Source organism: Cheilinus undulatus, linkage group 6 (genome assembly GCF_018320785.1).
Source record: "Cheilinus undulatus linkage group 6, ASM1832078v1, whole genome shotgun sequence".
Taxonomy (NCBI): domain Eukaryota; kingdom Metazoa; phylum Chordata; class Actinopteri; order Labriformes; family Labridae; genus Cheilinus; species Cheilinus undulatus.
Genome location: NC_054870.1, coordinates 3,766,962 through 3,827,909, shown reverse-complemented (window position 1 = coordinate 3,827,909; position 60,948 = coordinate 3,766,962). Strand labels below are relative to the sequence as shown.

Here is a 60,948-nt window from a genome sequence, read left to right as displayed (position 1 = left end):
TATAGTGTATGTAAACTTCTGGTTTCAACTGTAATTCCTCTCAGGATTCTTCCAGTAGTTTTATCATTGCATTTCCTATCCCCTATTGGTGTTTGGTCAGCTTTTAAAGCTGGTAAGATCAACTGTACCTCAGCTCTACATATTCTGTTGTATTCTCTTTATGAACATTGAAGCTTGTATTTCTCCTTGAATGTGTTGAACTCTAGGAATTGACCGTTTTCGTCCATTAGATCAGCAACAAAAACAATGTCTTTTTCATACCAGTTTTTTCTAAATAGTTTTCTTGTTAATTGTAATTGTTCTGTTGTTCCACAAGGTGGAGCAGTGGGGAATAAAGTTATGGGAAAATATCATTTTCATGTAGTACTATAGTACTTGTCTGAGGAAAGGACGTCTCATGGACTGTAAAACATCAGTTTTTGGTCTTCAGACCTCCGCTTCGATTCCCCCCAGTCTCTCCGTGAGTGGAAGGGACTAAGACTCAAGCCATAAAATAGAGGAAGTGTGGAGAATGCCCAGAACTTTAGGCCTTCTGATTCTTTTATATGAATGCTTTGATAATCTTCTGATCTCCTTTTGTCATGGTGCTACATCGTTAACACTAACATCAGTGGAGGTAGAAACCTAAGCCTGCCTGTTTTCCATATAATTCGTTCTGATAGTTTGCTTGTGTCTAGAGACAATTTCATTTAAAGGAAAAAAATGCCTGACAACATGTTGGGATTAAAAAATTTACTTATTTATGTAGGAAAACATAGAACAGAATAAATCTTCATTCATAAGACTTACAGAGAAACTTATGACATGGTGTTCAATTATAGAGCATCTTCACATACTGTTTGTAAGTGTTGCAAAAGTTGAAACTCAGTGTGAAAAAATGGCAAAATAAATAAAAGCCGTAACTAACAGCTGGAACATAAACTACATACAACGTGGAATGAATCAGCTAAACCTCAGAGCTTATAATGATGGTTTAAGCAGGTAAAATATTTTACTTGGTCTTAAATAAGATTTGTTTCAAAGACTCCTCTTCACCCGATAGAAAGAGAACTTAGAATAAATATTTTTAGAATGAAGTTCCATCTGATGCCATCTTAAGTTTTCTTTTTCCTTTAAGAAGCTCGTATTCCTACGGCACATGAACCCTGCAGTAACAAGCAACAGTGAAGTAATCGCAAACCCAACATGAAGAGATAACCTGTGTAAAACCTTGTAACCGTGTAAACCGTGTAACTTAACAGAGCAGCTATATTAAAGATAAAGAGGTTAATAAACCTATTACATGTATGCGTGTGTCAGAGGTAGCCAGCAGCTAGTATTTTGTCCCGGTTTTCTTCGTACTGGTGAAGCATCTTTTTGAGGTCGTGGTCCGCTGGAATAACCTGCAGAGACGCCAAACAAACAGACAAGATCATTTCCCTTTAATTAAAACAAAAACTTCAACAAAGAATCAAAAGCCATCAGTTTCTGTAGGAAACAAACAGACTTCACGGATCAAATGCAGACATTCAGTGGAGAAATGAAATATTCAGGCTGTTGGGAGAATCTGCAAGTGCATCTCACAGATATTCAGATCATGTTTTCTCTGCAATCTTACTCTAAAGGACTAAATTAATTAGACATGGAGTGAAATATTTACAGTCTTTACTGTTTGAATCTCCATGATCACTGCTGTAAAAAGTAAAAAATCCAGGTGTGACGTGTCATAAAGCTTGGGAGGAGGAAGCTAATTTGAGATGAGGATTTTTACTGCAATGAAGACTTGTCAGGTGATTCTTCCTTTCCCTGGTGTTTGTTTTTCTTTGTGATGTCTGATTAGTTTGCACTCTGCATGGTCAGGTGACCTCCTGCAGCCAGGTAGACACAGGTGTGCAGTGGGGGAGGGGCTTTTATAGGTCGTTTCCACCAAGCGGTCTGGCTCAGTTCGGTTTGGAACGGCAAGCATTTTTTTGCGTCTCCATATAGCAGAAGTTGGAAAGGTCCCAAAAAACAAACCTGTACCGTCCCACTTTTCAGCACCCTTCCGTAGGTGTACCAATCTTACCTATACATCCCAAAAGGGTGGAGCTACACAAACAACAACAGGGGGTTGCACTGATGTCACGTCAGTGTGCGACACAGCTGCTCGGCTCGGGGCTGCAAAACACAGAAGTCTGCTCTATGAGGAGTGGTGAAAACGGGAGAAAACCCGAGTAATGTCTGCATTAATCTGGGATACTTAGACTCGACAGAGATCCAAACTGTTTCCTGGTCTGTGTATATTGAAATCTGGCCACAAATCAAGTGTCCTGATGTTTATCTGGACCTGATTTTAAGAACACAAAGCAGAGCCTGAAGGCTCACATCAGCCTGGTTTATCCGCAACGGATGTGAAACTTACTTGATACTTAAGTTTTGTGAATACGAAGCCTTAGGTCAGTTGATTCTATGTACTGTAACTACTTATTCATCTACTTCAGGTGACTTCTGAAAACATCGCTCTGTGATTGTTGGACATGTTTGTAAAACTTCGGCCTGCAGCCTATTTTAAAACGAGATCAAGTGCACCCAGGATTTCTGACTTAATCTAGTTTGATTTTAACACCAGCTGAACTTTTACTTTATTTTCAATCTGGCGAATTCTCACAGTACAGCTCTAAACTTTTATATTTCATTGTATAAACTGTTCTAGACTAGATATATTCACATATTAACATACAGTTATGACTCCAAATGTCTCTGTACACATATTCCATCAGCTGAAGAGCTGTACTGACAGCAGTTAACATGATTAAGATGTAGTTAATTTTTAAAAAAGCACTTTCAGCTGAAATAAAGCTGTTTAGTGCTTATTCCCTACTGATTTCTGTCACTCATCCTTTCTATAACTCTATGGCTCGACCAGCAGACTCACGCTGACTGCGACTTCACAGTCAGCCTTTACAGCCCGCCCAGTGAGGGCCCGTGTGTCTGTGGAAACGCAAACTGTTTTAGGGTTTAGCGTTCCAAACCATACCAACCGAACTGAATCAAACCGGACCCCCTGATGGAAACATGACTATAGAGAACAAGGGGAGAGAGTGAGGTGTTTGGGGGAATTTTGCTGGAGAAAAGTAGCAGAAATCTGCAGGTAAACTGTTTTCTAAAGAGAGTGGAAACAGAACATTTCTCTTTTTGTTCTGGTTTTACCTCTGAAACCAGTGAGAACTAGAGCCGTAGGAGAACTTTTAGGGCTAGACTCAGAAAGATTCCCAGGGCCGGGGAGTCGGATTCCATTGGACTTGGATTTTTACAATGCATTGCTTTTTTTGTGTGTGTGTGTGTGTGTGTGTAGTGGATTATTCAATTTTTAGGGACTTCTCAGGTTATATTAAGATGAGTTTTTCTTGATTGATTTCTGGTGATTAAATTGGAGTTAAAGGTCACATTTTATGCAAAATGAACTTTTTCAGGCTTTTCTAGCAAAAAATATGTGCCCCTGGTCTGTCTACAATTGCCCCAAGAATCAGAAAAATCCATTCTCTCCCTCCTCTTTCTCCACCTTTCAGAAAATGTGTGCTGAAACAAGCCATTCTCAGATTTCCCCTCATGATGTCATGCGGGGAGTTAGCCCCGCCTTTTTATTCCCACTTGGATTAAAAAGTTCCACCCTCCTCTCCTGATCCTCTTCTCAGGCAATCAACATCTCAATAACGCCTGTCTGCAGATAGAAGCATGGAGTGGTCTACAGTCTCCTGGTAGGCTGCTGACAGTGTTGACTCTGGACTTGATAAAGACCAGTGGACCAACAGCAGCAGATCACATGACACTCCAAACCATCACAAAAACAACCTTAGACCACTGACGGTCTGCTGCTGAGTGATCACATCATTAAGATTAAAACAAGTTTTACTTTTTGAAAAGAATAACAGAAAAATTAACTTCTTTAGATCTTCTTATTGTTTGAGATGCACCTGAGCATGACCTGAAGCAGCTACTCACCAAAACAGGAGCAGGCAGAGGGGAGGAGGTGCGATTGATGAGCCAGTCCTCATACAGCTGGTGGATGGACTCCAGATACTCCTGATGGATGTGAGAACATAAACAGATCCATTCAGGCCCCTTTGAGCTGATAGTTTGATCTGTGTGGTGTGTTTGAGTTTGCACCCTCACCATTGGAATGACTTTCTCCTCCTCTCTGCATCTCTGCTTTAACCTCTCATGGCAGGTCTGAGGAGACGTCTGCAGGTAAACTAGATCCACAGGAAAAGTCAGTACAGAAACGAGCAGTTAGAGCCTCAAACACCAAATTCATTCAAGACAGGGGGACTTAATCATGGCCCTGTGCCTGAATAAAATAGATGGACTTCAGGTACTGCTGAGGGACAGATTAATGACACTGGCATTGGCTTACAGAGTGGAATTTACTCAGGAATCCTACTCTTTCTGGAGATCACTTTCCAGATCTTTCCCAGGACATTTTCAGTGATGATAAGAATCGTGCATACACCAATATGCCCCATTCTGTCAAAGTCTGATTTAAGATGGCTAAATGCTTATAGAAGATGACCAAAGCATAATTTAAATATATGTGCAGATAAAGCCTTTAGTTTTATTGAGATATACACATTCCAATGAGAGTTTTGGCATGTATGATATAGTGTTTTCTCAATTTCTCAAAAAATAAAAACAAGGCTATGAGCCAGTCTTGCACCAGCCTCACTCACAATAATAACAATAATAATAGTAATAGTAAAAATTCCAACAAACAAATGTTTTCGTAAGTCATCTCAAGCATCAGCGCTAGATTTTTAAAATTTTAATTTTGAAGGTGCAAAATCTGCTGCAAGTGCAAAGCTTGATAAAGACTGCTACTTAAACCATCAAACTACAGTCACTGTTTAAAAGCAACCTTTAACATGATAATGTCCTCTGTTTTGGAGGCCTCCAATATAAACATTAAGAGAATATGAAGTTGAGATTTTCAGGATAGCACAAGATTTTCTAGGATACTTTGCTTTTTCTTTCATTTTCCTACTGTCAAAATATTGTTTTTAAAAGGCAAATATATATGACAGAAAGCTGAAATTGTGAGTTTTAAAGGTCAAAATATGAAATAAAATTTAAAATTGTGAGTTAAAAAAGTCAAAATATGAGTTTAGATATTAAATTGTGATTCTTAAACGTCAAAATATGAGATACAATTCAAAATTATTTATTTAAATGGTCAAAGAATAAGTTTAAATCTTAAATTGTGAATTTAAAAGGTAAAAATATGGGATTGAGAGTCAAAGTTGGGAGTTGAAATGATCAAAAATGAGAAATTCAAAATCACCACTTTTTAAGGTCAAATTAGAATATGAGATAAAAAGGTAAAAAAAAAAGATTTAGATTTTAAATTGTGAGTTTTAAAAGTCAAAATATGGGATTTAAAGTAAAAAGTTAGGAGTTGAAATGATCAAAACGTGAGATAACCTTTAAAATTATGAAATTAAAAGGCAAATATATTAAAAGTCAAAATCATAAGTTTAAGTCATAACTGGGAGATTCAAAATCGAAAATATGAAATGAAACACAAATTAATTTATTTTCTCACAATACTGACTTTTTATCCAACTACTTTTACTTATCAGTTTTGTACGACTTCAGGCTATTTTTAATCATTAAGGTTAAATTCACACTTTTCACCTGGAGGAAATCGGCAGACCTAATACCTGTGGGCCAGTTCTAATAAAAATCTGATATGATCATGTGGGCCAGGTTTAACTGTACCACCAGGCAGATTTGGCCTCGAGTTTGACATCTCTGCTTGAACGATCTGTCACCATTCAACATCTTGTGATTGTTTGTTTTAATGTTTTTTTTCAATGTTTCTCTGGTTGTATGTCAGACATAACCATTCTTTTATCATTGCTTTAACCTTCCTCACGCACATATGAGGACATTACATTCTGGCTTTCCTACAATGCAGTAATAATTTCAACTATTATAATATTTGAAATAATTGTCTGGAATTTCCATTAAAGTTTAAGTAATGTACGTAAAATACTGGATGAATTTGCAATTAAAATTTTCAGGAATTTCCGTGGATATTTTGGGGAATATATGTTGGAAATTTTCAAGTATTTTCATGCAAATTTGGGGAAATATTTGTGTCCCTTAGCTGTGGATTTTTTTTTACTTTCATGGGAATTTTTCCAATATTTTGGTGATTTTTGGACATTTTTTAGGCATTTTCATTCAAATTTGGGAAATGTATTTGCAATTTTTGATAATTTTATCGAAGTTTTTTGGGAGGAATTTGCTTTGAGATTTTTAGGGATTTTCAAGGAAGTATATTTGTTGATTTGGGGAATTTGACTGCAGTTGGGAGACGAGGATGTCTTTTGAAATGTCTTGATTTTGGGGGAAATTCATGGGAATTTGTTTGGAGATTTGGAGAAATTTTCCATCATTTTAATAGCACGATTTGGGAATGTGGTTTTGGTTTGCTTTGAGATTTTGGGGATCTTTTTTTTTATTTTAAGAATTTAAATGGATTTTATACATGCATTTAAATTGTGGGTATTTGAATGTTTAAACTTAATGACAAAGTTTCACTGAAACATTTGGGAAATATTTGAATTTTGGACTTTTGAATTTGTGTTGCTAAATTGCTAAAATTAATTTATGTTCGAAGACAAGGCTGAGCTTTTAAACCTATCAGGCCCTACTCGTCCCAAATAAGTGGGAGAAACTAGAAATGCATCCCAAAGGGCTCAAGTCTCAGGAGGTTAATCTTAACTGAATGAGTTTCTTATTTATCTTCTCACCTATTAGATCAACAGGGAGGGAAATGTTGGTCGATATCCAATCAAACCACTCGCTGAGGACTGCATAGTCCACCTCTGGCATTTTCCCACTGATCAAAAAAGAAAACAATTATGTCAGTGCACTGTCATGGTAAACAAATCCATCATTACTATGAGAGGTGAGGTATTTGCACACTGAGTTTGTGTGATTCTGGTGGGGTTTCCAGTGGTAAAAATCTAAAAAAAGAGAACACTGCCAAAATAAAAAAAAAGAAATGACAGATGAAAGTTCTGGCGTCAGTGTGCAAATATGTTTAGCACAACATAAGATCTGATTTCCCGTTCAACATTTTAACTCAGACTCAGTGTGCAAAGAGCTTTAGGCTCAGGCAGGAATCTACAGCCATTAATACCTTCTGAAGAGATTCTCCACAAAGATGTATTTGGCACTGAAAATGGACCTCTCTATCATTCTGACAGGAGCAGACTGGAACACACAGGAAACTTTAGGTTTATACTGCATGTTAATTTCTGACATATTTCACCAACACCATTCCACAGCCTCCAGCATGTTTAACAGAACTCCAGGTAGACTTAGTCTTTATGATTTTGCATCAACTCAAAGTGATGATTTAAGCCAGCAGTGTACTTACTATCATTGACAGATGTCTATCCAGCATGGTGAGTTGGACATAGGTCTGCAGTGTGATGCCCCAGCGCTCTGGATCCTGGTACATCAGTGCCTGCAGGGACAGGAATAATAATGGCAGACCTTCAGTCCAAATTCATCGTAAAATTTGTTCCATTTATCCAGAGTGTGATTGTGTCTGCACGTTAGATCCTGAGGAGTCTGCACGATGCATGACAGCCTCCGCTGTGAGTGAATAACTCTGTATGGACAGAGTGCAGAACACTGGGATTTTCAAGGTAAAAAGGCCAGTGGGGCACCGTCTAAAGCCACATTCACACTGCAGTTAAAAGTCACTCAGATCTGATTTTTGCTCATATCTAACTTTTTTTTCTGACAGTGTAAACAGCACAAGTAAATTGAATCTTTCATATGTGGGAGTAAATCAGATTCATATCTGATCTTTTGGAATTCAACTGGGTCTGAAGGACCAGATCACACTGAACGTGATTTTGTTGTCATTCTATGGAGACACAATTCTGCACCAGCGGGCAACAGAATCAACAGAAGCTTGAGGAGTTGTATTGTGACCGAGCTTTATTCAAAAATAATAAGAAATACAGTCACGGACAAAGGAAAAGCCAAAATTGACATAATTTTACACAAAACTCAAAAAATCACACCTGAAGCCAGTTAGAATGTCTAAAAGTTGACACAACCTTTGTGTTGTGCGCCTGTGTGTGTGTCACACCAAGCATGGAGAAGAGAAAGAAGAGCCCAGAATTGTCTGAGGAGTTAAGAAGCAAAATTGTGGAAAAATATGAACAATCTCAAGGTTACAATACTTTTTTTACAATACCAATACTTCTGTCCATGACTGTAGCAGAACGTATATGGATTATGAGCTGGACCATATTTTGTTGGATGAACCCGGCTGTCAGTTCAGTTCAGCTGTTCAGGACTGTGACCTTTTCACACACAAGTCTGCAAACAGGACCTATTCAAAATGTAATAAAAAAACCCATTTGATCTGAGCAAAAACATCTGATTTAAGCATTAAGGCCTGCAGTGTGAACACAGACTAATGCCCTATTCACACAGGACCAGGATTACCTTGAGACCTCTGGTAATTTGGAATATGTCCAGACCATATGTCAGCAGACACAGAGGTTCACAGGTAATTCTAATCCTGTGTGAATAGGCATCTCTGTAATTTAGGGTAGTGATGTATTTTCTATGATCCGTGCAGCTTTTTATGTTCCTTGACAATACAACACAATACAATAACTTTATTTTTACTTTTATTACTAGCGCTACTGCTACTAGTTCTACAACTACTTTTATTTTTACTTTTTCTGATTAAAAAAAATTATAAAGGCTTTGTGGGACATTTTTAGCAAGGTTTTTACACTTAAAGGTTATAAATAGTGCTTCTCTTTCGGTTAATTTCAGCATTTGTGTAAAAATAGCTTAATTTTACACTAGTGTCCAAATGTGCATGCACCGCTGCTCTCTTCATACGCACAGCTTTTCTGCTCTTCCTCTTTGCAAGTGCCTTATCTTATATCAGTATTATTTAACCGTACATGTCATGCATAACACAAGATTTGAAATGTGTCACTCAATATACAGAGGTTAGGCTGCAACAGCTGATCTGAAAGGAGGGTTGTTGTGGATGCATAACGACCCAAAATGAACATAATATTCACAGTATCATTTGCACAAAAACTGTTAGAAATAGCAGAACTTCAGCTTTTAATGTGAGGTTAACAGGACTCACTAAGAAAACGTCACCTGCAGAAGATGAAATCGCATTTTTTGTATGAATTTTAGAAATAAAAACTAATTGTGCATTTTCACTGCTGCAGCCATGCACCCTTCTGTTTTCCTTCAGCAATGTGTGTAAATTTGAAAACATTACAGACTACACTTAACCCGTGCAAATACACTAAACACTCATGTCAGGGGGGTAATTTCATAGACTGTAACAAGAAGTGGACAAAGCCTGTGTGACGTCAGCTGTCTGATTACAACAGGTGGACTCAAATGCCTTTTGAAGCCAATTTGTGGCATCTCCATACTAAAATCATTGTCTAAACTGAACTGAGACTGACTTCCTGTCAGCTAAGCTCGCACTAAAGCTAGCCTTCTGGAGGTAGCTTCTGCCTGTCGAGCTATCAATCAAATGAGATGCTCCAATTGGTGCGCAGTGAGGTTTTTCCTAAATATAATCTAAACAACTGTGGCACAAAAAAATGCATCCCCCGTTCAGTGAGAGCACATGAAGACATTAGCTAATTAGACACTTTTTTTTTTAAACCAGGCTGTAAACCAGTTTATTTCTAGATAAAAAACAGCTGTTTAACAGGCATTGTGTACGTGACTTCTGATGTTCCTGCAGCCAGCCGCAAGTGGATTAGGTAGTTCACAAATTATCAGAGGCCCACAGATAATACTAGGAATAGGGTTTAAGCGTGGTCAGCTCCCTGAATTCAGCAAATGCTTTGGTGCTGATGAGATGTGTGATTTATTTAAGATCAGTAACAACACTGACAGGTACAATACCAGAGGGTTGTGTCCACGGACATTCCTCCATTTAGAGACCGGTTCTGTTAGGACCTGGAGCAAACAAGAAACGGTAGGAGAGTTTAACATCACTGTAAAGCGTGGATGTTTTAGGCTGACAGATTATGAAATGCTACCGCTGAGACACTGAATTTTAGTGTCGACTTTTCAAACATGTTTAGCTTTTTCTGAACTTCCTGAATTCAAAGGAGAGAATGTGATATAAAAGTATACAAGCATAGCACACAAGGTATGAAACACTTAAACAGTTTATTACTTTATCAAGAAACGTCATAGCCACAGAGCTCGATTTTCAGGTTAAATGAATGTGGTATGTCTTTGTAAACATGCAAACTTTGGGGGACTATAATTTTCATGTACCTCTATATTGCTAGTTTCGCTGAAGTACTTCAGACATGTAGTCTTCCCACTGGCAATGTTCCCTTCAATACAGATCTGAAAAAGTGATAAAGGGTCACATTCAACAGTCTCATCCACAGAAATCTTTTCAGAATGGTGCATTGCTTAGTCATTATGAAAAACTACAGCAAGCACCAGGAGTGCAGATCTTCCTGCATTCAGAATAGGAGGAAAAACTATACGGTAAAAAAGACATCTCAGAAACATAGAAGACTCACCACTGGTTTCTTAGCCTCTCCATTTCGCTCCAGCTTCCCTTGGAAGGAAGACAACATAGTGAGAAATGACTTCACCTCCCACAATTCCCAGAGCTGGCCTCTCTCAGGTCAGTGGGCTAAGGTAACACCAGAAGAACAAGAATATGTTAAAGACGGTGATAACTTTTTTTACCAGCATGGATGAAAGGAAAAGCTCAAACTAAAGCTGATAATCTAAGGCCACAGTCTCAGTTATGATCCAGCATCACATAAGGTGAAGAACTGAACAAAACAATGGCAAGATTTAATTATTACTATTAATATTTAGATCTCCAATGTCTTAAATATCACTTTGTGCTTGAATTTCCAGGTCAGACTCCTGATAATGAAACTGGCTCCATATGACTAAGGTAAGTGCTGTGGCTCCCTCTGCTCCTCACTTAAAATAAAGTAAGAGCTGTTTTGGTGAGAGAGGCAGGGCACGTGCTAAAAGAGGGAAGGATGCTGTAACACAGTGTTACTCAACGCCCAGCTCTTAAGCCACATGTGGCTCTTTAATGTCTTTATTTGAAATGTTCCCCCCAGAAAACCTTAAAAAAGTGAAACTTTGACCTCAGAAATTATCTGTTGTAAGACACACATCAGTTAATTTCCCACACTTCTACAGTAGGCTTTAATCGTCTAACTTGTCAATCTCTATTTTTTGTCTATATGTTTCCATTGCCTTTATTTGCATTTTTTGCCCCTTCCTTCCCTTTTATTGCCACTTTTCACCCATTTGGCCACTTTTATGCCATTTCCGCTGCTTTTTGCCCACCTTTGTGATATTTGCAAGTTATACCCTTTTTGCCATTTTTCAGCTATTTAAGCTACCTTTGGCCAATAAATGCCATTTTTTTGTTGCTTTCTGCCCATTTCAGCCACTTTTCACTCATTCTTTTAAATGACTTTGCTGCTTTTTGCCATTTTAGTCACTTTTCATTAATTTTTTGGAACAATTTTGCTGCTTTTTGCCTATTTTAGTCACTTTTCACTAATTTATTGCAAAGATTTTGTTGCATTTTGACCATTTTTGCCACCTGTTACTTTTACCCCCCGTACTTTTTGTCACTTTTGTCACTAGTGCTGGGCAATTAATTGCAAATTAGATAAAATCACAAATGGCCTGCTGCCATTTTCAAATTGCAGTTTGTGCAATTTTTCCTTAACCTGAAACATGTCAAAATACCAGTTTGAGACTTTTTTTTTTTTTTTCAGATTTTATGCTCTGCAGATTATACAAACACTTCAATGTCTTTTTATAGAATAGTTTACAAAATCCTACTTTTCCTGTTCAGGCATAGGATTTTCTTGATTAAAACAAGAATAACATAACAGAAATAATCATTCCTGTCAGTAAAGCAATTGATATCAAATTTGCTAAATGGCCAAAATTTCAAAAAAACATTTTTTCATATCTCTTCACCCCTATTTCAATGTATCTACTATTGTGCTGGTTAAAATATAGAATGATTTATTTCTTGTATTTGTTGAAGAATTGCATAATATAAGAAACCTAAAAATTATCACATATTAAATCGCATTGCAATATTGGGGGAAAAAATTGCAATTAGGTTATTTTTGCAAATTGTTCAGTCCTACCTCTCAACCATTTTTGCCACTTTTCTCCCCATTTTGCCACTCTTCACCCAGTTTTAGCCATTTCATACCTATTTTGCCCCCTTTAACCCTTTTTTGTAGCTTTTTGGCCATTTTTTGCTGCCTTGAACTTATTTTTATTGCCACTTTAACCCTTTTTTGACACTTTTCACCACTTAGATAGTAGCTCTTGGAAGGGTTATTTACAAAAATTTGGCTCTTTAATTGAGCAGAGTTGAATAACACCGCTTTAGCACAAAACTAAACCTATGGGCAAAATGAGCACAGCACTGTAACCATCTGACCTCAGGTATCCTGTTTAAAGATTGTGGCAAGTAGCCCTGCAACAATTATTTAATCTTGTTGTATTGTTGGAAGGAGGGAATGTCCACAACATCCAAAAAGTTCCAGAGCTGATACTGAAGTTTCATGGAGAGGGGAACCCCTGATAATCAGCTTTCATGGATTCCTTCATGTCTGCTGCAGCTTACTCCGATCTCCTTAACCTGACACAGCCTAAGCTCGCCATCTACTGGACCTGAGAGGTAATAGCATCTAACATGCACTAATCAGAGAGTAACTTAGGAAGCATTAATTAACTACATTTGTTTAGCTGGGATACCACAAATCTTAATCATGATTTTGGCCTCCCCATGATCAGAGAAACGTGATTAATTTGTAACCTTTCAAATGGATGCTTTACATCGGTGGAAAACTCAGTGTTTTCATCTATAGAAAATATTTTAAAATTACATTACAACATTAAAATCAGGTTTGGTTCAGATCACGTTTTACATATTTCTCTTAAATCACTGTTTGTTTATAAATAAATTCAATCTTCTTAGACTCAAACGCACTCTGCCTTCAGCTGGGCATGTCCCGGCATATCTTCCACAGTCTGAGCTCCTGACACAGCAGCGTCTCCATCTTTGATTCTTCCTGATCTACGGTGTCAACATTCATCAGAGATTTATTCATTTAAGATTTAAGACATTTAAGACGCCAACAAGTCAGCAGCTCATCCACGTGACGCCAAACATTTCGATGTGTTTCATTTCTTTTCTTCTAGTTGGATTACTGTTTACAGCAGTAACCGGATGTTCAGCTCTCTTTCAAAATAAAAGTGTCTTAAAACAATCACGGAGAGAGCGGCCCAAGCATAAGATAGTATAAAAGACAACATTAGTACAGCAAACACATTTATGAAATTAATCTAGTAATTTAAGAAACTACATCTAAAAAGCTGAAATATTCGGCTCAATGGGAAGTAAACAGCCTCACTGGAACTGTAAGCATCTTCAGAGGCTGCTGTTGTGATGTGTTTGATTTTATTTGTTTTTTACAAAAAGCAACAAATGTTCTTAAAATTCCAAATTCAACTTGATTAACAATGGTGATCCCATCACTGATCATATCCCCCAGCCTTTGTGGCATGTCAAAATCATGGGGGAAAGTGAAACTACCAGAGGCTTTCTTTAGTGAATATTAATCAATGTTCAGGTAACGGGATCAACACACAAACACATTTTCGGGTTATGTCATATTAAATATTATGTATATAAGCATGTTGGCAGTATATAGTTTTGATATAAAAGGAAAGCCGTTATCTGAAGACAGTAATACTGCGCAAACTACAGTCGATAAAGGATATGCCTCTACCAGCCATCATCCCTGACCACATAATCCACCTGTAAACTCACCATGAATCTCGTTATAAAGAAGACTGAGAAACACTGTCAGCCAATGTAAATAAGCGTCAATACAAACAGTTTTACAGATAAATGTTATCTATTACCTAGAGCTCTGTTCATCCTCAGAAAATCCAACATTACTGACCTGTAACGTTTCTAGCGTGCTGTGTGACGCTGCATGCTCTCGTCAGCATAACGTTGACGCGCCCGGCAGGTAACTTCTTACTTCGGCTACACCTGACAACACGGAAAGAAGACGAAATGACGGCAGCCTTTAACAGAAAGGCCACACGACCACCAACTGTCCACATTTCTCAGGAGAAGGGGCCGGAATCTATCTGTTATTACATGAAGCACGAAAGCGTGTGACCTCTTCTTCTACTGTAATAAAGTTACAGGATAGGCGCATACTGCCTCCTAGTGTTCATGGATAGGAACGGTTCTGGATTATTGAGCAGTTGGCACCATGGCTGAGCTGTAGCCTGCCTCTTCTGTCATCTTTCACCGTTACTTTAAATAAAGATTTTATATTCCGTATCATTTTATAGATTTTATGGAAACTCGTGATCTTTTTAATCTTGTTTTGATTGTGTATTTTGTTGTCTTCTATGCAAACTGGTCCTGAGTAACACAGTGGAAATGTTACATGGTTATGGATGGAGTGATAACCAAATGAACTTCTCTTTGGCTGTCAGTTTGATTACTGCCACTCTAAATAAATGTCAGCTGACATTAATGTTTATCCCAAATAAAATATAGACAGGAAATACACAGAAATCCCACTGGCATTTAATGTCCAAAATCCATTATATCTTATTTCTTTCTTATTCCTCGTAGGCAAACCCTTTGCTGTCTTTCTTCTTCACCCATCTTCTTCCACACACACAACAGATGATAATGAAGACGTTGGAACTTTGGTAAACAGACGCTGGTCTCATTTAAAACTTGAGCATCTGTTTCTTTTTCTCTTCTCTTTGTTTATCTGTGCACCTGTAGCTACATATTTGTGCTAAACAAATAATCAGTAGCATCTGAGTGGCTGTTTGTTTTAGCACTTTAAGTGAAGGCTGGACTCAGTCAGTTAGCACCTCAGGGAAGACTATTTTTTGGTATTTGGTAAGTCAAACTCCAGGTGTCTGCTGCATGCATTCTGTCATAATGAAGTGAGAAAGTCTGACCCTGATAATCAATCCTGATATCCAGGTAAAGGTAGGGCCTCAACAAACAATAGCAACTTCATTTAGTTACAAAAACACACTTGATAGAAAATTTTCCATGAAGAATAAACCTTCAAAAATACTGCTTATCTCTGACTTGATATTTGTATTTGGTTTTCTGATTGTCATGTCTGACAGGGGCGGTGTAATTATAAAATTTACCCTGTCTGTGTCTCAGAGACTCTAAGGAACAAAACAAGCGCACCCACATGATCCTGTGGCCTGCTTTAGATGATTCATGTTGGCCACTTGTTGGGAGGTTAAAGTTGGTAAAACACGACCAAAAAGGGAAAATAATGTTTTTTTTCTTTGGGTAAATTGTCATTTTTTCTTAAATAAAAATGCAACCTCAGTATTTATATAGCTCCAATGCCACCTGGTGACCAGACGTCCATTTAGAGTCTCCAAATACATTTTGAAAACCACATAGGTTTTTTTTTTGTGTACAAAAACAATAATTAACTGTCATTTTTGGTTCATGTTGCATCAAACTTTAACGTGAAAAAGATCAGACTGTGGCAGCAGCTCCAGTCTAAAATATTACAGCCATAACTAAATAACAATTAACAGAATTCAAAACAAAATACTGAAAGCATTAGAAGACTGCAAAAGAAATTAAAATAAAATACATTAGACTGTAAGCTCAAAAGAAATAAAGAAAACACCATTTTATAGTTTCTATATAGTTTCTTATATGTTTTTATTGTGTTTTATTAATACAGTCACTGAAATCTTTACATCATTACAGTGTGAACATTAATGGAGGAATTTACAAGTAGCTCTTCCTTTCTTAAAGGGGACATATTTTACCCCTTTAAGACAAGTCTATTTTAGTCTCAGAGGTCCCCAGAATATGTCTGTGAAGTTTGCTGCAGAAAGAACACTGCAGGACTGGATTTTGTGATGTCTAAAAACCCCTCTGTTTCAGCCCTGCTCAGAATGAGCTGTTTCTGTGTCTGTGGCTTTAAATGTGACTGATCTGTCTGACTCCGCCCCTGGCCACGCCCCTCTCAGGAAACGGATGTAGCTTAATGGATGTGGCTCCTCTGCTCCTCCTCTCAGTGATCAGGAGAGGAGGGCAGAACTTTCTTCCAAGCGGGGAGGGCCAACTGAACCTGGGGGCGGGGCTGACTCCCCACATGACATCATGAGGGGGAAATCTGAGAAACGCCTTGTCTCAGCACACATTTTCTGAAAGGTAAAGAAAGAGAGGGAGGGAATGGATTTCTTTGGTATTTGAGGGGATTGTGGACAGGCCAGGGGAACATTTTTCTGTTAGAAAAGCCTGAAAAAGTTATTTTTGCATAATATGTCCCCTTTAAGTAAGAATTCAAAAGTGGGAAAACGGTGGAAATGGAGGCCTCCATGCCTGTGTTCGCCTGTTTCCATCTTTTTAGCCCATGAACAGTAGATTTGTTTAAAAGTAGACTTCATCGTCTTGCTCTCTTTTCAAAACACTTTTGTTTTACTTTTCAGTATTCAAGAGGCTGATGGACATTTATGAAAATACAACTCTCTTAGTGTGTTCTTGTTTTAGCCAACTTCACCTTAAAACCTCCCTGTGACAGCATGTAGACCCCAGCCCAGTGGGAGGCGGTAATGAGTAATAATGCTGTTTGCTCTCTCTCTCATGAAGAAGGAGTAAGTGGAGGAAAAATGAGAGGGAGCAGTCAGAAGAGAGCATTCCGGTGATACAGTTAGTACAGTTAGGAAGAATGGAGTCCAGACTAGAGCTGGTCCGATCCCACATTCGGGCTTTTCCGGACTTTCCAAAGAAAGGAATCATGTTCAGGTAAGAATGAAACCCTGATCCGTTCTAGCGGTTTCCTGCAGGCATTCTTCACGTTGTGTCATGACATGTCAGGTCCGTCAGCACTGCAGTCAGAGGGGAACACATGGAGCAATGCTTCTTACACCAGCGGGGTCAAACCTCACTTCCCTCTGAATGCGTCGGTCAGACCAGAGCCCTCGTTGCTGCAGACAGGGTGTTTGAGGCTCACACAGCTGACTGGACTGAAGGACCTGGACCTGCGCTGAGACTGCGCATGAGCTGATTTCAAGAGTTCTGCAAGGGCTTGTGTAAAATAAGTCAAACGGAAGAAATCGTCTTTAAAATAAATGAGCACAGTGTAGATTTTTTATAACTGTGAAAACACAAATCCCCAAGATAACACGTATATTAAGACTTTAAGACTGAAGGAACAATCTTCCAAATGTGAAAGTTAGCAGAATTCTTGGATTATAGATTTTGTTGTCGCTCCCCTTGTTCACCCTTCACCTATTTGTTCTTGGCAAATAATTAGAAATGTTTGTACCTGTTATGTTTGCTTACTAACTGTAAGTCAGGGGTGGTTGCAGTCAGTTATAACCTAAGGTGAGAGAAACTAGTGACCAGAGGGCTTCATTTATTACACTCATGAATATGGTTCCAAAGTTCAGGTAGAAGTAGTGTGGCCCCTGTGAGCGAAATAAACTTAACACAGAATATAGGATTAAAAATGTATGAATATAAGACCTGTTGGTCAGTGTTTTTCTGACCCTTTTTTTCAAGATTAGATTTAGGGGGTTTTACCGTTTTTTTTTCTTTTAGATCTTTAGGTCAGAGTAAGAAAGGGAATGAGTGAAAAATGACATGCAGAAAAGGGGTTCTAGGCTGGATTTGAATCTGGAGCACCTTCTTGGAGGACTATAGCCTCAGTATATGGGACATGACCCTACAGCAAGGCTATCATACACTATATTGCCAAAAGTATTGGCTCACCTGCCTTGACTATATGAACTTTAGTGACATCCCATTCTTAATCCATAGGGTTTAGTATGAGGTCGGTCCACCCTTTGCAGCTATAACAGCTTGAACTTTTCTGGGAAGGCTTTCCACAAGGTTTAGAAGTGTGTTTATGGGAATTTTTGACCATTCTTCCAGAAGCGCATTTGTGAGGTCACACAATGATGTTGGACAAGAAGGCCTGGCTCTCAGTCTCCGCTCTAATTCATCCCAAAGGTGTGCTATGGGGTTGAGGTCAGGACTCTGTGCAGGCCAGTCAAGTTCATCTTCTCCAAACTCTCATCCATGTCTTTGTGGACCTTGTTTTGTGCACTGGTGCACAGTCATGTTGGAACAGGAAGGGGCCATCCCCAAACTGTTCCCACAAAGTTGGGAGCATGGAATTGTCCAAAATGTCTTGGTATGCTGAAGCATTCAGAGTTCCTTTGACTGGAACTAAGGGGCCAAGCCCAGCTCCTGAAAAACAAGCCCACACCATAATCCCCCCTTCACCAAACTTTACACTTGGCACAATGCAGTCAGACAAGTACTGTTCTCCTGGTAACCACCAAACCCAGACTCGTCCATCGAATTGCCAGATGGAGAAGCGCGATTTATCATTCCAGAGAACGTGTCTCCACTGCTCTAGAGTCCAGTGGTGGCGTGCTTTACACCACTGCATCCGATGGTTTGCATTCCACTTGGTGATGTATGGCTTGGATGCAGCTGCTTGGCCATGGAAACCCATTCCTTGAAGCTCTCTACGCACTGTTCTTGAGCTAATCTGAAGGCCACATATAGTTTGGAGGTCTGTAGCCATTGAATCTGCAGAAAGTTGGTGACCTCTGCGCACTATGCGCCTCAGCATCCGCTGACCCTACTCCATCATTTTACGTGGCCGACCACTTTGTGGCGGAGTTGCTGTTGTTCCAAATCGCTTCCACTGTTATAATACCACTGACAGTTGACTGTGGAATATTTAGGAGCGAGGAAATTTCACCACTGGACTTGTTGCACAGGTAGCATCCTATCACAGTACCACGCTGGAATTCACTGAGCTCCTGAGAGCGAGCCATTCTTTCGCAAATGTTTGTAGAAACAGTCTGCATGCCTAGGTGTTGATTTTATACACCTGTGGCCATGGAAGTGATTGGAACACCTGATTTCAATTATTTGGATGGGTGAGTGAATACTTTTGGCAATATAGTGTATGTTCAGAATACAGATGTCTTTTCCATTCTGGCCTCAGTGAAGTATAATGTGAGAAAACTCCAAGGTATTAATTGTAGATTGTTGACATATATCCAAAGAAAATGCTGATCAAGTAAGTATGAAGACAGTATATTCTTAAGTCATGTTTCTGTGTGTCCTGCAGAGATATCTGTCCCATCCTGAAGGATCCAGCCGCTCTGACAGCAGTCATTGATCTGTTTGAAGAGCAGGTGAGGCGGAATTACCAGAATGTTGATCTGATCGTAGGTAAGAAAACCAAAGGAAAGAACTTAAAATGTAAAACCACAGACCTTTCATTCATGAGCCTTTAGGTAGCAGTCTTAAGAGAGTGCTAAAAGTGTCTTTTATAGGCTTGTTGTTACATATGATGCATTTTAAGATAAAGAATAAAACCATGATGCAGCTGTTAGTACTTCATGCTTTTTGGTATCAGATCACATTAGCAGGCTGACATTTTGCATGAAATATCATCAATCTGTTAGTTTCTCCTTAAGTTTTTATTTCTTTAGTTGTAATATCTCAGTAGCAGTCATCTCATCATACAAAGGGCAGTTGTGTACTGTACATTTTATAATATTATTTTTGGAGAGCAGACTTAATGCCACATTGGACAAGCACTCTCTTTGTTAGGAAATCAACTGGACCTCAGTTTGGTGTCCTGGTTGATGACGATGCCCAAGAAGTGAAAGGAGTCTGCAGTAAAAACTGACACAGAATGATACGAGGGCTTAATACCACAGAGCTTGGCACAACTGCTGTATGCAGCACTTTTGTGGCTGTTTGTGGCTCATTTTTTAGTCGTAGTCTTACATGTTTTGAATAAGTTATCTGCCCCTGGCCTGTCCACAATCCCCTCAAGTACCAGCACCCCTCCCCTTCACCACCTTTCAGAAAATGTGTGCTAAAACAAGCCGTTCTCAGATTTTCCCCTCATGATGTCATGTGGGGAGTTAGTCCCTCCCCCAGGTTCACTTGGCCCTATCTGCTTGTAAGAAAGTTCCACACTCTTCTCCTGATCCTCCTAGCTCGCAGCTGAGAGGAGGATCAGGAGAGCCACATCCATTTCCTGAGAGGGGCGTGGCCAGGGGCGGAGTCAGACAGATCAGTCACATTTAAAGCCACAGACACAGTAACAGCTCATTCTGAGCAGGGCTGAAACAGAGGGTGTTTTAGACATGTAAAAATCTAATACTGGAGTGGTTTTTCAGAAATAAATTTCACAGGCATGTTTTATGGACCTCTGAGACCAATATAAACATGTCTTCAAAGTGTAAAATATGTCCCCTTTCATTGTAAGTCACATCAGTCTATCACAATCTATGGAGCTTTCATACCTGATCAATCACAAAAAAGTTCTCTTTGCTTTTCTGCAACAAAACTTGAACATCTGGCTCACAAACAAGCATCGGTTCCTGCAGACTGGAACATAACCTTCAAGCACTCGGCATTGTGAATCAAATTAAACAAAAGCGGTACCTTTCAGCCATCTTTTGGTATAAAATCAGCTAACTCTAACTCTCCCGTCTTCTTACGAGTTGCAGTCTTGATTACCCATGAGTGAAGGAAGCTGAATTGAAACTTAAGAAGTGGGTATAAAGTTTACTCCAGCAGAAAGTCATCAGTGTTTCTTACTTCAACTCTGGTGGTAATAAATACACTCAAAATAGTACATTTTACTGTTTTTGAGGAAAATATTTGTAACTCTGGAAAAACTACTCCCCAGATTTTCCTGTACATGGGCTCTTTCTTTTGGTCAGAGAACCTCAGACTCTTCATTACAGAACCAAACACAGTTGCCTCCTGTATCATCTCAGATGCAGCCATCCAAATGGAAAGGGTCTAGTGTCTATTTTGTCAGTAACACTTTTTTTGTGGCTTTTTATGTGCAGGTTTAGATGCTCGGGGTTTTCTGTTTGGGCCCTTGCTTGCTCAGCGGCTTGGTGTTGGCTTTGTCTTAGTCAGAAAGAAAGGGAAACTCCCTGGAGCCACTGTGTCTGTGGCATATGATCTGGAGTATGGGAAGGTAAGAGTATAAAATTCACATTACAGGTTGACTGTGTCTCATTGAGTTGGTCATCTCATGGTCCAAAGATAACCAAAAGGTTGTGGGTTTGATCCCGGCTCCTTCAGCCACATGTCGATACGCCCTTGTGCAAGACATTTAACTCTTAACATAGAGTGCAGTGGAGAATGAGTACCACTCTGAGCACTCAGCCCCCTCCCCACACCTTCTTGTCCTCAAAACCAGGACATGAAAGTTCTTGTTGTTTAAAATCCATCTACTATTGTTGCTTGTTTCTGGGGATCTGTGTTCTGTGCATGCCCTTGCCAGGTGCTGCGTTGAAAATTATTTTTCTTTGCGTATTGTTCACTCTGCCTTGAGCATTTCCAGGGATCCATTATTAAAGCTCTACTATTCCTCTCTTCATCATAGTTTTCTAACGAGCATCATAATCAGGGTAACTTTTGTTTGTGCAGGCCGAGGCTGAGATCCAGGAGGATGCAGTAGCTCCAGGACAGAAGGTCCTGCTCATTGATGACCTCCTGGCCACTGGAGGTGAGAAGTCCTCTGGCTGTGTCGTCTTTTTAAAAATGTCAATTCTATTACAACCCTGCCTTATAAAAGGCAAATAAAATAGAATGCAATAATTTACAAATCTCATAAGCCCAAATATTATTTGCAGAAGAGGATAAATAACATATCAGATGTTGAAACTGAGACTCTTTTCCATTTCATGAAAAATATGTAGCTCATTTGGACTTTGATGGCAGCAACACATCTCAAAAGAGTAGGTACAGTGCAGCTAAAGACCATAGAAGTGCTGCTAATAGAAGCAGCCAGAGGAGCATTTTGCAACTAATTGGGTTAACTGGCAATATCACTGTCTGTCAACACTGTTCACCCTTGCTATCCACAACTACAAGTTAAAGCTGGATCATGCAGAGAAGAAGCCATATGTGAACACAATCCAGAAATGCAGTCATCTTTTCTTGGTCTAAGCTAATTTAAAATGGACTGAGGCAAAATGGAAAACTGTTCTATGGTCAGATGAATCATAATTTGAAATTCTTTTTGGAGATGCTGTGTCAACACTAATGAGGAGATGGACCATCCAGCTTGTTATCCTGGCTTAGTTCTAAAGCCTGCATCTCTGATGGTATGGGGTTGCATTAGTGCAACTTATATCTGGAAAGGCACTATCAATGCTGAGAAGTAGATAGATTATGTGTGCTCCCATCCAGACACTGTTTGTAAGTTTTTGTTGACAAAATCTTGTGCCATGCAACACTATATGATGGAGCCTTTTATTATTGAACTTTATCACTGCAGCTCCTCCATGTCTAACAAAACAGGTTGCACATTTAAAAACATTTTTCTCATTGGAGCGGCGCAGGGGTTAGCGCTGTTGCCTCACAGCAAGAAGGTCGCAAGTTTGCTTCCCGGTCAGGGCCTTTCTGTGCAGAGTTTGCATGTTCTCCTGTGTATGCGTGGGTTCTCTCCGGGTACTCCGGCTTCCTCCTACCACCAAAAACATGCTCATTAGGTTAATTGGTGACTCTAAATTGGCCGTAGGTGTGAATGTGAGCATGCCTGGTTGTCTGTCTCTATATGTCAGCCCTGTGATTGACTGGCGACCAGTCCAGGGTATACCCCGCCTCTCGCCCGATGACAACTGGGAGAGGCTTAAGCACCCTCGCGACCCGGAACGGAATAAGCGATATAGAAATGGATGGATTTTTCTCATTGAGTCGGCATTAAAACAGTTCAGGTTTTGACTGGTAAATTATTGCATGTGTTGGGAGTCATCTTGTGTTTTTCAGAGACATTCAAACATGTTTTTCTGTTGCAGGGACTTTGTTTGCTGCATGTGAGCTGATGAGGAAGCAGCAAGCGGAGGTTTTGGGCTGCTTGGTGGTCATTGAGCTCAAAGAGCTGAATGGTGCAGAAAAACTGAAACCAAACAGCATTTTCTCCCTGGTACAGTACTGAGGACCACCACAGCTGCCTTTTCACTCAGGTGTTTTCCATCGCCTCACCATTATCTTTTAACTCATGTAACATTTAATGTTGTGCAATTTGTACATGTTTTTGTCTCAAAATATCAGTCTGGTAATGCTTTTATTTTAAAGGGGAAACTCTGTTGTTTGATGAAACCCTCATTCTGAACTTGCAGGGTACAAAATTCAGCAGCAAGCTTCAGGATTAACCTCCTTCAACCCTTTTCATATCCATGATTTCGGCTCATGGCACAAATTACCATAAAAGGCTGCACAAGTATGAGTGTTGAGCTTATTTGACTCACACACAGTAGCTTCAGTTCCTCTGTTGAAAAGCATTCTTCAGTAGAGGCATAAAACGGTTTTGTCTGCAATTATGATTCTGAATGAGGCTTGCTGTTGGAAATGTTTTAAAATATGCTTCCTGCTGATTTTGAAGTCACCTAGTTAGGCGACTCCACCACAAGAGGGCACAAGAGGATTGGAGGTCCTGAGAGGAGCCGGCAGGGGGTTCAAGTGAGGCAAAGAAACATTATTACTGCCACATTATCGCCACACAAATTCACCTTATTGGATAGATATTTGTACCTGTCATATGTATATTGAAGAAAAAACTCACTAGGTATCGGCATTTGAGTAAATTTGAGCTTATAAAGCAGATATCATAAACTTAATTTGTGCAAGGGCCAGATTTTGTCTTGACAGAGGCTGTGTGGGCCGGACTTTCAAATAAATTTAACAGAAATACATAATTTGGGTGTGAATCACAAAGTATATGTATTTATTTAAAAATGTACTTAATCTTAAGCACTGACAGTGAGGTCAGTCCCAACAACAGCCAGCCAAAGGGGGATGATCCAGATAATTTGCCTACATATGTCTGGGGCTCTATGCTGATATGGTGGCTTTGATTGCTAATAAACACATGCATTGATTCTCAAGCACTGGAAATAGCTTTCTCCAAGAGTCTGGAGTTAAATGTCAACACAGAAAACTGCAGATTTAACTAGACAAAAATGCCTTTTCTAATGGAATAATAATGGAATAGAATAGTAGAAAACATTGCTGAAAATAGCTGTAATAGTATAAATAATACCCAAAAATGGCATGAAAATTTGTTAATCTTTAATAGCTCCATAATATTTATAATGTGATTCTTAAGTTTTATCCACATTTTAAAGCAAGAATGAAATATGTCTGTATGTGGATGTAAGCTAAAGTTATAAGCTTTACAAGATAGAGAATTGGAAAAGTTTTCCCATTTGAAATAATGTAAATATTTTTGAGAAAAGGCTGAATAGTTGGAAAAATATAAATAGCAAAACCTGACAAGTTTAATGGTGAAATAGTTAAAATAACATAAGAATAGCCAAAGTTATAATCAGTTGAAGAAAGTGCATTTTGTGGAATTTTCCCATCTGTTTAACATTGTTTAAATAAAGTTAAAAAAAAAACAATAAGTATAAAAGTTAGAAATGTGAAAAATCAAAGCTATCAACCCTTTAAGAAGCCTAAATTAATAAAGTTTGAATGGTCTTAATACAATAAAGTGTAAAGGCATAGATAGCCCACACAGACAAATAAAAATGGCCGACACAAAGAGCAACAGTGTGGATGCTGACTCAGCATCCCCACTGATCAGGACTGGACTGATAAGAGTGTGTTTATCATGCTCTATAGTTAGCTATTGAAGCTGACAGGTGGATTTCTGGGGAAAAAAAATCCATCAACCATCGAGCCATTCCTGATAAAACTGTTGCAACTTGATTGTTTTGGGATTGATTTGATAGCTGTATGGACTTAAGAACAAAAGATACTCTTAAAAACCACATCATCATCTTTTCCTGCTAACATTTTCTGAATGTTATCATTTCTGGGGGTCCTGACATGGCCCTGGGGCCACCAGCTGATGATCGCTGTATAAACTCAACAGAAGGGCCGCCATGTTTTGGTCTGCACTGGTAGTGTGACGTCACGTGGCCGGGGCACTCCTCAGCTCACTATGCCTAAACCTGATAAATAATAATATTTAAATTTAAAACTTTAAAACTTAACTTTTCTGACTGAACGCCTCAGTGAGGGTTGCAGCTCACGCTGATGTGAGAGTCAGTCCTCGGTCAAAATAGGCAGGAAAATAATAAAAAGGGAGCCATATTTACTTTGTTGTACATCCACATTGGTAGAAAAGGTTTGAAATCTGTTCCCATTAAACCTGATAAAGGCCATGAGCTAAAGTCTGTTTAATAAAGTTCTTCAAAATTATTTTTCGTGAAACTTTCTGCACAGATAAAGATGAACACAATACAATAGCACTTCTGGTTTGTGCTTTTCAAAGTAAAAGCCCACTTGAGCATTTTTTTTGTAGAAACTCCCTTCGGTTGTACAAAATACTTTTGTTTTGAAAAGCTCCTAGGAAGGTTCCATTATACACTAGATGAAGTCACTTGTATGGAGGTTTATTGAGGTAAAACTTGGCAGGGATGGTGAACACATGTAGCAGCAGCAAGCAGCCTGTCATGTCAAATTTAGTCAAAATGTAGATATCCTGAGTTTTTGATTCAATATACATAATAGAAATATAAATATCTATTCATTGAATTTGTCTGATCATGTTGGGATCCTTTGAAGGAGTTTTTATTCATCTCAACTTTTATAGTCTTACATCTAATACTGGGATCTATTTTTGCATTTATTGCCAAAGCATGGTAAGCAGGTATGAGGAATGGAAGTATGGGTTAAATGAAGCATTTTGTTTGCTGCAGACTCAGAGACCAAATGTTTTCTTACTGCTACATTTTATTTCATTACATCATCAAAATTAAGTTTTTGCTTTAAAAGTGTCTGAACATTTCTCTGGGACTTGAGGTTTAGCAGTGGTGTTACTTATGTGATCATTAGAATTATCCTGTTATGCTGGCTGAACCACAAAATATAAATCACGTTCTGAATAAACTCAAGTTATCTTCACTGCCACTGGCTTGCTGTGTTCAGGTTCTTCATGTTTTTCTAAACTGCCACTCTGTAAAGTGCCTTTGATGCAATGGTAGCCATGGATGTGCTCATGTAGAATGACAGAGAATGTCTCACAATTAAACCAGAACAGTGAACGGATATATTTGTGAACGACATAGCATATAGGTAACATTTTTTTGATGTCCCTTCATTTAAAGAGAGGTGATTGAGAATAAAAGGTCATAATTACATTTCAAGCACAAGAATTAAATTCTGTTCATCTTTATAAATTGTAAAGGTAGAAATTCTGGGAAAACCAACCAAAAGAACCAAACAGAACATCACAAGTGGTATATTTTAACATTTCTTTCCTGCCTACTCCTTTACCAAAGATGACGACTGAAAAAATACCCTGGCTGTGTTACTGTGATAAATAGTTCAATCACTCCTTCTTTTTTAAAGATTGCTGGTTTTAATAAAATTGTTGCCGTTGACAAAAAAAAAGCAGCAGGTTGCCACAAATACTTGTTTTTCTTGAACATTCTCAAATGGAGACCTTTAAAATGTAAACCTTCATCATCAGCTGTTCTCCACTGGAAAATGACTTTTAAAAGACTAGTGTCAAACCTGTACACAACTACACTGTAAAAAAAAACACATCCCTATGACAGAAGTCTGGCTAATGCAACCTTCTTGGCCCACAGGAGGACGGCACTTCTGCCAAGCAAAGGTGGGGTCCATGTAGCCCCTGGATTTAACAAAATGGGGGTCCTCGGACTGGGGCCGGATCTGAAATATTTAAACCATCAGGGTTCAGTCTGTTGAAAGTCTGTGCAGCTAAAGCTTAGATCCGTGTGACGCTGCCTCCACATCACTTAGGCGTGATTCCATTACTCTGTCCGTTACAGTCTCTCTTCTTCTCTGAGTCTGTCGCTCAGTTTGTCCACGACAATGTTCAACTCCATGGTCTTGTTCAACTTCAGGTAAAAGTCCTTCCTGATTGGATGAATCGTCAGCCAATCAGCTGCCACTTCTGCCAGCAGTCGGATATGTTTCTCCATTTCACCTGTTTGAAAAGACATGTAGGTTTCCCATCAGATAAGAGTTACAAAATATTCATCAGTGCTTCAGAATAACTGCTGGGTGCTTTTAATTCCTGCCTAACAAGGATTAACAAGGATAGAAGGTAAAAATAACAAGGTTTAAAATAAATCAAATTAAATTCATGCCTGTGTTATTGGGCTGTTGCCAGGTCAACAGAAAGGTCTGCATACCCAAAACAGCCAAAGTTGCTTTTGATTTCCATATCAGAGAGGGTCACTGAACACTTACCAGTACCTGGACAAGTCTTAATAGTAATCAAATGCAGGCAAAATAAGAGTTTCCTGGAAAAAACATCCCCCCAATTTTTTTTTTTTTTTTTTTTTGCTCAGTTTGTTTTCTTATTTAGAGCATTATCGTTTGTATAGTTTTGGGACACTGGGTCAAAAGTTTTCAGGTCTGGGACAGGGATATAGGAGCATAAGCAGGGCTTCTCAGCTGGCTTCGTCTCAGGACCCTTCACCACATGTTTGAGAAAGTGTGACCTAAATTCTCAAAATAATTTTGTTAGTTTCAAAAAAATTATGAACAGTTTGTTTCAAAAATGGAACAAAAAGTAAAAAAAAATAAAAAAAATCATAAAAAATGTCGTAAAATCGTAATGGAAGCCCCATAACTTTCTGTACATTTTGGCTGATTTCTAGAGCTATGGGCACAATATCACATTTACATGGGAAATCCAGTGTTTTCATGTTTTTCATTTCCAAAAGAGCCTAATTTTACAGAGCTGTGGAAAGATTTTTTCCTCCATCCTGATCTTTTTGCAAATTTGTCACACGTAATTGTTTAAAATCAAATCATAGATAACCAGAGGAGATAAAAATATGTTTTTTAAATGATTGATAAATTAATCCAAACATTACCGGCCCTATGTGAAAATGTCCTTCCCCCCGAACCTAGTAACTGATCATTCCAACCTTGGTGGCAACAGCTGCAAGCATATGTTTTCGATATCTAGCAATGGGTTTTTCACATCACTGGGGAGGAATTTTGTCCTGCTTTCCAGTAGAATTGTTTTAATTCAGCCACATAGAAGAGTTTCCAGCATGAACGGCCTGTTTAAGATCATGCCACAGCATCTCAATTGGATTTAAGTCAAGACTTTGACTAGGCCACTCCAAAACCTCCACCGTGGACTTGTTGGTGTGTTTGGGATCCATGTCCCATCATGAACTGAAGGCCTCCTTCAGGATTTTCTGGTAGACAGCAGGATTCATGGTTTCATCAATCACAGCAAGTGGTCCAGGTCCTGAAGCAGCCCCAGACCATCACACTGCCACCACCATGTCTGACTGTTGGCATGATGTTCTTTTTATCAAATGCTGTGTTATTTTTACTCCAGATGTAACGGGCCGCACACCTTCCAGAAAGTTCAACTTCTGTCTCGTCAGTCCACAGAGTATTTTCCCTAAAGTCTTTGGGATCATCAGAATGTTTCTAGTCAAATGTGAGACGAGCCTTTGTGTTCTTTTAGGTCAGCAGTGGTTTGGCTCTTCCTACTGTCTTTCCTACTGTTGAGTCATGAACTCTGACCTTAACTGAGGCCAGTGAGGTCTGCAGTTCTTTAGATGCTGTTCTGGGTTCTCTTGGGACCTCCTGGATGAGTCATCCATGCGCTCTTGGGAGTTATTTTGCCAGGCCTGCCACTCCTGGGAAGGTTCACCGCTATCCAAATTTTCTCCGTTTGTAGATAATGGCTCACACTGCGGTTTGCAACACTTTCACGACTGATGTCAATTACTTTGTTTCTTATGTTCTCTTGGATTTCTTTAGATGGCACCGTGATGTGTTGCTTTTTGAGATTTGTAGTTCACTTCACTTTGTCAAACAGCTTTTATTTAAGGGATTTGCTTGGCTAGTGAAATTGAGTTTCAAAAAAATGTGGTGAATATCAGTAAATTGATGACTTCACGAGCAGGGGTGGTTACTTTTTGACACAGGACCAGGTAAGTTTTGATGGCTTAGGTTATCTTTATCTAGAAATAAAATTTGTTTGATGATCTGAAACATTCAGATGTTACATTATGCAAAAAAAAAATCAGGAAGTGGCAAACACTTTCACAGCACTGTACTTGTTTCACTGCAGTTTAGAGGCTCTTGAAGAATAAAAGCAGAAAACTCAATACATAAAACGGATGTCAAAATTGCCGTAAACTGGTGTAACCTGAATAAACTAACCTGTGCTGAGAGCAGATCTGTAGCTGGCCACCATCCTGTTACAGGCTACTTCCATAATTAGGGCTGGCTTCTTTTCTGACACAAAAACATTTCGAAGGATCCTGGCCAGCTCAGGGAGCCTGGACATCATCAGCAGGCGCTCCTCTTGGACAGAGTTTCGTGTCATGGCAGCCTGAAGCTTCTGGGCCTCCTTTGCTCTGATCTAAAACACGAGTCACCAAAAAAAAAAAAAAAAAAAACCCTAATCAAACAATGGTCTTCACACATACAAAATCCAACACCTCTTTTACCAGCTACTGGTGTGCCTACCCTTTCCAGCAGGGACTGGGAAACCCCTTTCAGGGCTGTTGGAAGCTGAGCGGAAGGGGCAGCTGTTGGGTTCTGTGGAGATGTTGGTTCTTTACTCTCTGGAGCTTTATCTGGTGTTTTCAGAGCCAGTGAAACCAGAGCCTTCTCCATCTGACAAGAGAGAAAAGACAGGAAGTCACTCACTGCAGACAACTCTTTTTTTTTTTTTTTTATTCCTGATATCCTCCTCATGGATATTTGCTGTGACTTTTGAGATGATTCCAGCACGTCATGGATGCAGGGTTAGTACCTTTGGTGTAATCAGAGAGCGGGCCTTGTCAAGCACCTCCTGAGCTGTGGCCAGCTTCTCCGTGTGAGGCGGCTGAGGCAGCGAGCTGCTTTGGACCGCTGGCACCGTGTCCACATTAAAGCGAGGATGCCAGCGAGTGAGTTTGTCTTCTGGAACAGACACGGGGGGGACCAAAGAAGACAGGAAGACCTGCAGACAGAGAAACCGTTAAGGAAACTAGAATCTCTCCATCAGACACTGACAGCATAATACAAAGCAAATCTGGAACAGCTGCTAACCTTATGATGCTGTTTAACAATGGAGACCAGGTTCTGGTGGAAGATGTGCCGTCTGTTGAGGAGGTTAGAGGCTGACAGGATAGGGCGAGCTTCATTGTTGTCTGTACAGAACACACATGGATGGAAAAATATTTTAAAGATTGAAGGCTGCATACATTAGACCCCAGCTTGCATAAAACCAAATGAGCCTTTGCTGGCTCTCTGATTGGTTGATTTTGTGACTTCAGTACAGCTAAAGGTTGTGCATGGGATGTCTGCAAGAGCAATCTAAGACTGGAGACTTAACAGTCGCAGTAACAAAGGAAGGTGGGGCTTAACAATGGGTCAATTGGGAGAACATTTTATTGATCAGAAGTGGAAAGTGCACATATGTGTAATGGATATCAAACACACCAAATATTAAAACCAAAGAATGAATGTCTTCTGACCTGAAGGAAGGACTGGCTCCACAGTGAGCTGGTAACTGCCCTTCTTTACGCTGTTGTTGAAGTTTGGGATGTTCTTCTCCTGTCTTAACGTGTACGCCTCAGGAAACACCGTCTTTATCTGACCCACGTGGCTCTCCTCAAACCGCCTGCAAAGTTAAAGAAAGCAGCACACATCAGCTCCTGCAGCCAGAGAGAAATGATGGCCAAGAGGAATTTATAACAACTAAACAAGAGATTTTTTGGGGAGCCTTTTGTCCCCATTAGATAAGGACAGGATACTGGATAGCACTGGAAGCTGAAGAGAGGGGGACAACATGTTAAAGGATCCACAGGTGAAATCAGAACCCACCCTGAAGACCAATAAGCACAACAGAAGCCATTAATGCTCATTGGTAAAAGAATGTTCTGATACAGGGTGTTAAGCCTGGCTAACACTGTGTGATTTCAATCTGACCATCTACAACAAGCCATCATTGCACACAACTGATGCGCTCACACTGTACAGTTCAAAGGTCATGTGTAACCTTAGTGCCCAAACGCACAAGTGAAGTCTGGACAGACTTTAACAAATGTCAGTGGAGTTTGGAGTGGTTGAAGTCATATCTATTGTTTGTGACATTATTGCTGTTGACTAGGCCTGGGTGAGACTTCCTAAATATCAGTGTTTTCCTTGCCTTTGACGATTATAGAATTAAAAGAGGTGAGGCTTTTAAATCCAAATTCAGGTGTCATACCTCCATTCTTCCCTTAAAACAAGCCTTTGATGGCAAACTCATTTATGTCTAAGCATAGGAGCACGGATTAAAAACAAAATTAGGTCTCTCTATGTTTACTTCTAACTGTGTTAAGCTGCTAATGACTTGAGCACATTTCCTGGTGAGGGCGTCGCAATAAAAGCATTTTAGAAAAATAACAACTGCAGACTTCTATTGTGAAGAGCAGTGTTCATTTAGTTGACTAAAACTTGACTAAAAATGTTCTTTGGCAGCCTTTTTTCATGATAAAAAATAGTCTAAGTCTAACAAAAATAGACCTGTGACTAAAACTGACAAAAACTAAGTTTTATTTTTGCCAAGATGACTAAAACTTGACTAAAATGTTGTTTCATTTTCATCAGACATTCAAATCCATGATAGTTCACTGCTGTTGGTACATCTGCAGCTCTTCTGTCTCTCAGATGTAGAAAGCAGGGACCCCAGGTTTAGCAGGATGAATAGAACACACTACCATGATCTGGCACCAGATTTAGGCAAAAGAATAAATGGTTGGACTAAAAGTAAGGACTAAAATGTGAGGACTTTTTATGAACTAAAACTAGACTAAAATGTTTTGAGTTTTCATCAACTAAAACTAAAAAGGGTAGAAATATCTAAAATGTGACTAAAACTTAAAGACATTTTGTCTAAAGACTAAGACTAAATTAAAAATAGCTGACTCACCATGGACTTAAGAAGGAAAGTCATTAGTTAAAACACACCTGTAAATGATCATTTAAGCTGTTGCAGAATGAATGGTTGCAGCGCTGGTGTCAAGACAGACTGAGACCAGCTTAAGCAGCACTTTGTCTGCTAACCATGCTTAGTTAAAACAGTAAGAGTGGGTGATGTTAAAGCTAACGCTAAACATGCTAATGACTGGAACCAGCCTGAGCTGTCCGTCACACATCACTTACTCTGCCAGCCGTGGGAGTGGATATGCCTCACGAGTGTGTAGGTGTTTAAACCGTTGATGACGGTGTTGCAAAAATCCATTTTGTGGCAGGAATTGTACTAACTGCCCACCACCTCTCTTGACATCCCTCACTCAAACAAACAGCATCTCCAGCAAACACATGAAGCAGCTAAATAATAACAAACATTCCTCATCAGCTGTAGGTCTGCAGGGAGAGATATTTCCTTCATCTAAGTCAGGTAGCGCAGATCAATAAGGCATCCTTGCTGATGTCATGATTTAAAATGCTGCTGAACAGTTTACAAAGTAAAAAAATTGAGGATTCGCTTGTGGTTCTACTGTCACTTTGTCAGTGTTTCCTCAAACAAGCAAAATGTCAGACATGCCAGGAATCCACTAAACCAGCAGGTAGTAGCTGATCATGCCGTGAAAGGCCGCCTGTCCCATTGACAATGCTGCACAATCAACAGATTCAAGCTGAAAGTTAGCGCTTTTTCCATGCGAGACGTCCAACTTAAAGTTTGTCCAAATCAGGTAAATTAACAAAGTACACCCAGCTCTAGCCAGCAACCCAGGGACAAGACTTAACAGCATTTAGGAATCAAGGTTTTCAAGAGATTCTTGAGCATTTCATAAAACAGTGGGATGAATAAATGTCAGTAAAATAAGATTTGAAAAACCCACATAACTAAGCCAAAATAGAAGCTGTAAACAATAACGGAAATCTCTCCATCTGCCCTCCAACTTACTTGTGCATCATGTCCTGAACTCCCTGCTTGATCTTGGTGAAGGTTGCCGTCTCACAGCGGTTGTACAGCATAGCGACCACAGTGTCCATACTCCTGAACATCTCAGCCAAAACCTTGTACTGGTAGGGCAGGGAGAGGCCTGGGGGTACTGGCTGGGCAAGGTTGTGGTAGCGCTGGTATGCTGCCTGCTCCGTACTGAGGATCAACAGAAGTAAACAATGATTCATAAGACGAAGCATTTACAGAAAAGAGAATGTTATTGTGTAGAAGCTTGTGGCTCTAAAGTGAGCACATTCTCACCATTCCTGTGTCTCACTCTGCTTGCTCTCTTCTGCCTCTCTCTCTTCCTTCCTCCTCAGAGCTTTAGCTGCAAGCTCGCTGGCTCGTGCCACAGTGAGCTGCAGGGCCTTGGCGTCAGACAAGAGGAGAGCATCTTTCTGGGGAGCTTTCTTTTTAGGTGCCGTGTCAGCTGGGGATGCAGGAGGAGAGGATGTGGCATCGACAGTAGCACTGGCCATCTCGTCTGCATGTTTCTTGATCCTCTGAAGGCGAGCTTTGAGCGCTGCAATGCCATCTTTGGACAGGGCCTAAAAAAACAGGAGTTATAATGGGGATGAATTTGGGAAACTTAATAAACATGGCGATAATATGCATTTTTGTTTGTCATCTATTTCCATCTTTAGACCAAACTTCTAATCATTACTGTGTGTATACTTAAAGTCTGATGCATCCTCATCCTCTTTGTTAAAGAGCTCCACTATTTTTCAAAAACAATGAACACACTGGAATACACCAGCTCTTTCCACACCAAAAACATGCCAACCCAAAAAACAGCACCAAATGTAGATCCAATCTTAATTTGGATAAAAAGCACAATATCCTCCCTTTTTGCTAACCGGCCAAGTACCTACTCAGAACTGGACATAAACATAAGTGAACAAATCAGAGAGGCATCATTTTGGGCTGTTGTCTTGCAGAATGCCAACAGACAACTCTTAATCAATATCAAAATGTGATCCGTCTAAAGTCACTTCATTGCAACCATACTGGCATCTTTCTTCTTAACTGCCTCATGATCAAAACAGTCCATTAACACATTTTTAGACTTAGGGCCAAATTCTACCCCGAGACCCTTCCCCCTCAAACAGAGTGGTGACAGGAGGGAGTGAAAACCTTCCCTTAAGAAATGAGCCAATGCTTAATTGCTGATAAATGGTGCGTCATCAGATGTGACAAAGCTTTGGCCATCTCATTCACACTATGGATAACTGTGTTGATCTTCTCCATTATTTATACAGTTAATAGCCCTCGCTTACACAGGTACATACCAAAAATAACAAACTCCCATTCCTAAAAGCTAAAGATTGAATATATATGAGAGAACACATCTGTTCTATTTTCTATATTCATTTACAAATGCCAAAGATATTTACATTTAGGCACTTCCATCATAGTTCATGGTACCATTTTGTAAGTGAACGCAGTGCATGGTAAGAAATTTCATTCCCCTTGGTTTCAAGGATGGTCCTGAAAATTTCTGTTCAAGGGCTATGCAGCCCTTAACCCTAGTTTCAAAAGAGAAGTGGGGCACCCCTTCACCCTTAACACGCAAAACCAAGGGTAACGTCTAAGAAAAGGGCTAAGAGTTGGAAATGGGACTGACCCACAGGGGGGAATCAAGACATATGGACTGCCGGCTAGAGTTGTGACACAAAAGTAACAAAGATAGATGGCAAAACCAAATCTTTGTTCTTCTAAATGGGTTCCCATAAACTAAACACTTATTCAGAGCTTCAATTTTATCGAGTCTCTCATTTCAGTATTTTTTAAATCACTGGCAATATGTTTACGTGCAAGGTCAGCAAGAAAAGTTCTATGCAAACTCAAACCACTAGGATTGCTGGACAAAGGCAACAACTATACTAACAACTGGTGGACAGTGAGATTATTAAAACAGAATTTGTTATTCATGTCACAACCTTTGCACTGCATGCATGCATCAAATTTACACCACTGGCGATTTAATATTCTGACAAATTTTAGCCTTCTGCAAAAACATGCAAGAAACCAAACAAGGGCTGAATGATTTGGGAGAATAATTGTAAAAAAATATTTATTTACTCAATGCGATTGCTATTTAATATGCAATTATTTCTTAAGTTCTTCATTTTATGCATTTTACAACAAAAATAGGCAAGAATTCATTCTAAACTATAACCAGCACAATATTAGATTAAACTAGGGCTGGACAGTTAAAAAAATAACAAATTGTCATAAATTCTACAAATTTGATATGAACTGTTGTATTAAAGGGGAATGGTTATCTTTATATAATTCTCCTATTAAATAAGAAAAACATACAAAAATGAAAAAAATGTGTACACTATTCTAAAAATATGGCACTAAAATGATATGTATTACATAACATCTTTGCTGCAAAAAAGTTCTAAACTGGTATTTTGGTACAAACTTCAGGTTAAAGAAATATTGCATCTTCTGCGATTTGAAAATTGCAGCAGGCCATAATTTGATTTAATCTAATTTGCGATGAATTGCCCAACCCTAATCTAAAGAAGTAAAAAACAAGAGTATTTACTAATTGGCAATAGTCAAAGTAATAAATTAAAAGAATAAGCATGCCTGTTGAGTCTTGTGGTGCAGTATTAATGCAGCCTAATCTCAGTTATTTTTGCTTTCATGATTCTGGTAAATGAAAATCTCTACTGAAACATATCCAGCACTACAGAACCGTGAAGTTGTCATTTCTGGTTAGATGCCACGGCGCCCAGAATCTCTGATTTGAGTTTAGGAGTTTGTGGAATTGGCCAACTATTTAAAGGACAATGCTTGGTCAGACTTTCTTCTAAATATCTTTAGCTTTATGAGGTCAAGTTTGTCCTTTTTGCTAAAGAAACAATTGGCTCCTCGTGTCCTTTAGGCTTTTTAACACTGCTTTATAGGTCAATCAAAGCATCACAAATCCTAGCCTTCCTAATGATTTCTACTCCCTGACTACAGACTTCTCCTGTGCCCAGACAGGGTCTTACCGTGCTGGTCTTTCCTCCACTGGTCTTGGTGGCCTCATCCTGCAGGGGAGAGCTGCTGGTTTTGGGGTCAACATGGTTCTGACCGGATTCAAGGACTGGAGGAGCTGAAGGCAGATCGGTTACCTTCCTGGGCAGGGACTGGACTACAGCCTAGACATGCAAACAACATATGATAACCAGGACGACCAGCCTTTGCGTTAGATCACGGGTTAAAATGAGCCTTTCTAACTAAATTCAGTTATAGCAGAGGGGTAGGGGGTGGTGGGTACCTCTGGGGTGTCCTGGGGCAGGATCAGTTTCTTCCTGGCTCTCTTCGTCGTTGTTTTGTCCTGAAGGTTGGGTCTGGGGTCTCTGGCAGCCTCTCCTTGTCTTCGTTTCTTGGCTGTGCTGTGGTCGGCAGTGGCTGAAAACACGGCAGACCCGAGGTCGAACTCACAGTCGGCCGAGGTCCGCTTTGGTGTCCTGGGACTGGAGAGGGAGTTCTTCCCGGTGCTAATGCTAGCACACTCTCCCTCGTTTATTCCCACGGCCTCGTCGATAACTCGAACGAACTCTTCATGAACGGAGGACGAGCAGAGCGAGTAGTCATTGTTTTTGGAGGATACGGACCTTGTGCTAAGCCGTGAAGATCCACGCTGCAGGACCGCGCTGCTCCGCTGCTTGGACGGCTTCACAGGACCGGAGATGCCCTTCTTCCTCTGGGAGAAGAAATCCGTGACCCGGGCCTGAGACATGCTGCAGCTGCGAGGGGTTATCCGACACCGATCAGAAAGTTTTGACGAACCTACATCAGCAGCAGCAGCCCTCCGAGTTAAATAGTAGCCGTCAACAATAGATAACCGGAAACGCTCACGTTTCACAGGAAGAAGAAACGAACTTTCGCGCGAAATCATGTAAGCCACGCCCACCTCTGCGTCATAGGGGAAAAAAGTTTTTTTCTTTCAACTTTATTTATGAATACCAATCTTACAAGCAGATTAATTTACAAAGACAATCAGGTTTGAGACTGAGCAGAACGATATAATGAACAAACAACAATAAAAGAAAATAAAAAAAATAAAAATAAAAAACACAGAAAGCCAATTAAAGGGGGAAAGAAACTAGACATACATTCCAGAAGTTAAAAAAACAATTATTATTTCAGTTTCTTGGCGTCTGACCAAAAGAAAAGACTAACAAATGCTCATAAAGACATTGTGCATTGTTTGATTTGATACCCTTTAAAGTGTAAAATATAGAAATCTCTATTAAAGACCAGGAAGAGTGGATTAACATTCATAAACTTACATTTATGAGTAAAATGTTTTGCAAGGATTAATAGATGATTAAACAGAAATCTCAACTTGGAATTCTCCAAAAGTACACCAACCTTACATTATTATATGTTAATGTTGACAAAGGCAAATTATGATCAGAAATCCATTTCTGAAAACTTTCCCAAAACAAATCAGAAGTATTACAAGAAAAGCAAAGGTGTTCCTGAGATTCAGTACCATTTTGCAGAACGTGCATTCATTTGAATCAATATTAAACTTAACTGAATTAAACTGAATCTCTACATGGATAAATCTCATTCACTGTTTTAAAGTGCACTTCTTTGGCTCCAGGTGGAAAAGAAAATTTCAAATAGTTACATCTAATTTTTCTAGAGGTGGAAACAACATCTGAGTATCCTTCTAACAAAAATCTCATTTGTAAGGGTGAAAGGAAACATTTTTTTAGTAAAAAAAAGAAAAATGTGCAAAGACGGGACATGACAAGAATGTCCTGCCTTTGTCCTCTCCTCAGACTCACTTTCTTCCTTTTTTAAATTATAGAAAGATTACAATAAGGCAAAAAATAATTAGCTGTATAGGATCATAAAGCGATTGCAAAACAAAGAAAGAGTAGTATGGAAGAGGATTAGGGCCAATGAAAAGAAAATTATATGACACAATCTTATTTTTACTTGTAAAAAAAAGTCTGAATTCTGAGTTTAAGGTATAAAAAAAAAAATAAAATTCTGGGAAAAAAGTCAAAATTCTGACTCCTGAAAATGTCAGAATTCTGAGATTAAAGATGAGATATTCCTTTATGAGTCCTGCAAGGGTAAAATCCAAATTTACAGCAGCGAGAGTTAAACTAAAGTCAGAATTCTGGGATTAAAGTCAGAATTCAGTGATTAAAGTCTGAATTCTGAGTTTAAAGTCAGAATTCTGAGTTTAAAGTCGGAATTCTGAGTTTAATTAAAGTCAGAATTCTGGGATTAAAATCAGAATTCGGTGATTAAAGTCAGAATTTGGTGATTAAAATCAGAATTCTGGGATGTGCTTCAGTTTGAGGAATTCCTCAAATTCACTCCCATCTGTCCTAAAATCAGAGTTTTCCTTCTAAACAGTCGTTCAAAGAGGGACTGTGGAGTCAAACAATCTGAAACTAAAGGAATTAAAAACATCTTTGACACTGACACATTTGTGATGTTTGACGATATTCACTTTAAAAATCTTCATTATGACTTTAATTCCCTTTAGTTTCCGTCAAAAATAAAAAATACCACTAATATACTGATTTAGTCAAAGGTTTGTTTTCTATTTTAATGGTTCTTGGCAGAAACTGAAAGCTGTACAGTTTGTGATCAAACTTTTTAAACTAATATTAACTGCCCTGACTTGATCAATGAGCTGTGAGTGTCCTCATTAACAACCAGCTGTGATTAAGTCTTTGTCTGCTGATCAAAAATCTGCCACCAGCTGAATTAAACGTGATTTGCATTTTTAAACTTCAGTTTATTTGGAGCAAGTAATTCAGCTGAAAATGTGAAATGAGATTCTAATCATTAGATTAGATTTATTTCCTTAAACATTTCTAATTTCATGTTAATAATCTCAGTGCATGGACAAACAAAAGTCACCTTGATGTGAGGAGAACTTTAACTGTTGAGTGATCAGTAGGGATTATCTCTTAATCTGCGCTGTCATCTGTGATAAACTCAACCTCTCCACATGACTGTCGTGTTCTAACAGTTTTCTTCTAACCCTGCAGCGTAATGTTCAACTCTACAGGATCAATGGATTTATAAATCAGATAACATTTTCTTCTCCAAGAATAATTCACACTTCTCTGCTGCTGCCTCTCTTTAAGAAGTTTGATTAATGTCATTTAAGCCAGTGGTTCTCAAGTAGTGGGTCGGGGACTGATCTCTGCTTTATTGAAGCTCTAGGCCGGTGGTTCTCAACTGGTCCAGCCTCAGGACCCACTAGTCCGTTTTAGGACAGATTGTGACCCAAATTTCAACAAGGCATGTGTAGTGAATTAAATACGTCACAGTTTGGAGCATGATTGGACCAAAACACCAGATATAAAAAAGAAAAGTAACAAAACTGACCAATCTTATACCCTCTTTCCCCATCATTATGACAAATGTTTGCCAATTTTCAAGAGAACTTGTGAAATTACTTCACTATTGTTGGAAAAGTAGACATTTATTGCAAGAAGAGGTGATAAATGAGTTGAAATATTCATCAAATGTATTTAAATGTACCCAAGTTCACTGTTAAACAGGATCAAATAAAAGCTATCAATGCACGTCCAATAAGGACTTCAGGATTTTTGCCACCTGTTTTTCAGACACCTAGTCTCGACCCACTGAAAACTGCTCTGCGACCCACCACTGGGTCCCACCCCACTAGTTGAGAACCCCTGCTCTAGCTAGACATCCATCCATACCATTTAGCTGACTCTGTTCTGTGGGAAAATTGTTAAAACTTTCTGTTTGTGATTTATTTGTTGTTTACAATCCGTGTCCATCTTGTGTGTTTTCTATGTACTGTCTTGTGAATTGTGCAGTGAGGTTTCCTGTTATTTTTAACCTGTTTTGTGTTTTTGTGTTTACCTGCCTTAGGACAATGGAAGAAATTTAGCTGCTGTGCTAATTTGGTATATTTACATCGAAGTTTATTGCTGAAATGTTGATTGGTGTGCACTGTCCTAATTAATCAAATAAATAAAAATACTATTAAAAACTCTTTTTTAAGCTCTCCACTTATTCATGCTGTTATCTTGGATGGAAATATGTTCAAGAAGGCTGGGTTTCCCATGATCACTTTTACATTTCTTGTCATCTTAAAAAATAAAAAAAATAAAAAAAATAAGTTAAAACAGCCCAACAGAGTGGAATAAAATGTTTCCATGCATGTCCTCCCAATCAGCCAGTCTCTTTGTTTGGCCTTTTCTTTTGTTCAAACTGCAGCATTTTTCATTGAATTCATTTTACAAAATCAGCAATTTGGGTCGCAACATCACATAACAGACCAGATGGTGGTTTCTATGGCTGCAGTCAAGAACCACTGATTCAGTGTACTTAAAGCACGCTGGCAGTCTGGACCTCCTGTCCTCAGAACTACAGGTATTAACTCTAAAGCAGGGGTCATCAACTCCATTCACACAAGGGCCAGCTTTTTCTTGACAGACACTTTAGGGGCCTAAACTAAAATCAATATTTTGGTCAAATTAACATATTCTTGGAATTTTTTGTCTTTTAAAAATGAATGGAACTAAGCTTTAACAGTGAGGCAATATATGCATCACTTCTTAAAAACTTATTACCTATACTGAAGCCAGCCACAAGGGGGCGATTGAGATATTTTAGCCACATATTTCTGGAGCTCTCTTGTTGTCTATCACAGAGTTTGATGCTAATAAGCTGTGTTGTGATTGGTCAAATACAGGTAGGAAACATATCTTTTATGTGTATTCTCAGAAATGAAAAATGCACCTTAAAAAAATGCAGCTTTAATCAGGACAGGAATACTTAATAAGTATTTTTTTACCATACCTATTTGCTTCTTGTTTGAAGAGTCGCAAAGTTAAAGGTTTTATTTCAACATTAAGAAAAAAAGTTAAACAAAAGCATGCCATATTTTTTACTTCTCAAATTTTCACAATTAATTTATTCTCCGGGGGCCGGATGGGAAGCCATGGGGGCCCTGATGTGGCCTCTGGTTGATGATCCCTGCTCTAAAGCATGAGCAGAACAGAACAGCTGAGACCAGTCACTAACGCTATTTCAATAATAATACACCCCATTACTCAGCGATGATTTAAAAGGGACATATTATGCAAAAATCACTCTCTCAGGTTTTTCTGACTAAATGATGTTCCTTGGCCTGTCCACAATCCCCTCAAGTACCAGAAAATCCATTCCCTCCCATCCACTCTTTCTCCACCTTGCAGAAAATGTGTGCTGAAACAAGACGTTCTCAGATTTTCAGATTTTCTGATGATGTCATGTGGGGATTTAGCCCCGCCCCCTGATTCGGTTGGCCCTCCCTGCTTGGAAGAAAGTTCCGCCCTACTCTCCTGATCCAGGATCAGCAAAGCCATGTCCATTAAGCCACATACATTTCCTGAGAGGGGCGGAGTCAGGGGTGGAGTTAGACAGCTCAGTAACATTTAAAGCCACAGACACAGAAACAGCTCGTTCTGAGCAGGGCTGAAACAGAGGAGTTTTACATGCAAAAATCCAATACTGGAGTTTTTTTTCAGCAACAAACTTCACAAGCTTTTTTTGGAGACCTCTGAGACCGATATAAACTAGTCTTAAAAGTGTAAAATATGAACCCTTTAAAAACTGCAGAAGCTTTAAGCTGAAATATACTTACTTTTTATACAATCTGACAACATTAACAAATAATTTCTGGTTGTTTCCTCAAGATCTCTCCCTCCTTACCTTGAGGGAAACTAGAAAAGTAAGTTTAAATCTCTCAATCAGTCAGCAGCGTTTAGCAAAGTTACAAAGACGAGGAAAAATGTGCTTCAGTAGGCAAAGAAGCCGGAGAGGAACTGGACTCATACTGAACAGCCGTCTCCCTCTGAGATCTCACAGAAACATCTGAACATTACTCTTCATTGTAAACAAAGTAAGCATGCATTTCTGCTCCAGGCTTCCATAAAGGAACTCCAGGCTTCCATGTAATGTTCCCTATTAAATCTTCCTCAGGGTCTAAAAGAGGTGGGGGTGAAAACAGTAGCCACATAAAGGACGGCCTCTAGGTCATGTAAATTGTTGTCATTAAATGTTTGACCTTTTTATATGTGTATTATTAATAATGTGTAGCCTTATGTATTTTTAGGTTATAATAATGGGTGAATGTGCAAAAAGACAGACATGTTTGCAGAGACAGATGTGTTAGTCAGACGATGAGGTGAGACCAGCACAGACACAGCTGCTGCTGCTTGCTGCTGCTTGCTTGAAGATATCTCTTCCATCTGGCGAGTGACCTACAATACATGTCATTACTTTTTACTGTTATTTCGCTTTCCTCATACAGAGCATTGCAAACCCTTCGAGTCTGGGGGTTTTAACTGAAGGTGATGGCCAACAGTCCTCAGAATATTGCTTTTACACTGAGAGGTCAGTCTGGTCGTCTCTTCATAGACACTGAAGCAACAGTTTTATAGGGAGGAACTCACATGTGCTGACATGCACTCATCGCCGTCACAGATAAGAAAACAGAACAAAGAAGCTGTGATCACCACTCTCTCAGAGAGAGTCTTACTTCTTTCTCTGCTCAGATTCTGATACTTACATTTATATCTTATAGTACTCAGTGACATGTGGATGTTTGAATTTAACAGGCTCTTTAAGGGTTACCCAGAAACAGTCAGTTATACCAGATATCTGAGGATAGAAACAGCTGCATCTCGGTCATTAGCTTTCATGTATTTAGTTTCATTTTCTTCACTAAACTGAATATCTTTTAAATTACTTTGACACACTTTGGCTGTTGCTGTTGTTGCTGTTTGTTTGGCTTTTGCTGTGTCCATGCTTGTCTCCTAACGTCCCTCTGTTTCTGCTAGGTCCATCGACACATAAACAGCCATCAGCTTACACTAAACTCACTGAGATTCACACCCTTTGCTCAGAAATCCTAGTATTTTCAGAGTTATTTAAAAGATGTTCTGCCTAAGTGCAGAATGTCAACTTCAACAAGAAATCAAAGTGAAAAAGCTTCAATAGGAAACGTAGTATGATTGGGTGAATGTTCTGTCTGTCACATCTCTACAGGCCAATCAGAGCAACAAAATACACGACGTAGCCGCTATCGAGTTGCGCATGCGCAGCTACGGGGAATAACGTGAGACATGGTGACTATAGACATGTAAGTACTCGACTTTTGTTGTTTTTGAAAAGAAAACAACTCACTGCTGTTCTTTGTTCGTCTTTTAACAAAGAAATGTTGTCAAGTTCTGATAAAACTGGTGCTTTGGCAGCATCCACGCTAATCTCTTCCTCCATAACTGCACCAGCTCTTGCTGCTGCTTTTTTACGTCAGGACTCTGCTGCACCTGAAAGTACTGACCCTTGTAGCTGATTGGTCCTGTCACTTTCTAACCGGGCCCAAACGGTTCAGTTGGGAGCTCTGCAAGATGGATTCGCCAATGAAAAACAAGAAAACGGGTGTAGCTATCTGCTGTGCAAGGTTCAGTCTTTTATGGAAGAGGCAGTAAAGTGAAACTGCAACATGAAACTCATGAAATGATATCTTTTTCAACCTCAAAGATGTCTGACCGACCTAACACCTACCAACCTACCAACCTACCTACTGACCACTTGCCCTACCGGCCTATCTACCAATTTACTTATTTATCTACCCACCCACCAACCAACCTACCTACTGACCCATCAACTGACCTACCAACCAACCTACCTACTGACCCATCAACCAACCTACCAACCGACCCACCAACCAACCTACCTACTGACCCATCAACCAACCTACCCACCGACCAAACAACCAGCCTACCTAGCAACCTACCCACCCACCTATCTACCAACCTACCTACAGACCTACTGCCCTACGAATCTATCTACTGACCTACCACCCTACCAAACTACCGACCTACTAACCAACCTACCCATCCAACCTACCAACTTACCGCGACCTTCCAACCAATCTACCTACTTATGACCTATCTATCCACCAACCTGCTTACCTACTTACCTACTGACCGCTTGACATACCAGCCTATCTACAAATTTAAATATTTATCTACTCACCCACTAACCAACCTATCAACCTATCTACCAACATACCTACCTACTTACCTACCTTCAAACCTTCCAAAATAATGACCTTCCTTCCTACCAACCTATCTACGGACCTAACAACCACCCTACCTATTTACCTAGCAACCTACCGATCTACCTACCTATCAACCTACTTACCTTCGAACCTACCAACCAACCTACCCACCTACCTACCAACAGACCTACCTACCTACCTACTTCTGTCACATAAATGGTTTTCTACAAATCTCAGATTGTGCTGTTGTGAGAGTGCAACTCTGAGTTCATTCTTCACCTCCAGCAGTTATCTGTATTCTGTTTTCACTGAGGTAACTGCTGAAACATCTGTGTCAGACAGGTGGAACGGGGCAAGGAGTGTTGCTCACTTCATCACCAACCACCGTACAGATGAGGCCTACGGCAACATATGACTCATCATAGAGTCTTGCCTTTGTTTCAGTAGTTGTGTCCTCTGGTGTAGATTCATTATCAGCCTTACATAGCATGGAAATCCTATAACTAAAGTCACCATGCTTTAAAACAGTGCTAAACATTGTGTATTGTTCTCATTTAGCCTCTGGTTTCTTTTCATTTAACATAGTTAAAGGACTTTGACTACAGGATATACCCAAATGTGTTCCAGCAGTATTTTCTCATCACTGAAACATGAGTAAGAATATGACTCAAAGTCTTCACGTCTTAATAATCAAAAACGTCAGGGGCATGCTGCAACTTATTGACTTGTAAAACAGACGGACATGCCCGTTTCTGTATTTCTCACTGACGAATCCATCTTGCAAAGCTCCCATCTGAACCATTTGGGCCCAGTTAGAAAGTGACAGGACCAATCAGCGATGAGGGGCAGTACTTTGGGGTGCGGTGGAGTCGTGACATAAGCAAGCAGCACCAGGAGACCAGTGCAATTATGGAGGAAGACATTAGTGTGGATGCTGCTAAAGCGCCAGTTTTATCAGAACTTGACGACATTTCTTCGTTAAAAGAAGAACAAAGAACAGCAGTGAGTAGTTTTTTTTTTTTCAAAAACGACAAAAGTCGTGTACTGACATGTCTACAGTCGCCATGGTTCGCGCTATGCAACTCTAATGGAGTTTACTCCTTCAGTAGGGGGGCAGCTCCCTGGAGGCTACGTCATGTGTTTTGTTGCTCTGATTGGCCCGTAAAGATGTGACAGAACGTTCATCCAATCACCCTCTGAGTTTTTTTCAAACACTCTGCCCTTTCCCAAACGCTGTGGTGGTTTTCCAGAAGGATATGTTAGCTTATAGGAATCAACCAGAAATCATGATTTTTTTAAAACTGTATTTTTGCTGTTTTGCCACATAATAATGCACTATTTGATCACATCAAAATTTCTACATAGATCTACCTTCCTATCATTTGCGTCATATGAAGACACAGTGGGGGTTTTTACAGGGCTTGAAACCAGGATCTGAGCCCAGAGGTCTTTCTGAAGAATGTTTTTGGACAATCATAATTCACTTTGATGCTGTTTTATGCACTTTGGGAATCTGGTCTACAACTGCAATTCCAAAAAAGTAAATAAAACCAGAAGTCAATGATTGTTAAACCAGAATTATATTGAGCTGAGATATTTTACCATTTCATGAAAATTCTTAGCCAATTTAAAATTTTATGGCAAATGAATATATATAAGGATGGTGGGGCCCCTTCATATACCTCACTATGAGCGTGTTTAAGTTTGTAAAACCAGTCTAAGGTAGGTTAAGAAACACCTAGTGATTGGGTATTCTGAAACGGCTGATTCATGACTGACGAGGGAACTAGCCAATCATCTCAATGATTTTAGGGTGGCCAATCAGATTGCAGGGGGCCCTGGTTGGCCCTGGCAACTCCTTGCTCCGCCCCTGGAATGCCACTAGTGCTACTATTTGCTACCTTAACCCATCAGAGCATCATAAATCAAGATATTATCATTAATTTGGTTGCCAACTTGTTTACCATGTACAGTGTTGTCTCAGTTTGGTCACAGAAAACAAAATCAGAAAGTTCTTCTCATCAAAATGTTTGTTTACAGGATCAGAATGGTAGCACCTCCTTGTGCTGAAGCTAAGAAGAATGAGCACAAGTTTCACGCTCTAATGTGGGCCATATTTCATTTCAAATTGAAATAATTTTTGCAAGCCAAAAAAAGGCGTGTCACAGGGCCGTAGTTTGGCCCCTGGGCCGTAGTTTGGACACCCCTGTTTTAGAGCAACATATCAGGGAAGTTAAACCACATACCACATCCATCACAACAGCATGGCTTCACAGTAAAAAAGCCTGTGTGCTGACCTTTCACCAACAGAAAACATTTGGCATAAAATAGCATAAAACTAAACAACCGGGCAAAGAAGAGCCAGGACTCTTGAGCAGCTAGAATCCCATGTCATACAAGAATGGGACAACATTCCTCTCCCAAAATTTCAGCACCGGTTTCCTTGCTTTGCAGACATTTGCAGACGGTTATTAAAAGAAGTGGGGATGATACACAATGGTAAACATGGCCCTGTCCCTACTTTTTTGAGTGTGTTGCTCCCATTAAATTCAAAAGGAGCTTAGCTAACCAAGCAATCTGTTTTATTGACATTTTACCAAGTGCCCCAGCTTTTTAAAACTTGGGCATTCTGAAAACTCATCTAAATAATTTAAAGCTCACATATTTTACCCTTTTAAGACAAGTTTATATCGGTCTCAGATGTCCCCAAAACACGCCTGTAAACTTTGTTTTTGAAAAGCCTGAAAAAGTGATTTTTGCATACGTCCCCTTTACATAATTGTTACTGTATGCCTGAAACTTGATGCACACCTTTGCTGATGCCAGAGGCCCTTGGAGCCCCAGACCCCGGGCCTGCCAACCTTTGACTAATGGTAGAACCACCTGCTAGTGAACAATACACACTGACTCATTTCAGGTCACAAGCCTGAAAAAAAGCACATGACTCGGACTACTTTCACACACTTCAGGGTTTCCTTCACTGGCCTGTGGTTCAGAGTTTATGTGCCGCTTGGGGGCGCCACTGACACACATGTTTGAGTCTCTGAGAGCAGACCAGGCTCAGTATTGAGGATTTAAGGAAGACCCTGAACCAGCGTTTGATTGACGTGTCCTGTCAGAAACCAGCAAACGTGTAGACCCAAACACACCTCCATACAAACATGCCACTGTGTGTCAGGCTACCTCGGGGCTGATGAAGAGACTTTTAGCATAAATCTCTCACTACAATGGTAAAGCAGTGCAGAGCAGTCCCAGGCGGTGCAGCTCTGACTGTAGAGCTACCAGTCAGTCAGGGTAATAGCAGTGGTGCAGGGAGGAGACCAGCGGAGCCGGAGAATAGCTCCTCTATGTACGCCCTTCAGTCTGCTTGCCAGTGAATCACATTTTCCACCTACAACCCATTTGTTTCTGCCTGGGCCCCTCCGAAGGAACACAGAACTTTTCTTACCCCGATCCTGGGCTGCAGACTTCTCCGTCCGCTGAAATACGCAGCAGATCGAAACTTGGGAAACTTTTCTCCACACTTTGAGGATTTTCTGCCGAAGTTTGGCGTGGGGGGACCATGAACGGATATCGGAAGAATGGATTATTCATTTCACTGTCACATCTAATCAATCAGCCCACATGAGGGGGTTAAAGTCAGGTTTCTGACCCACTCTTTGGTTGTTATTGATCCGTCGTTAATGATCGGGGAGTGAGTATCGATCATGGATCTTCAGGTGGTTGTCTGGTTCTTCTACTGTCTTCTGCTGCCCACCGCGCTGTTAACAGGTAGGCAGACGAACTTTCCCTTTTTAACACAACAGTAACGATAAACATGTGGCAAAAGTTAACTTCACAGCTCCTCGCTTTCAACTGCGCTCAGGCGAACGCTGGAACTCGTAACATACTGGGTGGTAACTGCTGAGGCAGCTGGAGGGAAAACTATAAAACTTATTTTCTCCTGCTTGTCTTTGTGTTTGGGTTCTTCTGATCATGACACAGTGTGTGGAAGAGACACCAGAGAGGACGCTTCCAACCAAACAGAGAAGCCGGCGAGTTTAACCCATATCTGAGTGCTTTTTGTGGCTGTCGCTACCCACGGTGCTACACTGCTGTGGGAATTACACAGATGGGCAGATCAGGACCCTCTGAGTGGTAAACAGGCAGGGTTTAAGGTGTGGGCATGGTGCACAGAAACCTGTTAAAGACAAACCCATGTTCAGATTAACTTGAACAAATGACCCTCACCTGTGTCAGTGCTCTGCGTAATCATTCAGCCTTCCTTCCCTGTAGAAATGTGGATTACAAACTTTTTTATACCAAAGGCACACTGATATTAAGGCAAAATTTCAAGGTGCACCACATTCATGTAAAATAGACACTGTAACAGGTTACAGCAGGGGTCAAAGTTAATCACAGCAGGGGCTGAACTCTGAATTTGGGTCCAATCTACGGGCTGAACAGGATCCACATCTAACCATAAACCTCATTTTCACCAGCAATGAATTATGGGGGAAAACCGGAGCACTGATGATAAAGGATTCTGTGATTGAAAAAAGTCAAAATGATAAAGAAAAAGGCTCAAAATCTGAGGTAAAAATTCAAGCGTATCAGCTCCAAAGGTCCAAAAATGGCATTTAAAGTCAAAATAATATTTTAAAAAGGCAAATATATGAGATGGAAAAATGAAATCATGGTTCTTAACTTTCAAAATATGAGATAAAATTCAAAATCCTTGGTTAAAAATGTCAGCATTAGGAAAATATTTAATTTTTGAGTTTTAAAGGTCAAAACAATATTTAAAATTTAAAAATATGCATCTTAGAGATAAAATGATGTAATAAAAGTCAACATAAGGAGTTAAAAATGTCAAAATGCAAGAAAAATTCCAAACCATGAGTTTTAAAAGTCAAAATATTACTTAAAAATTTTGAATTACACATCTACAAGGTAAAAATTATGAGATAAAAGTCAACGTAAGGAGTTAACAATGTCAAAATGTGGGAAAAGTTCGTAATCATGAGTTTTAAAGATCAAAATATTACTTAAAAATTTTAAATTATAAATCTACAAGGTCAAAATTATGAGATAAAAGTCAACATAAGGTGTTAAAAATGTCCAAATGTGAGAAAAGTTCAAAATCATGAGTTCTAAAGGTCAAAATATTACTTAAAAATTGAAAAATTATGCATTCAAAAGATAAAATTATGAGAAAAAAGTCAACATAAGGAGTTATAAATGTCAAAATGTGAGAAAAATTCCAAACCATGAGTTTGAAAGGTCAAAATATTACCTAAAAATTTAAAATTATACATCTACAAGGTAAAAACTATGAGATAAAAGTCTAAATTGTGCATCGAAAAGGATAACATGAAATAAAAGTCAAAACCATGACTTTGCATCATAACCGAGGGATGCAAAATTAAGAATATGAAATGAAAACATAAATGTTTTTTCCCACATTCCCGACTTTTTATCGAAGTATTTTAACTTTTTCTATTTCTAATATTCATTCATTCATTCAAGAGGATAAAATTTTGAATTATTATGGTTAAGTTTACATTCTTAAACTGGAGGAAATCCACAGACCTAAAACCAGTGGGCCAGCTGTAATAAGAATATGATGTGGTCTGGTGGGCCGGGTGTAACTATACCACAGGCCAGATTTGGCCCCTGGGCCTTGAGTTTGACACCACTGGGTTACAGTATTCTAGTTCTTGTACAGTTGTAGTAATAGTGCAGGGGTGCCAAACTCAGTCCCAGCAGGGGTCAGAGTCTGAATTTAAGTCTAACCTGAGGACCTAACAGGATCAACATTGAACTATAAACTGTCAGTCTCATTTTCACCAGTAATAAATTACGGGAAAACAAAACTTAAACTTAAAAAAAAACGGGGATAAAAAGTCCAATGTATTCATCCTAAGGTCAAAACACGAAATTAGATATCAAAATAATGTTTTTAAAAGGCAAGTATATTAAATAGAAAGTTGCTATCATATTTTTAAGGTCAAAATCAGAATTAGAATTTAAAATTGTGACTCTAAAAGGTCTAAATATGGGATAAAAAGTCAAAGGGAGGAGTTGAAATGGCCAAAAAGTCAGAAAAAAAACAAAATCAAGACGTAAAAAAGTCAAAATATGAGTTTAATTTAAAATTGTGAGTCTAAGAGGTGAAAATTTTAAACGAAATTTCAAAATCATAAGTTGAAGTCATCAAATCATTTATTTTCCAACAGTCATGACTTTTTTATTTAATTCTTTTACTCGCTACTTTCTTAAATTTTTAGGACTACAAAGATTTTTCAAATAACCAAGGTTAAGTTTAATTTTTTATACTGGAGGAAATCTGCAGACCTCTTACAGGCTGTCCAGTTATAACAAAAATATGATATGATCTCACGGCTAAACTCTACCACGGGACAGATTTAGGGCCGGGCCTTGAGTTTGACACTCCTGCATTAATGTATAATTGTACAAATTCCCGAGGTATACTCGCCTCCTTGCCACACTACTTGAGAACTGCAGCCTGGTTCTGGAATTTTCTTGAGCATCTCCGTCTAGATTACAACAATTAGTCTTACCTGCCAATTTCATATCTGTTCTTTTCATTTCTGCTCAGATTGATTTTGACTTTTATTATTCAGATTTTTACATTTGTTAGTCCTTTTTGTGGCTTTGCTTCATATGAAACATTTTACTAAACACATCAGTGTTTTGGTTTCATTGATGAAATTTACACAATGAATGAGAAAAGCTGTGAATATTGCCCCTAGTTAAAGGGATATTTTGTTATGTTGAAGTAAGGCTGTATAAGGTACTTTGCAATAGTAGTGGCATTATCCTGCAGAGTTTTCAGTGTGTTGTCCCTTTAAATGCTTGAGGAAGCTAGGCTATAAAGAGCTCTAGATTGGTACAGTTTCTCTGTGTACTTTAGTGAGTTTGAGGTAAAAATGGGCCAAAAGACAACATCAGCTCAATTGTACGTTTTATCCAACAGTTTTGAAGCGTTTTTTTTTTTTTTTTCCACTCAGAAAGCTTCTGTGTTTGGCACTATTTTGCAATGCAAGCTTCGGCTATGTGTTCATCCGCCTCAGTGTATAAGAACAGCTGTTTGGGTCTGTGGCTTCAACAGAGAGATGACAACAAACTAAACTACAGGTGGTTATTTCAGCTCAGTGTTCCACTGAGGCTGTTTAGTAAAATATGTCATATGAAGTGATGTTTTTGTTCAAAACGAGAAGTAAACAGCTGCTCTCTTCTTATCATCTGGTGTTATTGTTTGATTTTAAGGTGGCTTTCACTCTAGGGCCTCAGTCCTGGATCTGAGTGCATTTGAGCCCAAAGTCTGGTTCGTTTGGGTAGTGTGAATGCAAGCGAACCGCGCCCGGGTGTGATTCCAGTGGACTCTGGCACGGTTTGGATGAGATGTGAATGCAACTGTGCTCGGATACGGGACAGAACGTCGTATCAGCTTTATGACATCATTGTAAAAACTAAACTTCTTTCAACAGCGCGTCAGTCTGTTCACATTTTTCCTCAATAAAGGGCGGAAATCATCAGAATCCAGTCAATAAATAGTATGTCATGACTCACCTTGCAGATGAACACAAGTTGGAGTCAGTGAGAGGAGTTGCAAAGGCAATAAAAGTCTCCAGTCACCTCAAAAACCGCTGTATCTGTGTAGCGGGAGCCTATTTAATCCTCAGAGCTGTAGTGGATGTGCAGATATGAAGAGCGAAGTTGCCGGCATCCTAAAAGTGATTTTAATCATCCATGGCTGCAGGATGGACTCTTTGTCAGGTCAAAACAAAAATAATCTTTGCTCAGGTCATGACCCCAGTGGTTGCCATGGTAGCTTCTTCTTCTTTCTCCTCCTTTGCGGGGTTGTAAACCAGCTACGTGCATGCCGCCACCTGCTGGATCAGACTGAGTAAATACGCAAGTGACCGGGCATGGTTCAATGTTGCGAGTGGGAAAACAACCAGGGGGTAAGGGGGAGGGGAAGGAATTGGGCCGCGGTGTGGTTTGAAACAACTGGGCCTAATGTGAAAGCACCCTAAGTCCACTGGCACACAGCCAGTATGTCGGTTGGGGTTATATGTGGGCTACAGTATGGGTCCCATGTGGGTTTGTCCATGAGTTCCATGGTGGTCCCACCTGTGATTGCCCATGTGGCCTGCAAATATCTCTAGAGATCCTTGTGCTTGTAGTAAACAATTGCAAGTCTCTAGATTGGCCACACATACAGTTCACATTGGCAATCACAGGTAAGGCCACCATGGGACCCAATTGTAGCCCGCATGGACAACTCACATATTGTGCCTACATCCTACATCAGTATTAGCTGACCCACTTACATGCCACTGATGCAGAAGTGGCAGCACACTGGGGGTTAAGTGTCTTGCTCAAGTACACACTGACGTGACTGCAGGAGCTGGGAGTCGAACCCACAACCCAATGATTGCAACATAGCTGACCCTACCTACTGAGCCACAGTCACCATGATATTTAAGGTGCAATAACACAGACATTTCCTCTCCTTAGATAGAACTGAGGAGTGGCAGGTCACAGCTCAATATTGACCTTACTTCATGCTTAAGATGTATTTGAATTCTTATGAAGTGTCAGGAAGCAGTATTTGGTGTAGGAATAACAGTTTTTACAGTATACTGACCTGAATAGTGGCTCTTTTGCTTCACCTGCATTGTTTGGCTCAGCTCAGAAATAAGAGTCAGTTCTCTCAGATGGCTCTTCTTTCTGCACCATTTTGGCTTTTATAAAACTAGTCTTGTGATTGATATGTGTGCATGAAACTTGCTCACAGGCTGAACTGGCCAACCCCCATAAAACATTAATCTCACCACGGGGCTGTTGCAGAGACGAGTTCATCCCTTTATTCTGCCTGAATGAAAACAAACTCCAGTGCTTGAACAGGCTCATACATGAATGACACATCACTATTACATTACCACAGTGGGCCACTAGGACAGCCTGCCACCTCTTTATAGAACAGTTTCCCTTCCACAATGATTCTGTGCATGCAGCCATGTGGGGAAATAACGGCTTTCTGTGGATATTTTCAGCATTTACAAGTGTTACGGCTCTTTTATGACATGGCACATGTTAACTAACAAGTTAACGGCTCCAGCCTGTGTACATGATACTGGGGATCTCAGTGAGGTTCACCAGTGTGGTTTAACTCCCACATCCCGGCCTTCATGCTGGTTGAAAATGCTGGGTTTTGTCTGTTGTTATGCTCCTAAAGCTCTTTTTATTGGAGTCCAGTCCCCCTCCATGTAATGGGAGAGAAACTTTTCCAAGGTTTTGTGAGAAGGGGAGTGTGGAAATCAAGTGTATTCTGAAAGTGTGTTTGTAATAAAGTTATATACAAACTAAAGCTTGTAGCTGCTTTATTTTAACATTAAAAAAGAAGAATTAAAAAAGTGAAGTTGAAAGGATTGAAACACACAACTGTGACTTACAGGGAACAGTGGTGCAGACAGTTCCAGTCATTTTTGTATGAGTCACTGTCAGTATATCAGCCCTCTCTTTGATGCTGTGGGGTTTTCACTTTGAATAATTCCTGTCTGAACATTGTGATCAACTTTAGGATTGATTTATGGATTAATAGTAATTTAACAGAAGAATGAATTCAGTATTAACGCCACACAAACCAGCCACAGTGAAATGGGAGCCCGTTTTTGTGTTTTTATTGTGAAGCGTCTCAGTTTGTGTGCACAGATAATGAATGATAATGAATGTTTCTGACAGGATGTCACTAGACAGGAGGTACTACTGCAGTCAACACATCATGAGTATGAGACAGGAAGTGAAACATGCCAACAAAGTTGGCCAAGAAGTACTCACACACACACACGTGCACACACACGTGCATACAGAGTCGTCAGCTGGTAAATAGTCACATAAAGTCAATAAATTAGAGCCGGTAGAGAAGCTGCATTGTCACACAACATTGCACAAAGTGATTTGTGTTTATTTCTGTCTTTAGTGAGCAAGACTTTAAAACTCACACAAGTCTGTCTGGTGACACATTTATAAAATGTTATCGATACTAGGTAGTAGTGAGTAACTAACCACTAGTTAACCTAAACAAAAACAGGCATGGCAGTGAGGTAACACATGGATAAATAGTTGGACCAGGGTAGAACGATTACAGGTAGATTGCAGGTCATTCCATGGTAAATTATTAGGTAGCTGATAATTTAAAGGCACAGTATGTAAATTCTGCTGCCAGTGGACTTTAAATCAAACAATAACACAAGCCGATGAGCATTGGAAGTAAAGGGTTTGATTCCCCAGCTCCTGCAGTCTCATGTTGATGTGTCCTTGAGCAACACACTTAACTCCAGTTTGCTCTCACTGCTTCCTTAGTCTAAATGTGTACGGATGAGTTTGAATCAAAAGTTAATTTTGTCGACTAAAACTATGACTGAAAATGTTCACCTACAGCTTTATATCATGAGAAAGACTAGACTGACCCTCAATTTTCACATTCAGTGAAAATGCTGCGAACCGCCAGTGAATCGTCCTGCGGAGCACATCGCTCCCTCTCTAGTCTATCAGAGCATTTCCACAGCCGGCGCTCCAGACCGGCAGCGGCGCATGCCTGGACCGACACTTTGCTCCGCTTCATTCAAGATATGCTGCAGGTCTTTTTTCATCACCGGCTGTTGCCAAACCACGTCAATACCCGTCAATCAGAAAGATCCAGAAGAGGAAGTCACAAGTGTAAAATATACGGTTCTTTCAAAATAAAACACAATGCACTCCTGATCATAAATCATCGCTATATTACATTACGTCTCATCCTGCAGTGAGAGCAAAGGGTCACCGAGAGGTCAGTGGGTCACAGAGCTACAACGGTGCCATTGATGAGGTGAAGTTATCTTTTGGAGATATTTAGCCAAAGAATTTTACGTAAAACCACAGATCCTTTAAGCAAACATTAACCCTTTAACTTCCTAATGTACTCACCCCATGGAGGAAGCATTATACCAGAAAGGATTATAAATTAAGCCCCAAACGTAAAATAGTCCACTGTTGACAATCTATTCCTGCTTGAACTCGCAGTTCTCCCGAGATCTCTGCCTGCTGATCAGCGCTGCGCGCCGCGGCACGGCGCTCTAGACCTGCTTCCAGTGGGTGAGGTCGTTCTCCTTCCGTCGGACCAAACCCTCGACTCTTCATTGCGCGGCGCAGTCGTCCTATGTGGAAATTGCGGGTAAGACTAGCCGAAACAAGACTAGGTTAAAACCTAGTATATGGCTGACCACGACTATCTGTGATGCCTGTTGAAATGCCAGACTGAACTGTCACAATGTTGACATGCAAAAATCACTTTTTCAGGCTTTTCTAACAAAATTATGTGCTTCTGGCCTGTCCACAACCCCCTCAAGTACCAAAATAACAGCATGAAATATGAGCAAAAGAAGTCCGACAAGGATTACTGTACAACAGGGAACATCTAAACACAACTAAACACTCTGCCCAAGGGCATGATGGGAAACTCCACCACATATCCCCCAGATTTGAGCTCACATTATACCTAACAGGGCTGGTAAACATACAAGAGTAAAGTACTCAAGTAAAAATACATTTTTTCTGGTTAAAAGTTACCTAAAAAGGAGTAAAAGTACTAATTTAAAAAAGTACTCAAATACAAGTACATGAAAAAATCTACTCACTCACAGTAATGTAAGGAAATGTAATGGACATCACCACGCCCCAGTGTTAATGATCTCTCTGACTCCGCCCCTGACCACACCCCTCTCAGGAAATGGATGTGGCTCTCCTGATCCTCGTCTAAGCTGCCAGCAGAGAGGAGGATCAGGAGAGGTAGGCGGGAGTTTTTTCCAAGTGGAGAGGGCCAACCAAATTTGGGGGCGGAGCAAACTCCCCACATGACATCATGAGGGGAAATCTGAGAACGGCTTGTTTCAGCACATGTTTTCTGAAAGGTGGAGAAAGAGAGGGGAGGGGGGAATGGATTTTTCTGGTACTTGAGAGGATTGTGGACAGGCTGGGGGAACATAATGTTTGTTAGAAAAGCCTGAAAAAGTGTATTCTGCATAATATTTGACCTTTAATGAAACAATCTGTACAATGAAGAGCAAATTCAAATGAAAGCTTTGTTGGAGATGAATTTATGACCTTTCAGGAGATGGGAAGAAAGAAGAGATTGAACTCTCCAACAAAAGAATTTGAACTATCTCTTTGTGGGTCATGGATAGATGAATGTCTCAATGTCTTGATTATTAAACAGATTAGATTAAATGGTAAAGGAAGTTTGTCTGCAGTAGCGTGAAGAGGTGGGGTTTCCACCAGTAAAGACTGACCCATTGGCCAAAAAGGGAGGGGAAACGCCTTGTGGTTCTCTTTTCTGTTGAACTTTGTGATGACTCATGACTCGTTTCTATGATGAAAACTTCTGAGGAATTATACAATGGGTTAAGATGGAGTCTCTGTGAGGTGTGAGGTTTTTTAGCTGGTTATCAAACAGCAAGGCAAATATTCTCTATAATTTTTAAAATAAAGAAGGATGAGTCTTTTTGTAAATAAATAAAGGTAAATATACCAATTCACATTATAATGTGAACACAAAGACACAGCTTATTTACATGGATTGAAAACTTGATGAAATTTTGCGATGAGCTTCTTATGTGAATGCACTTTTTTTTAAACTGACCTCAGATTTTTTCCAGCCGGAAACTTGTACTTGAATCGAGTGAGCTAAAAGTAGATCACTGCTGGAAATATTCAGGAATATTCAGAGTGAGTGAGCAGACAGAGGTGAGGACGTTTACGTCAACCAGAGAAACACCAGTGCTGTCTTTATGCTCGCGGTGGAGCTGCACCATTCTGCTCCAAGCATGTTCTTATGCACTCATGTGTTGGTATATGTTCACTGATATAAAGGCTGAAACGACACTGTAGTATTTTGCTTTTCCCCGACTCTGCATCATCCATTTTACTTAGGGCAGGGGTGTCAAACTCAAGGCCCGTTATTCTAACTGGCCCACCAGTATGAGGTGTGCAGGTTTCCTCCAGTATAACAATGTAAACTTAACTTTGATGATTGACAGTATCCTTAAGCCATAACAATTACAGAGTAGAGAGTGAAAATAATTTGATAAAATGTCAGGAATGTTATAAAAGAAATTTGTGTTTTCATTTTGTATTTTCTAATTTGCATCTCATATTTATGACCTAATGATACATTTCTGACTTTTTACATCTTTCAGATCAGAATTTTGACTTTTATCTCATATTTGACCATTAAATTCACTCTTTTAGTTTTCTTGTCATTTTTTGACATTTTAAATTCATAATTTTGAATTTAATCTTATCTTTTGACATTTTCAACTCCTTCAATTAGGTGCCAAATATTAACCTGTTCTGTTTAAAATCTTAAATTTTGATCTCATCTTTATATATTATATTATATGATTCAGTATTTTTTTTAAATTTTGTCTCATTTTGACATTTAAAACTCATGATTTAGAATTTTATTTTATATTTTGACCTTTAAATCTCTTGATTTAGATTTTTTTCTCATATCTTGACATTTTGAACTCCTTATATAACTTTTAATCCCAAATATTGACTGTTTTGATTCAAAATTTTGAATTTTATTTTCTCATCATTTTACCTTTTAAACTCATGATTTGGAATTTTATTTTGTAACTGTTAAAAGTCTTGATTTTGACTTTAGACTTTTTTTTTTTTTAAGTCAGAATTATTTTTCATCAATGTTCTGTTTTTTTTTACCTATAATTTGTTACTGGTGAAGATGAGGCTGACAGTCTATAGGAAATTAGACCTAGTTAGGCCTTAAGGCTAGACCCAAATTCGGAATACAGCCCCTGCTCTGACTGAGTCTGAGATCCCTGACAGGGTGATTTTCTGTCCTGTTTGACTGGTACCATCCTGTTTAAAAGAGTGCAAACGTCTATCTATGAAACACTGACATTCCCCAGTTTTGAAGCGCTCTTGATTTGACCAACTGAAATACCAAAGTAATGTGCCATGCTTGCTACACTGGTTCGTCTGTATATTTGCCAAGTAATGTTTTGAAGGATGTTGCTGTTTTGACTGATGGATCACTGAAGGACTCAAAAACAAAATCCCCCTCCATAGTTAGCAGCATAAATTCAGAGAGCCTGTCTTCCTGAAGTCTGTTCCTGAGCTTGGAAAATCATCCATCCATCCATCCATCCATCCATCCATTCATCCATCCATCCATCCATCCATCCATCCATCCATCCATCCATGTTCTATACCACTTATCCTGTTGGGGGTCATGGGGGGCTGGAGCCTATCCCAGCGGTCATTGGGTGAGATTTTTGGAAAATAATCATGATAATGATCATGAATTTTATCCGCTGAGAAGCTCCAATATTTACAAACTGCGGCAGCAGTAAAATGTCAGTTAAGGAGAAGCACATCTGTACAACCTCATTTCATCTTGTCGTTCTTATTGGTCGGTTATTCATGTGACAGAATGTTCCTCCAATCACCTTCTGAGAATTTTTTGAAAAGTCCTATCCTTCCCTAATGCTTCCTATAGGAGCTTTCCCAGATGAATGTGAAATATATCAGTGCAGTGGAGATATGAAACAGGTTAGTGACTGCCAGTTTAATAGAAAAATGTGTTTCTGTTCCATCAGTGCAGTTCTTGTGTTTACAGCTGTTGTATATTTACATATTTAAGTAAGCTTTTGGTTATCCTCAGAGATTTTATTTCCTGCTTCCAAACTTTCCATGGTGTTTTTCACCATCAGCTCGAACATGTGAGTGTGCAGTAAAATTAACGTGTTCCTATCGGCGAACAGGCACCAAAATGAGTATTTCAGTAGCAGCCTGTCCTGGATTTATCAAGAAGTTTGCAGGAGTGCATGTGAAAAAAGCTATGAGCATAGCTTTACTGTCAGTGGATATCAGAAACACAGAATTATGGGACATTTCTGAATAAATAACTTTAAAAGAATGCTGTTTATCCCTCTGCTAGAGTTGGCCGTATGTTATGAATTTATTACAGGAACACTGAGACTGTGGCCTGTGCTGGTGTCTGACGAAGAATCTCTCTGATGGGTTTTCTTTCATTGAGGTCCTCATGACCCCAGTCACTTTACTTTAATTTTCTATAAATAGACTAATGTGCTGCTTGATTTATGCACCATGATCTCGAGTGACTCTGTTATTAACTTGGCAGAGTAGAACTGAAAACATTTTTACTGACCGTGAAAGTAGATCTGCTTGGATAAATAGACAGCTGAAGGTTGCCAGTGTAGTACAGCTTGCTTGGTTTCAGTCCTTTGTCACATTAAGGAGATAAACTTGTTCTTAAAGAGACCCCGAGGAGCCCAGGGTTTATTATCCTCCAGAGAAACAAAATCAAATGATCTGTGACATTTCTCTGGAGCTGTTAGAAGCAGAGGTACTGTCTGTGATATGTTTCAGTCATGTGACCAGCTCTCAGCAGTTTGGACCTGTTATCAAGTTGACATCTCAGTGTTTGCACGTCCCTTCTCACCTTGTTTTTCTTCTGAGATCAAATATTTCAGAATAGTAAATGAATTTGTGTTTGTAAAGCTTTTCTAGTCTGGGTGTCAGTGGTCACATCTACCTGTTCACACCACATTCATACACTGATAACAATATTAGCTAATCCCATTCACACACATCCATACTCGTTTACAGCACACCAACAAAGCAGCAGCAGATTGAGGTGAAGTGTCCTGCCCAAGGTCACATCGACGTGTGGCTGGGGATTAGACCTTCCCATTGTGAGACGACCGACCTTACCTACTGAGCCTCTGATTTTGCTTTACCAGCAGTGAGGAAATGCATCGCTTCAGAGTAGAAGGCAATCACTGGTGGAATGAACCCTCAAGCCAACTTGTTTTGGACAGTATTTCTATCCCATTAGATACAAATTATAATTGTTTTTTTTAAATAGATTTAATAGTTTTTAGCCAACCAGTCTTAAGTACAACATACTGCAAACCAGCTTCACAGTGCAACAGTAAAATGTCACACCGTAATGAAGTGAACTTGACTTACAGAGTATTGCTAATGGTAGCAGTGCTAGCCCTGCTGACCTTTGATCGTGTTTGCAGGATAACGTCCACTTTCATGAGCTGAGCGTCGTCACTCATTGCCTTGATTTTTTATTTAAAGAGGGGGTATTATACTTTTTCAATTTTAAAACATAAATATAAAGTCACAATGTTGGGTGTCCATACTCCACATATGCAAATTTTCAAAGGCAACTACAAAATAAAACAGGAAACTTCACAATACACAAGAACACTGGACCAGGAAGAGATTCAAACACAAGAGACACTAGGAGGGGAGCAAGGAAACAAACACAGGGACTCAACTGAACATGAAACATTTCACAAGACACACAAGGACTGAAAGACAACAAATAGTACACTAGAAGCTTAATAAGGAAACACTGCTAACACAGGAGGATACAAAGACAACACACGACAACCAAAGGAATACAAAGAACACAACACAAGGAGGGAAACTCAAACAGGCAGGGAGAAGGATTTACAAAACACACAAGAACTTTACAAGAAACAATGAAACACAAAAGGTCATAAAGTAAACACTAGAAACATGAAATACACAGAAGAAACACAGGAAAACACTGGAGAAACTCATAAACACAACAAATCAAAACCTGGATCATGGCACAGACACTACCACCAGAAGGCTAGCTTTAGTGCTAGCTTAGCTGACAGGAAGTCCAGCTCAGTGGGCGGGCTGATA

The 60,948-nt window shown here is 39.5% G+C and overlaps 4 protein-coding genes across 7 annotated transcripts in view; 2 read left to right on the top strand and 2 right to left on the bottom strand.

The window, feature by feature from the left end:
- Window positions 1-717: 717 nt before the first annotated feature.
- Window positions 718-14,259, bottom strand: tk2 (thymidine kinase 2). Of its 2 annotated transcripts, none has more exons than XM_041789025.1 (10): window positions 14,034-14,259; window positions 10,581-10,618; window positions 10,324-10,398; window positions 9,943-9,996; window positions 7,403-7,492; window positions 7,163-7,236; window positions 6,771-6,859; window positions 4,132-4,211; window positions 3,961-4,041; window positions 718-1,382 (listed from the first exon to the last, which is right to left on the bottom strand). In XM_041789025.1, exons 1-10 carry the CDS (start codon window positions 14,197-14,199, stop codon window positions 1,296-1,298), a joined length of 834 nt encoding a protein of 277 aa, XP_041644959.1. In that variant the 5' UTR covers window positions 14,200-14,259; the 3' UTR covers window positions 718-1,295. The 2 variants fall into 2 exon arrangements, with proteins under 2 accessions (XP_041644959.1, XP_041644960.1); XM_041789026.1 differs by having other exon boundaries at window positions 10,581-10,696; window positions 14,034-14,167.
- Window positions 14,260-16,753: 2,494 nt separating this feature from the next.
- Window positions 16,754-26,071, top strand: aprt (adenine phosphoribosyltransferase). The gene is made up of 5 exons (XM_041789027.1): window positions 16,754-16,897; window positions 19,245-19,348; window positions 20,992-21,125; window positions 21,581-21,659; window positions 22,954-26,071. The coding sequence occupies exons 1-5, from the start codon at window positions 16,821-16,823 to the stop codon at window positions 23,091-23,093; spliced, it is 534 nt and encodes a 177-aa protein (XP_041644961.1). The 5' UTR covers window positions 16,754-16,820; the 3' UTR covers window positions 23,094-26,071.
- Window positions 26,072-26,234: 163 nt separating this feature from the next.
- cdt1 (chromatin licensing and DNA replication factor 1) lies at window positions 26,235-36,968 on the bottom strand. The gene is made up of 10 exons (XM_041789024.1): window positions 36,373-36,968; window positions 36,104-36,253; window positions 33,357-33,643; window positions 33,057-33,251; window positions 30,637-30,782; window positions 30,209-30,309; window positions 29,931-30,119; window positions 29,642-29,791; window positions 29,333-29,534; window positions 26,235-27,119 (listed from the first exon to the last, which is right to left on the bottom strand). The coding sequence occupies exons 1-10, from the start codon at window positions 36,835-36,837 to the stop codon at window positions 26,956-26,958; spliced, it is 2,049 nt and encodes a 682-aa protein (XP_041644958.1). The 5' UTR covers window positions 36,838-36,968; the 3' UTR covers window positions 26,235-26,955.
- Window positions 36,969-47,437: 10,469 nt separating this feature from the next.
- The window catches only part of piezo1 (piezo-type mechanosensitive ion channel component 1), a 127,895-nt gene continuing 114,384 nt past the window's right edge, over window positions 47,438-60,948 (top strand). For all 3 annotated transcript variants that reach the window (XM_041789292.1, XM_041789293.1, XM_041789291.1), the window contains exon 1: window positions 47,438-47,937. In XM_041789292.1, coding sequence (XP_041645226.1) covers window positions 47,874-47,937 — 64 coding nt within the window. In that variant the 5' untranslated portion in view covers window positions 47,438-47,873. The remainder of the gene's footprint in view (window positions 47,938-60,948) is intronic.

Bases quoted from the DNA above. Each gene is read 5' to 3' on its own strand.
- tk2 (XM_041789025.1), bottom strand. From the start codon at position 14,199: ATGTGGACAGTTGGTGGTCGTGTGGCCTTTCTGTTAAAGGCTGCCGTC. The intron at 10,619-14,033 runs GTCAGTAATGTT...CTTCCTTCCAAG, and splicing joins GCACGCTAGAAACGTTACAG to GGAAGCTGGAGCGAAATGGA. The intron at 4,042-4,131 runs GTGAGGGTGCAA...CACATCCATCAG, and splicing joins AGGAGAAAGTCATTCCAATG to GAGTATCTGGAGTCCATCCA.
- aprt (XM_041789027.1), top strand. From the start codon at position 16,821: ATGGAGTCCAGACTAGAGCTGGTCCGATCCCACATTCGGGCTTTTCCG. The intron at 19,349-20,991 runs GTAAGAAAACCA...TTTTATGTGCAG, and splicing joins GAATGTTGATCTGATCGTAG to GTTTAGATGCTCGGGGTTTT. The intron at 21,126-21,580 runs GTAAGAGTATAA...TTGTTTGTGCAG, and splicing joins ATGATCTGGAGTATGGGAAG to GCCGAGGCTGAGATCCAGGA.
- cdt1 (XM_041789024.1), bottom strand. From the start codon at position 36,837: ATGTCTCAGGCCCGGGTCACGGATTTCTTCTCCCAGAGGAAGAAGGGC. The intron at 33,252-33,356 runs GTGAGAATGTGC...GTTGATCCTCAG, and splicing joins CAGAGTGAGACACAGGAATG to TACGGAGCAGGCAGCATACC. The intron at 29,792-29,930 runs GTACTAACCCTG...CTCTCTTGTCAG, and splicing joins GCTCTCTGATTACACCAAAG to ATGGAGAAGGCTCTGGTTTC.